At 32.3% G+C, this 72,089-nt stretch overlaps 2 pseudogenes; both read right to left on the bottom strand.

The window, feature by feature from the left end:
• Positions 1-5,597: 5,597 nt before the first annotated feature.
• LOC118614890 lies at positions 5,598-5,716 on the bottom strand (annotated as a pseudogene).
• A 13,224-nt stretch (positions 5,717-18,940) lies between these two features.
• LOC118614278 lies at positions 18,941-19,060 on the bottom strand (annotated as a pseudogene).
• Positions 19,061-72,089: the final 53,029 nt, after the last annotated feature.

Here is a 72,089-nt window from a genome sequence, read left to right on the forward strand (position 1 = left end):
TCTTTAGAAGACTGTGAACAAGTCAGAATCTTTTATGTTCAACATTTCAGGGATCCAAATATCAAATGACACACCAAGTACCAATTTGACTATGACATGTACTTGATTTTTTTCAAGCACCTATCATGTGTAGGGTATAATTTAATTGTACTGAACAGGATAATAATATCTGAAATTTCAACAAACTATTACATAGATTTAATTTGTTATTCTCAAGATCAAATTAATTGTCTCTGAATTATATAATTAAAAGATGTCATTTATTCTTATTTCTTACACAAGTTTTTAAAAAGTGAGACACACTTGATATAATATCTCAAGGTTGAAATTTTTCTTTCTTGAAAGATGAATTTTCTTTTTGAAATAGCATCTCCCTCCAAAAAAAAAAAAAAAAAAAATTGAATGCCATCCTGCCAAATAATGTGCCTGATCCCTGATCACATTGGCTGATATTACTTTTGGTAAAAACAAGATATTACTCTAAAAAATGAATCTGATTTTATTTTTCTGTCTGAGAAAGTAGGTAAGGCAATTAATTATAAAATGACTTTGAAAGATGATAGGCTCATGAAGAATTATTCAATGCCTTCCAAGCAAATAATTTAAAAAAGCCGGAGAGACTTTGGGTGTGTAAACTCATCATTTAGAGATGTCTATTACAATCTATCCTTTTTCTTCATAATCTTAGCTCATTTAATTTGTATATAATATGCTCTTTATATTATAAATATTGAAAGCATGGAAACATTACGGATTTTATATTCTGTGAAGTATTCACAGTATATTACCTTGAGATCAGAATAACCTAATTTAATTCCAATTAGCAATTAAATAATTGAATTCTAATTATGTCAAATGAGCTCTAGATACTGAAGAATTGCACAACTGATGTATAATTTATCCACACCAATTAGAATTACATGATTATGTTATGAATCTCACATTAATCCTCTTCTAAAAAGAGAGTTAGACCAAAAAATATTAAACAGTAATCCAAATGATACTTGATAGAAAGTTAAGGACATAAATTAAAAAAGAAAAGGATATAGCGTAGTGTTCAAATAAAACCCTTCAAAGTTCAAAGTTTTTAATTACTCAGAGGCAGAGATTTAATTTAATAAGTAGAAATAGCAAATTATCCTCAAATGCTGTGCTAGTGTGTTTTAAATCTTTGTGTGGTAGACTAAAAATAAAGTGTGACTGGCATTCTGCATTGATAATTGGAACCTAGTCCTTTGTTATATCTGGCCAGGAACTGGAGTGCTTTTTTTTTTTTTTTTTTAATCCAACTCCTTGTTAAACTCTTGAAACCAGTTGTCAGCCCAGGAATTTTTTTTTTTTTTTTTTTTTTGGTGGGCGGGGGGAGATGTAATTATTGCCACTGACTTATTTTGAATAAATTGCATATTAGCCTCCTTTATCTCAAGGCCCACATACTTTAATAGTTTGGCTATTCAGTGAAACTCAGAACATAGAATTACAAATATGAAGGCATACCTAAAAGTTGTAATTTTTTTCTGCAATATAGAAACCTTTACATTATTTGTATCTCTCATTTATTATTGTTTTAATTACCAATTTACACTGATTTGAGCCAGGTAAAAATCTATATAGATAAAGATACACAATTTTTGGATAAGAATATCTAGTTACTTTTATTCTATCCAGTGCTTTGTTTAGACACTACCAAGTATCCACTTGCTCTTAAACGGCATCTGATTTTTAAATCTCCCATCCACTGAAAATAATTTCACAGAGTTATTTACGCCTTGTAGGTCAGGTTGGAGCCCAAGTGTTTTAATGGAATTTTTAAGAAGTGGCCTCTGATATTGAGTTTTAAGGCTCAGTTTTTAATGAGATATTTCTAACAAGTGACTCACTTGCGCTAATTAGGAAGCACACGCGCGCACACACACGAGATCTCAAATTTTATTTAAAAAATATTGTAGCTTAAAAATAATCAAGAATTCTTTACTAGTCTTGGGGAACCTGTAACAGTGTAAAAAAATGCATTTCAATCATATCTTCCTTGTTCACATCTCCCCTCTTTATTCCGGCCGTTACTACTTTGGAAAATATGTTGTTATGGTTATCGGTATCAATTCCTCAGTAAGTCAGCCCCAAGGACAGGGCAGAGAGTGATATCTCCAGGTGCCAGCTGCCTAGGAGTAAAGAGCTCCAAGGCTCCCAAGAAGAAAAATAAAACAATATTGCCACTGGAGTACAGATAACATAGCTATCCACCAGAAACCATATTTTTTTGTGCTAGACACTAACAGCTAACTTTGGCTTTCGTAATCTGCTTGCTTGCTTGATCAAGGCCAACCAGGATGTAGTTTCGGGCTTTACAAGCTGCCTCCTCCGGAGGCTTGGGGCTGACTCTCTAGTAGGGAGGATCAGTCACCAGCTGGCTAATAAAGGCTCGTAATTAATCTCAATTGGTTCCGTGGGTCTTAGATTTGAACGCGCCACAACAAACCTTAATGGACAATAAACCAATGATCTGGAGAAGGGCATTAGCTCAGTGTCTCACATCTCTAGTGCACTCTGTTTTTCCTACAGTAAGAGCTCAGTAGTTCAGCAAGCTTGTCTCAATTTATAGCTGCCAAGTTATAATCACTTTTTTCCTTCTATAGATTCTCTTTCATTTTGCCTTACTTGCCATTTGTTTATCATTTATAGCTCTCACTTTAAATATATAGTCTCTATCACTACTCCTCTTCCTAAACTTGTTATAGTTTTATTTTTAACTTTTTAAAAATTATTTTAAACTAAGTAGTTCCATGTCAAAAGATTTTTCAGAACATTTCCTTTTTTTATTAATTAAAGAAAACTGGATACGATTTGTTCAAATCGTCTAAATTTAAAATGACAAGCAAGCTTCAGGGACAGAATTGCTACATTTTTTCAAAATGTTTTGCAGAATGTAGGGCACTCCAGGTGCTATGTTTTCATGTAAACAATTTCTCTCTTTACTCATAAAAAGAACAGGCAAGTATTTATGAAGCTAATGCTTAAAGGCAGAATAAATCCTTAAATCCTCCTCAACTTAAAATTGTTGAGAAAATAGCTCATAGAGGACTTACAGTCTCGCTTCTAAAAGACATCTCAATTCCCCCTAATGTATTGTTTTATTGATAATGTGAAGTTTTAGTGTCAAAATATCAAAAAAAGGAGAGAATATTATTTCTACAGAAATGGGCACACAAGAGGAGATACAAGTTTAAGTTAAAATGCCAAGGGCAGAATTCTGCTTTTAAAATACTGATTAACATGGCACATATTCAAAACTGCTAATCAGTATATACATGTACCAACAAAACAGTTCAAAATAACCATAGTCTATTCAGAATGGGTAGAAATGTGTGTATGTCTGTGTGTGCGTGTGTGTGTGTGTGTGTGTGTGTGTGTGTGTGTGTTCTGTATAAATCTTGATTAGACTTTTTTATTTGCCCCTATGCATTTTTATCTGTTTTTATTTTTATTTTAGAAAGGAAGAAAACTGTTGTAAAGAGCCTTCATATACTCGCTATATGACTTCAATAATTATCAATAATTTGCCATTTTTGTTTCATCTACTTCTTTTTCCTTGAGTATTTTAAAGCAAATTCTAGATTTCATGGGATTTGTTTATAAATATTTTACTCACTATATTATTGATGACTAGATCTCTGGTCAAAATGAAAATTGGAAGGCCCAGGCATGTCTGAACTTAATGTAAGAATTATGTAATCAATCATTAATAATAATCTTTTTCTTAGGTTTCTGACATAACAAAAGCCTAAGAAGTGAAGAAATATTGAGCCTGTAAAATGACTCTCAGTTTCGTTGAAATCAGGACCCAGAAGATCTGACTGGAGACTCCAGGTCTGCTCTGACCTTAGCTGGTTCGCGTGAACATTCTGCCAGTATCCCAGATCTTCAGTCAGATACTTCCCCCTCTGATGGCACCTAAAATAAACTGCATTTCCAGAAAGAATTCATTGTTAATACTAGTCAACTTTGAGCATGCAACCATTTTGAAGATAATGTAAAATATTTATTCATTTTTCCCAAATTACTTTTCTGTTCGTATAGAATTTACCTCACATGAGCAAAAGGTCTTCTGTGGCTCTTCAGTGCCCCTCTCATTCACCTCCCCCCAATTCTTTTCAGTTGTTTCTTCCCTTGTGTCCTTCCCCAGAGTCATAGTCTATCCCAGAATCATGTATATTCCATAGAAGCATTATTGAGAGTGCTAAATGTTACAAGGAGTGAACTCTAATAAAACTGTATTCACATCCTGCTTCTAATATTTAATACCCATGAGACTTTGGGAAATATACTTAACCTCTCAAAATTTCATTTTCCTCATTTGTTAAAAAGGGTGAGAAAGTAACCCACAAGTTAATTGTGAGTGTTAAATTAAATAATGAATATAATATGCTTAACTCAGCACTTGGCACATAGCAAGCACTCTTTAAATAGTAGCTTATAGGGAAGCAAAATTTGCTACCCCAAAATAACATACTTTAGCATATTGATTATTTAGAATTACTTGAGAAATAGTTGGTCCTTCAAGAAAGACCTTCTGACCCTCTTCTCTGTCCCGTTGAAAGCAGGAAATAAATCTCTCGTGCGATAGGTATCCTTCCTGCACCAGGAGGTAAAAAAGACATCTTTTTCAACAGATAAAGGAAATTCAGGGCTGAGAAGACTCTGTAAATAAACTATACTTAGTTTCTTCATTAATCAATCAATACCGAAGCGTAAGTTTCCTTGTCTTGTCAGTTCACAAATTTTTTATTCCCTTGTCTAAAAAGTATAAAAGCTACTTTGGTCATTTCTTTAGGTCCCATATCTAGACCTCTGTACATACAAAATGAAACTTGACTTTTTCCTGTTAATCTGGTTCATGTCAATTTAATTCTTAAACTAGTGAGAAGAAACTAGAAGTGTAGAAGGATGTTTTATTCCTACTTGACATAGCTGTATTCTGAGTCTACTCATTTTAATGGTAGAAAGCCACCCATAGCTGTATGTACATCAGCCACGTACACCACTGAGAATTGATTGAGAACTGGAAAGTGAATTTCTCTTTTGCAGTTTCTTAGTCACAGCCCCAAATGAGATTTTTATACTTTGAGCTGAACTGAAATAATTTTTACGGCAGGTATTATATACTATATTTTATATCTCTTCAGGATCAAGCACAATACTAGAGGCACAATTGATAGTTACTAAATAATTGCTGAATTTAAATATTATTATAGCCAAAATCTATGTACTAAGAATGCGATGGGCTTCATAAGATCTGAAACAACATTATTTTTATTGTTAATAAGTTAAAGTGCTTATCATAATTCTTATACTCTAATGCATCAATTTTTACTTTCTTCATCCTTTAGTTTTTGTACATAGACATACCTTTTTGACATAATTTCTACCACAGCATATGTAAACTCTAAACAGGACATGCATTTATTTATTTGTTTTTTTGTTTATTTAATTTGTTTTGTTGTTGTTGTTGTTGTTTTTAGTTGTGGCAACCCTTGGTTGACCTCACAGATTGCAAGGACTTTATCATCAGCTTACAATCCAGTATTTTTTAATTTTTATGCCTACAGCACCTGGTCTTCCTAGGTCATCTCCCATCCAAGTACTAAACAGGCCCAAATCTGCTTAGCTTCCGAGATCAGATGGAATCAGGCTTATTCAGAGTAGCATGGCCATAAACTTAAACAGGACATTTAAAAAGATGATAACTCATTCAAAATAAGGATTAGTATTATACTAATACAATATTACTCGATTATTACTGATATATATATTGATATATATATATATATATATATATATATATACACACATATATATTTGTTTTCTATTAGTCTTGCTCTTTACCCAAATGGCTACGAGTTGGTAAACAAGAATGAGACTATATCATATGTGTGTTGCATCTTCATTATTATTACTGATTCCATTATTCTATTTTGATCTTTTTACATTATTCCCCAACTTGCAAGAGCTATAATGAATGCACTTACTTTGCTTTTCAGCAAAAACAAGAACAAAAACAAGTTCTAAATTTGGGGGGATTTCTAAGAACACTATCAACTCTAAATCTATTAGAAAATATTCTATATAAAAACAATTTATAATATTCATGGATTTATAACATACAGTGACAGGAATTCAATTCTCAAATACTTGAGTCGTTATTTAACGATCATGGATGAAAAGGAGAAATATTTGGGGAAAAGGAACTATATATGATACAAGGAGTATATAATTTGTTATTTTCATGCTCAAACACCTCTTTACTCAGAACTGTGTCGCTTTAGAGTATATACATGGTTATATCCTGCTGTGTTTGAAATTAACCATATTAAGCAAGCTTTGGTGTGATTATTGCAACTCATCCGACTGTGGGTTGTTGAAAAAATATATTCATTCGTATCATTACTCTAATGAGACAATAATTTGGAAAATTGTTTTATTTAAGATTTTATCTTTTGTTTATCAAAATTGGACTATCAAAGGGCAGAGAAGAAAAATAATATGTATAAGCACATAATATGTGGAGATACTGCCAATTTCTCACTCTCAGTTGGAGACATTCATTGATATTTCCAGTGCACTGAATAGAAAAGCCACAATCACAGTTGTATTCTGCCAAGAGTGATGGAACTGTTAGCTCTTTTAAACGAGTGAACCTAAAAACAAATTAATTAAAATGATTACCTTATTCCCTAGTTTGTCAAGAGTTCCAAAGTGTTCATTTTCAGTGATGCTTGGTGGAATCATATTTCACCCTCCTCCGAAGGCCTAATCTATTGAAATGCTAATAAAATTAATCAGGTTTCTTCTTTTTCGAACTTCTTTCTTGTCTTTAAGTCTAAACTCTTCCAATCCGAGATGCTTATTTCATTTACTTGTTGATTGTTTGTGTAGTTTATATAGTCCTCTGTGCCTAGGGTAGAAATTAGAGATGGAGTAGCAAAAAAAAAGGAAAGGACTATGAAAGAAAGTGTCTAGTTTCTAAAAAGTGATCAATCACTTCCAGATTTTCATTCCACCTGAATGACTGCAAATTTTGGTGCATCAGGATGTAAAGGCTAAACAACTAACAGAAGGGATGTCAAAGGATTATTATTTCAAAGTTAGACCTGGCAGAAGGAACTCCTGCAAATTCTGGGAAAATGTCTAAGTTTAAGCTATATTTAAACAGTAGTTTCAGCAAGTAAGCAGAAAGAAGCTTTGAACTAGGTCAATGTTCCTATTTAAAGGAGAGAATGCCATTTGAGACAGGTGAGATATTTTTGACATGATTATATTCATTTCATTTTCTATTTTTTAAATAGGAATAAAAACTTACAAAAGACTGTGAAGAGGACTAATTTTCAGATCAGATCTCAGTAATTACTCTCTAAGAAACCCCTATTTTCACACTACTGGGCCTAGTTCCATACCAGTTCTAAATTTAGAATATTCAGAAGTAGAAGAAAACTGTCATTTGAGAGGAAGGTGAATTCTAGATCTAGGACCTTAGAATCATAGGTTCTGTGTTGCCTCAGCTTTCTGTGTTCAATTCCAGGAGAATATGGCAGTAATGAAAATGTTATATGCTCTACATGTAACATGTAACATGTAACATGTTATATGTTATAGGTTCTACATGTTACATCCTGGGAAGAATGTATGTGTGTGCGTGTATATGTATGTGTATGTATACTTCTAGATACAAAGTTATGAAACATAAAAAATAAATTAATTGTTGTCATGAATAAACTATTAGAAGGTGGCTGAAAAAATTCAACAAATATATGAAATCTAATGTTTTTCCCATTTGTTTTTGTAGGGGGAAATTTGTACTTCAATGTAAAATTTTGCATGCATGGTTGGAGCACATACCTCTTGGCTATCAATTCTAACATTATCTTGCCCTTGAGCTATTTTAGAACTCTAAATTATAGATAATTGATAACAATGTAAAAATTTTTTTATAGATATTCTAATTCTGACCTGTAGTTCAATTTACTTCCTCTCCCAATGTGGAAGAAGAGAGTTTTCCCTCCATTTGCATATTTACTTTAATATTCCTGATCTACAAATGTGTGTTTTTGTTTTAGGGGGCGGGGTTCTCCTTTGAATGACTTATTAACATCTTAACAGTTTTTTCATTAGTAGAATTAAATAAATGGTACAGTACATGTTAATATTAGATCTGAATAAGTCACTTTTTAAAAAATGTAGATAATAAAACAAAAAATACTTGAAAACATATACATATTTAATATGTATTTTATATATATTTTAATTTTTCCAGGTTTATTGAGGTATAATTGACAAATAAAAATTGTGTATATTTAAGGTGTACAATATGATGTTTCGATACATATATACATATTTTTTCTGTATTTCTGTGAACAATGTCACAATGTCATAATCAAGCCAATTTACACATTCATTCTTTCACATAATTACCATATTCTTTTGTGTGGTAAGAACACTTAAGATCTACTCTCTTAGCATATGCCAAGTATACTCCAGTACTGTAGACAGTAGTCAACATGTTGTACATTAGATCTCCAGAATATACTCCTACATAACTGAAACTTTGTTCCCTTTGACCAGTAACTTCCCATTTCCTCTACCTCCCAATCCCTGGTAAACATCATTCTACTTCCCGCTTTTATGTTTGACTTTTTTAGATTCCACATGTAAGCGAAATTATGCAATATTCATCTTTCTGTATCTGGTTTATTTCACTTAGTATCCATGTTCCAGCAAATGGGTTACTTCTTTTTAAGGCTGAACAATATTCCAGTGTGTATATTTACCATATTTTTTTTTTATTCCTTTTATCTACTGACAGATGCTCAAGTTGTTTCTATATGTTGACTATTGTGAATAATGCTTCAGTGAACATGGGAGCAGACATCTCTTCAAAATACCAATTTCATTTTCTTTAAATATATTCTCAGAAATGGGATGACTACATCATATAGCAGTTCTATTTTTATTATTTTGAGGAAGCTCCATGTCATTTTCTATAATGGCTATATCAATTTACATTACCACCAATAGTACACAAGGCTTCCTTTTTTCCACATCCTCACCAACACTTATCTTTGGTCTTTTTTATAATAGGCACTATAATGGGTGTGAGGTGACATCTCATTATGGTTTTGATTTGCATTTCTGTGATGATTAATGATGTTGAGCACCTTTTCATGTACCTATTGGCCATTCATATGTCATCTTTGGATAAATGTTTATTCAGATCCTTTTGGGTAAGCTAATTTTTTTTTTTGAGCTGTTTTGTTTTGATTTTGCTATTGAGGTCCTTGAACTCATCATATATTTTTGGATATTAACTCCTTATTGGACATATGGTTTGCAAATATTTTCTTATTTTTGATTATTTTCTTGTTTTTGTAATTATATTGCAAAGCAACTATTTTAATTACCATTGTTTTGTAATATAATTTGATGTCAGAATATGTGATGTCTCGAGGTTTGTTTTTCTTCCTCAGAATTACTTTGGATATTTGAAGCCTTTGTCATTCCATATAAATTTTAAGATTTCTATTTCTGTGAAAAATGCCATCGAAATTTTGATAGAGACTGTATTAAATTGCTAAAATCTAGTATGGACATTTTAATAATATTAATTCTTCCAATTAATAAAAACAGGGTATATTTCTATTTATTTGTGTCTTCACATTTTTTCATCAGTGTCTTAGAATTTTCAATTGACAGCACTTTCACCTGTGTGAAAATTAATGAAGGAAACTGCAACTGAAATTAGAATCAGCAGGACCTGTATGGGGAACTCTCATGCCCTACCACTCATCATCAATTACCCCAACAGAAACAGATGTATCTCCAAGAGGAAGATGTTTTCTACTTTACTACCCCAGCAGGAAGAAGGAAAATTTTCTGCTTGGCCGACAAGAGCTCAGCCAACAACAGACTGTTAAGACTCAGCTAACAAAAAGCCATTGCACTTCAAACTCCCGGTTTCCCCTAAATAACTCTTTGTTTACAATAACTCTTCCCAATTTTCTCCTTTTCCCTATAAAAGGACATATCTCTCCTTTGTTTTCTGAACTTGTCTATGGTTTTGCCATAGCTTGTTGTCCCAAATTGCAATTATATGCTGTTACTGAATAAAACCATTTTTACAGGTGAAATAAATGACTCTTATTTTTTTAGATCAATATCTCCTTGGGTAAATTTATTACTAGATATTTTTTTTCTTTTTGATGCTGTTTTTGGATAGTTCATTAATAGTGTTTAGAAATGCAATTGACTTCTATGTATTGATTTCGTATCCTGAAATTTACTAAATTTATATATTAGTTTGAACTTTTTTAGGTTGAGTCTTTAAGGTATGTATGTGTATATGTGTATATATACATATATACATATGTACACATATATATACATACACATATGTATATATATGTATATATGTACACACAGACACATATGTATATAAAATCATGTTGTTTGCACATAAGGACAATTTTACTTCTTTATAATTCGAATGTCTTTTTTTTCTTGCCTAATTGCTCTGATTAAGAGTTTCTGTATTATGTTTTTTTAATAGGAGTGGTTAGAATGGGCATCCTTGTCTTGTTCTTGATCTTAGAGAAATAGCTTTTAGCTTTTCACCATTGAATACTACATTAGCTGTGGGCTCATCATATACGACCTATATTATATTGCGATACTTTCCTTCTATTCCTAATCTGTTGGATGCTCTTATCAAGAAAAAAAAATGAATTTGTCAGAATCTTTTCTGCATCTATAGTGATGATCAGATGATTTTTGTACTTTATTCTGTTAATTTTTGTTAAATTTATTTGATTTATAGTGTTATTCAAGTCCACTGTTTCATTATTGTTTTTCCGTTTGAATCATCTATTCTCTATTAAAAGTAGGGTATTACAGTCCTCAATTATTATTGCATTATTATTTATTTTCTCTTCAATTCTGTTAGTATTTGCTTAATATATTTAGGTACTACAATGTTGGATATATATATATATATATATTCTCTTGTTATATTTTCTTAATGAATTTATCCCTTTAGCACTATGTAATGACCTTCTTTGTCTCTCATGACAACTTTTGACTTAAAGTCTATTTTGTGTGATACAAGTATAACCACTTCTGCTCTCTTGCGGTTGCCATTGCGTGGAATATCTTTTATCATCTCTTCACTTTCAGCCTATGTGTATTCTTAAAACTACATATACTTAATACTATGCAGATATTTAATATATATAATTTAAAGAATCATAGAGGAAGGTAGAATATTACATACTAAATTGTTGTGGTGAGGTAGGAGGAAGAAAAGTTTTTAAGTTTTTGTTTTTATTTTCCATTATATTCATTTGTGTATTTGACTTATCTAGTGTGTGATATCTTTATAATTAAAAAATATATATATAAAAAATGATAGCTGTCTGCCCTACCAGGTAATACCTACTTGGGGAAGAAGAATTTTTTTTTAATTGTATTCTTGCTTTCAAAATCTAATGAACAAAATGCTTTGAGCACTGCATTATTAAGTTAATAATAATGAAAGCGTGAGAAGGAAATGCACCAAAGTTCAATATCATTCATAGATGTAACAAAATAGTTTCAGCTAATATCGAACTTGCTTTTCCAACTTTCCTGTTGGTCTTATCATTATAGTGTAGTCTCAAGAACTCAAAAAAAAATCCATTCCTATCAATATTTTAAAAATATTTTTATCTCTGCCATATTTGTGGCTTATAGATACCCTACACTGTTCAACAGCAAAGCCATTTGTTATTTATTCATTTCTTATACTCTAGTTTTATTTATAATACCAAATTGTCCTTTGATTGATACTTATAGGAGGAATTTTAGAATAAAAGCTGACAACTTATTCTATTATTTGTCAATTAAACAAAAAAAATTAAAATAGTGGTATCTCTATTTGTATGTTGAATGTCATCATATACTAAAATCTGTACTCACCAACTTGCTCATTAGTTCAGTTAATCATGAATGTATTTATTTCTCCCCAACAACATGATGTTTGTTTTTAAAATTTTTTTAATGTATTCATTTTAAAACAAATACTTATTGACTGTGTACCAAGTCCTGACCTTTGGCTTTGAGTTTCAGAGACAAACGTAATGATAACTTGTTTTCTATTCCCATCGTAAAGCATAATATCCATGTTTCTTTTCTCACCTATGACTTCTCTAATCTCAGCCCTACATCAGAGCCTTGAACTTTCTGTTTCTTCTACTTCAAATACTGTCATCCATATAGTTAATAAAGGATTTCTTTTTTTTTCCTGTTTATTTTCTGTCTTAAATGCTATTTCCTTTGAGAATCATTCCTACAAATTATTTTTGATATACCATGTCCTGGCATTTTCTATCATTTATCATATTTTATCTTCTTGAATGCTTTTTTCATACTTGAATAGTTTTGTTGATATATTTCCTTTTGTGTTTATTGTCTATATTTTCTATTTGCATATACTCTCTAAGGGTAGAAATACTATATCTTGTTTATTATGGTTTCCTCAGTGCTTAGAGAATAAAGATTCAGTAAATATTTTTTGACTTGTAGAGATTACATTTCAAGTTTTGGGGGAATACAGGTTAGCTATATCTATATCTACGTATATCTACTGTAACATCCACATCTATGACTATAGCTTTATCCACATTTATATCTATGTAAATCTATCTATATAAGCCGTAACTCTAAAGTAACTAGGAGAGTGGACTAGAGCAGTGATTCGCAAAGTGTAGTCCTGGACCAGCAGCAACTGGAAACCCGTGAAAATGCAAACTCTAAATCAGAAGTCTGAGGGTGCATCTCAGCAATCTGTATTCTAAAGAGCCCTCCAGGTGTTTCTGATGCATGTTAAAGTTTAAGAACCACTGCAATGAAAAATTAGAAATCTTTGCATAAGTGCATGTTGCAACAGTGAGCTGCACTTCATCTCTTGTGATGTGTTAGTCAGTCTGGTTCTTTACATTGACATTGGATTATTTAAGGCTTTGTTTTGTGCTCCCTGTGTTTGTTCTTTCACCAAAGCCTTTTCAGCCCACATTAAGCTATTCCCCACAAGTCAGCAGTTTCTACAAAAAGCAAGAAAAGCAGCCTGAGAAGTCAAAAGACTTGCAGATAATCTCACTAGAACCCTGTGAAGAACTTCCATAGCGCTGTTCAGGTAAGTTGTGTGATTATTTTTACTTAGACTTTGAAGCTATTGTGTCAAAGACAAAAATAATGTTACAGATTTGACATTTCCATGTTTGACTAATTTTTGAATACTTTTATGCTTTATATTTTAAATGATACTTTAAAAAGCTTAGTGAGTAGTTAAAAATGACTTCGTTAAAACTAATATTCAAACATTTTTTTCCAGCGCACAAGCTACAAATTTATAACAAAAAGCAAAGAAAACACTTTCTGAATGGCTAGAGCAATGGGGCTCTCCAATTTTAGTTAACTCAGGATCAGTAGATGGGGTCACGACTTTTGGCTGCCAGTTTGTTACATAAGGCATAGTCAGTAGGGGAGTCACAGACATAGGCTAATGCCTCAGTTTCCCTTGGAGACCACAAAATAAAAAAGCTTGTTATAAAACAAGCTTTGAGGGCAAATAAACAGTACAGGGGATACAGCAGACTGTCATGTAATGAGTCCAAGTTAAAACTATAAAACTGCTTAGTAACTCAAGCAGAACCAGAGATCAAATTGCAGAAATGTCTGGATATATGGTTATAATGTTATATTAGAATCCTCAGTTATTTTTAAAATAATTTATACATTTGTAGTTCATGCTTTTAAAACTTTTTAAAGGTGATTTTCAGTGTACAGGAATTTTATTAGGTAGTCAAATCTTTCATTTTTATGCTTGTATGGTTCTCAAATTTGGGATCATTTTTAGTCGTTTCCTCAGTTATAAGGAATGTATGTAGATGTGTGTATACTTTATGTTATGTGTGTTTTATATCTTTACGCATTTTATCTTATATCTTATCTATATTTCATCCCACTATTAGATTGTAGGGCAGAGTTAAAATAATTTCTGTTTTTTTCTTCTTTTACCCAAAAGGTATGAAGAAGAGGAGCAAAATATGCTACCTCAAACTATACCTTTTTGGCATAAGAATTACTTTGAGCTGGTTATTCTTTAGAAACAGCAAACAGAAGAAAATCTCTAAATACCAAGTAGCAGTTATCTTTTTGTAAGATATATTTACATTTATAAGCAAAATCTCCATTTTTAAGGGTGTCTCCTCTATATCAAAGGGAGAAAAATTGTTAAATCAATGGAGAAGGCAATGACTTAAATCTGCATAAAAATCTTACCCTTGCTTACTATATTTTCCTGGCACATTCCATTAACTGGCCTCCCCTAACTCCCTAATATATATTTATTTGTCTTTATTTGAAGTTGATATTTAAGGTGGGGCTTGGGCCCTTTAGGGGAGTTACTTAGTTTTCCTGGGTATTTCCCATGTATACAGAAAGGATACATGTTATTAAACTTCTGTTTGATTTTCTCTTGTTAATCTGTCTTTTATTCACCCTTTTCCCGTTTAGAAAAAAAAAAAGTGCAGCTCGCTGCCAGCGTTCTTTTAATATCATATATACGGATGCTACATTTTCTAGGATTTGACATTTTCAATGATGGACAGAATAAAAACAGAATGCTATAAATAGAATGATGTCCTTTGCTTCCCAAGACTATATATATATTAGAGTGATATGAAAATAATAATAAAAGCTAGATATTTCATGGCAAACTTTGGGAATAACATTAGGACTGTAATCCACGAATTATCTCAGGGTAAACGCCGCAGCTTCAAGCACCACTGGTGAGTATCCTCAGGGCAAAGGGTTAGAGGGGAGGTCTCAGCTAGAAACTTACAAAGGTAGAGGGAAAATTATTTTTCCCCTCCTGCAGTTGGCCATAGTTTTTAGAAACTATTGTATCATATATTCATACATGCAGCATTATTGAATATCTTCCATGTTTCGGGTTCTGCTCTAAACATTGTAAAACAGGAGTGGAATAGATGGATAAGATATCTACTCTAATTATGATTTGATTCCAAAGAGAAATAACAAAATATATATTAAACAATTAAATTACAAAGGTAATGAAGTGGTAGCCATTTTAATAAGTATTAATCTGGGACTTGAAGAAGGATCAAGTGGAAAGCAGGATTCTAAGATGTCCCCATGGTTCCTACTGTCTGGTACACACACTCTGTATAAGTCCTTTGCTATTGAGAATGGGTGGCACCTGTGGGTATGATGGGCGAGGTGCTCCTCTGTACGGAGGAGGAAGAAATTTTCTCTTACACTTCATGATTTGTTGTTCAGCTAGTCTAATAATTAAAACTACATGAGACAGATTAACGAGAGAAAAATAACCAGATTTAATTACATATATACATATGGGAACCCCACATACATGAGAAGTTCAAGGACACTAAGTTAAAATGAAGTATACATAGCATTGTGAGCTAACAGTGAAATAAAGTACCCTGGGGCTTCAAAGAGGAGGAAGGTCATCGCAAGAGGATAAGGTGAGCAGTTGTTCAGTAATTAGCAGCTTGTCATATAGATAGGTCAAAAAGGTTATCTCTGATAATTTCTTATTATGGGCAAGGCCCTAATTTAAATTCTTCTAAGTAATTAAGAGAGGGATGGAAGTCTCTTTTGAGCCAACAGGATCTCGGTTGCCTTTAACTCAAAACAATCCACAAATCACAAAGGCACATCTTGGGGTGACTAATTGTGAGCCTCTACACCTAACTACATTAAATATGACAAAAGGCTGGCATAGTCACTCCCTTGATTACATCACACTATATAAACCTCCATCTTCATTACCTGGAAAGAGAGTATCCTACTGCCATTGAGGAAAAAAAAAAAAAACCCTACATCGTGAGAGAGCAGCATGGCCTACATCGTGAGAGAGCAGCAGGGCAGGCTTTAGTGGCTAAGAGAATTCTCAAGGGAACAGCCTGCAAGAAAATATAAATCTTAGTTCTAAAACTGCAAGAAACAAGCTTGTACTAACCACATGCATAACCTTGACAGAGGACTTTGAGCTCCAGTTAACACAGTCCAGCCAGCACCTGGGTTATAGTCTTGTGAGACTGAGAGAACCCATAGCCCAGAAAACTGATACAAATGGGAATAGTTTAAAAACACCAGTCCTGCTACAATCAAAGAACAGAGCATTCCAAATAGTTTTAACATGGGAGCAATGTGATCTGGCCTATACTTTAAAAAAAATTATAGAAAATGCTCCAGAGAAAATAGATTTTAGGAAAGCAAGAAGGCAGTAGGAAGACCATTGCTGTTGAAATACTGCAGGCAAGAGAAAAAAAAAATGACTTGGATTATAGTTGTTGAAGAAAATTGAACAGATATGGAATGAGTTCAAAGTTTTCTGATAGGCTGGATATAAAACTTGAAGAAAACTGAGGAAATAGAATGATCCCTGCATTTTTGGCTTAAGCAAAAATATCATTAATATTGTCTTTTTTACTTTCTAAAATTAATTTAAGCTAATAAATTTTGCTTTGATAATTGCTTTGGTTATATTACATGAGATTTTATATGTAATATTTTCATTATCACTTATTCCATTAAATTAAATTTTCTAATTGTCTTATTGAAATCTTACAGATGCTTATAGATTTTTTTCCTGTCAGATCTCTAAATTACTAAGATAGATGTTTAAAATCTACCACAACAATGAATTTGTTCATTTCTGTGTTAATTTTGTCAATATTTGCTTTATGCACATTGAATCTGCTTCTGGGAGCAAGTTTGGAAATATACAAGTTTGGAAATATATTTTATGTGCAACCAAACTTTTTATTTCTAGTAAGGCCTTTTACAGTTAGCCTATCAAATCCGCTTTAGCAATACGGGCTTTCTGTTGGTAAACATCTGCCTGGCATTTATTTTTTACAATTTTATTCCAAATTTGTGCGTCTGTGTGTGTGTGTGGTGTGTATCCTTAGGTTGTAGTATGACTCATGAATTGTACATCATTTTTTTTATAATTCTGATGATCATTGCTTTTAAAATTGGAGAGCTTACTCCACTTACATTGTGATTCCTGATCTATTTTTTAATATAAAAAATTCAAAATGTATAATGGTGGATTAGTAAAATAAACACATTTGTTGGGACCCAATTCTCTATAAATCTTCTGTATTTTTGCCTATCATCAGTAGGCAAAAATACAGAAGACTGCTTATATTCTAGACTATCTTTTAAAGCTTGTTTCTGCAGTGGACAACCTTGTAAGCTAGAGATAGTGTCTATTTCTGAAGGACAGATTTATTTACTGTCTGGTATAATAAAGGTAATGTCTCTCACTAGGACAAAGGTAATATAAGCTTATAGCCTATTATAAAATATTCTGTTCCTTAAGCTCAAGATTCTTGCCTATAAAATGATTCACTTCCTGCACAGGAGTTACTTGGTCCTTTTCATGTTGCCCCATGAGAAGTGAGTCCCTGAAAACCAGCTCCGATACTCTGGCTATTGCTATTACTGTGAGTGATAAGGTCCTATGTCTCTGACCATGACATTTTGTATTTTTTGCAAGCATTCATGAAACTGGCAAGCTAAATTCTCAGTTTGTAAGTAAGGTAAATCTCAGAATCTTCACAGTTCTTGATATTCTTTACCCTTAGTATCAGCAAATCACTGGCTGAGAGGTGTTTTATGAGGGGGCATAATCTCTCAGGCAAGGGTGTTCCATTTGATGATGGCCATTTCTTTAGAGAAGGAAACAACTGTGAGCTACCAGCAGCCAAAGTTACGGCACTGTGTGCACCAGCCCTATAAATGGGATTTGGTATGCCACAAACAGCATCCACTATAGTATTTTTTTTTCCTACAATTTTATGTAGTTTTAAGTGTAAATGTTTTATAGTCACCCCACAGAGTGTGGGAAAGACTTTTCCCAATGAATAGTTCAGACATCAAAACTGAGAACACCTCATGTACTAAGAGCACATGCAAAGGTTTATTACTCACACCATAATACTTTCTGGGAATAGCAGGACAGGTGTAAGTGGGTTCAGGTGTCAGGAGTGAAGTAAGATTTGAAGTAAGAATGTGATTAAGAGGTAGGGCCAGAGTGAAAGTTTCCACTTGAGTGCTTGGATTTGCATAATTTGAACTTTCCACTGGCAACAAGGGAATAAGCAATCAGAGTTTTTGTTTGTTTGCTTGTTTTTTATTTTGTTGTTGTTATTGTTTATTTGTAATCACCTTGCCCAAATGAACAGAAGGAGAGAGGAGAGTTATGGCGTATGACAGCTGTCATTAGTCAAACATCAAAACCAAAGTTGTGTTCTTTATCACAAAGATTTTTGGGTGATGCAGGCGACTTGAAGTTGGTCTGCAGTCTTACTTGAAGTTTGTCTTATGATTACAAGTTCTCAATGTAGAACTTTTGTTCTTCATTCAGTACAGATTTGAAGCAGGTGAGTTTTTTTGCTGTACCAGTCTCAATGATGTTTTCTCATTCTGCCTTACACAGATAGTATTACTCTTTGGGACACCAACTTTATGCATAAATCTCTTATGCCGCTTTTTACATTATACATAGACCATAAATGTAACCTCCATCCCTATACATATTCTAGGTGGCCACAAAATACAAACTATAGTTCTATTGATACCTTTACTTATATAGCAGGGTTCTCATTTTCTCTTCATTTTTGCCTCTAAAGATTTGTCAGCTCAGTTACAAATGCACTTTGTGTATGTATGCATGTGAGAGAGAACATTTCTTTTTTTTTTTTTATTTTTTAGGCGAGGCAACCCTTTGCTGATCTAATGGATTGCAAGGACCCTGTCAGCTTATAATCTCTTATTTATTTGTTTGTTTGTTTGTTTCTTATGCATACAACACCTGGTCTTCCTAGGTGGTCTCCCATCCAAATACTAAACAGGTCCAGACCCTGCTTAGCTTCCGAGATCAGACAGGATCAGGCTTGTTCAGGGTAGCATGACTATAGATGAAAGAGAGAATTTTAATGCTTATAGTTGTTTTTAGCAAGAGGGTTATTTGGCATGTCTAGGTTGTCATTCTCTCAGAAACAAAATATCCATAATCTTTTTGTTCATTCTGAAATAATTTATATGAAATGAAAATATATATCAATGAAAAAACTAGAAGTCATTGATTAAACTAAATAGGTGATGGGTGTTTTGATGGTAGATCTTAATTTATTAATTTCTCCGTTTCAATTTGATAGTTAACATTTTCCAATAAATTGTTATTTTTAATTGATTATTTTTAATTGTTATTTTTAAATGATTTACTCTTTATATAGTATTAAAATGTAAATATTCTCTGTATCTCTATTTAATTCATTTTAGTTCCTGAAATTCTGTTCCTCTATGTTTATATCCTGATTATATTCACAAAACCTTTTTTGTCTTATTATGTTTATTTTATTACACTCTCTTTAAATATAATCACATTTTTCTCATATTTTCACTTTGGAATACAAAGCCCTATGAAGTAAACTTCTTAGGTTTCTAATGTCTGAGATTATATTTCTGTTGCCTTCATTCCCAAAGTATTTTTGACAGACACAGAATATTTATAACATAATCTTTATTTTCATCCTCAAAATATAAAATTGTATTTTTAATCATATTTTTTAGCATTTTGTGCAGTTGAAGAAGAATAATACATTTTGGAAACATTGTATTCTAAAAATAAAAGATTAATTGACCTAATCTAGTTGGTTAATTTTTTGTTTTTACTGAATATAAAATTAGGTGAACTGTGTTATCATAACAATAGGTATATAAATGAAAAATGAAATGAAAGGTCAGAAAACTTCCTAACAAAAATTCGGTAGACTGCAAAAGTAATTTTAAAATGTTTATTGTCATCAACAACTATGGGAGTGATTACTAGTTTTTAAGCACTATGGTCTATTCTATTAAGATAAATAATAGGATGATGTTTCCCTTAATCAATTTATATTCTAGTTAAAATGCCAGTTTATATAGACTTTAAAACATAAGTAAATAGCATGTAAATAAACTGGTAGATTGTGTGCTGAATTGTGAGATTATGTCCATTCATGGCTGTAAATATTTAAGGATAAATCATTATTTCTCCTTGAAATTAATAAAATGTTATTCTGGCCTAGTAAAATTAATTCTAATCTCAGTCTGGATTATGTCCATTCTTTTTTCTTTTTTCTATAGTTGAGGTCTGCATCTCTTGTTATGTCTGAGAAATTGTATTTTAGAAATATTTCCAGATCCATTTGGAAAGCAAAAGAAGTTTTTTTTTTCATTTTGTTTTATAAATGTGTGATTGAATTCACATGTTGCTAATAGAAAACCAGTTTGAGTTTAAATATTACTCAAGTTTTACAGATTCTTCTCATTTGATACATTTATCAGAAGAGATATCATCTTTATGGATTAAATTAAGTGATGGGAGATAGTAGCCTATCCTGTTTCATTTTTAAATTATAATACCATTCAACTTCATCATAAAATTATCATACTGTAAACTTAGAGAATCATCATCCAATCACTACATTTATTTCTGTATAAATGTTATATAGAAAAAAATCATTTTTCTTTTTTGATTCATTTTTCTCCTGATAATTGCACAAAAAGCAAACCTTGAAAAGAGAACGGTAAGAGAAATGAATTGAAAAGCCTTTTACTAAATTGCATGTAAAAACTCTTTTTTTGTAGTTCTTGCCAACAGAATTTTTATATCCTGCTATTGAAGCTCGGGATCAAGGTGCAGACTTTTGTTTTCAGAGATATTGTATCAAAACAGAATTACGGTGGCATTGAAAGACTATTACACATTGCACACCACCTTCCTTGTCAGAAAAAAAAAGTCTATTGGAATCAAATGACATAGAGGACAAAAATGATTAATTCCTACAACCTCCCACTTTCCACTGGTAGAAGAATTGCAAAACCCAAGTTTTACCCTCTTTACCTTATCTAATTAAATGTTCTGAATTTTATGAGTCCTATAATAAATCCAGCTATTATAGATGCATATTATAATCAAATAGTTTTCCGATCTTCTTTTTCTTTCTAGTCATAGTACATACACATTATTGTCTATCTATTATAAAGAAAAAGAATTTGGTCTGAAAAATACTTTGTTGTTAAGTACCTGATGGTTCATGAAGATGTTTGAGTGATATTCTTGTAAATTTTTTAAGGCATTATTTGAATAAAAGTAAAATAGCTCATTTTATTTTGCAAGTACAACTCAATGTAAAGCAAATAAAAAGAAAAGGAATAAAAGCTCTCTGGGAAAAGAATTCTGCAGTGGATATTACTCTGTGTTTATTAGATTTCTCCAGTGAACACCATAGATTTAACAGATTGATCTAGGAAATTTTTCAGCTTGTCAAATGATCTCTTTCCAAGAGAGCAATAAGGTAAAAAAAAGATCTCCTTAACTGATTCCCTGTGTAGAAGTTCACATAATTGGAGCTATTTTTAAAAAGGAACCAGAGCAGCCATTCTAGAGGAATAGCCTTACGCAGCATGCTCCTTGAAACTTTGGACTATTTGAAGTGGGCCAGACCTATGGACAGAGCCAAACCAACATTGTCATCTCAGCAATTGTTTGTAAAGCCAGCAGAACCCATATATCCTAACCACAAGGACTGATGATTAGGACTCACTTATCTGAAGAAAGAATCAGTAACTGGCCGCATATAGCTAATGAGTAACGCAGCTTGTTAGCACCAATAGAAATTTATTTTCCCTATTCATGTAATTTTTCTTGTCTTTTTTTCCTCATGAAAAATACCTTGCTCTCACCCTGTAATGGAGACACTGAGTTTCTTCCTGATTCTGTGCTCCTGGAATTGTAAATCTTTTTTTCCCAAATAAACATATGTTGCCTCTCATTTTAGATTTTTAATTTTAAGTTAACACTTGGTTTAGTTTTACTATGTGCACTGAGGCAGTTCTGAAATGTACTTATTCACTTTTTGAAAGTGTCTCAAAAAAACTCACCTCCTTTTTCTGATTTTCTCACTCTCTCCTTTTTATCTCTTACTTCCTGCTACCCTTCAACTTGATTTTCCAGAGTCCCCATTGCATCTCTTCTTCAAGGTCAGTTGCCTCTCCCTACTGTAATAATTTATTTAGTCTCCATTATCTCTTTCTAATGAATTGCAAATTTACTCTATAAAATGTGAAGAATGTTGTGAATTGGGATTAACTTGCTAGAAGATATGGCTTACAACATCTTTTGAGCTTGGGAAACAAACCCAATGTTAATGCTCAGTTTTCATTAAAGCAGCAATGTATTGGAAAAAGTTTCAAGAGAAAAAAGTCACCCATGCTGGTGGGAGCAAGAATCAAAATTGTCTTTCCTTGCATAACATTGTCTGCTGCTCTTCGCACAAGGGGCATGAGCTCTAGCTTCTCTGCTGCCCCTGACATGGGTGATCTCTGTGCCTGTCCACGGACAGTTCGGAACGAATGGGTATTACCTTCTGCTATGTATATATTCTCCCCTAAAATCAAACAGAAATTTTACTTTCTGCAGACTAATTTATGGAAAACTACTCCCTTTTGATCTAAATGAGAATTTTATATTTCTCTTAAAAATCATAGTTATATTTTTTTTGTACATACTAGTCTTTTGTTTTTATATGCTAAGAGAACATATCCTCCTGCATAACTAGATTTATGTTACAAGCCATTTTACTTGTTGCTGAAATCAAGAGTAGTAAAAATGTCTTAGGGTTTGTTTTGTTTTATTTTGTGCACAAGAGAACATGGAACCTGCAGAAATATCTGACATTTGTCCTCCCTGAACTTCAGATTAGATGTGTGACTCTATATTTCAAACAACAGTTATTCTATTAAAAAAGTAAATAAATAAATAAACAAACAAATAAATAAAATAATTAGTGCTTTCCACATTAAGTAATCTCAATTAAGTAATCTTAATTTGATGCACTTGGTAATTTGACCATTCGATTTAGTCAAATTGATCAATTTGATGCAGTGGTCATTTGATACAATAATGAAAAAGAATGTTGTATGTTAGGGAATAAAGGGGAAAAAAGGCAGAGAGAATAATGTGTAAATTGAAAAAATACATAAGAAGAAAGTAAAAAAAGTGATGAAAAGAAGATGAAAGGATATTTCCTTATCAAACAGAAGATAACCAAAGAAAGAAATCGAAAAAGAAAAGGAAGAAAAAAAAACCAAATAATAGAAATTTCATTCAAAACCTACTTAATCTCCAGTTTTTGGGCCTCATTTTTCTACTCTACATATAGCCAAAACTTACCTGATTATCATACTGCTTACCACTCTGAACAACATTTCTTAAGACTATATCTCATTAAAACCCAGTGGAATATGTGAGAAGGTAAATATAAGAAGGTGTCACATGACATATCAACAGGGAGACAAGGTAGAATAATGATCCTGGTTGAAAAGAAATTAACAACACATAAAACAAGTAATATGCTTTATACTTACAAATACATTGTAAACAGTTTTTCATGTAAATAAATATAGGAGGATAATAATTAATGTATCAGCCTCCTGATTAAGGAAAATGTCAATAAGTATTTGTTGAATAGATTAATTTTAATAGCTACTTAGAATTCCTTAAACAATTTTTTTAAGCCAATAATTCACCACTGCTGGATATTTAGGTATAGTTTTTATTACTCATTTACTTTTTCTTCTATTGTTTCATTTTCTAAGTCAAAAGATAGGCATTTTCTAGAACTATGGAAGGTTTTGTAGAGGTTAAATTGCATACGTTCAGGGACATCAATTTGTACTACTAATGCTATTTTCTCCAGTGTGTGAGCATAGGGATGAAGTCACTAATATTTCCTGAGATTTTGTAATTATCCCTTTTAGTGATTTTTTCACACAGCTCAAGTTTACTGGAGGTGATCCCTATATGCAGGTTTTAAATTTATAAGGCCAGTTTTTATATCTCATATATAATATGCAATATCATCTAGAGTAAAATATTCCAAACTGAATAAAATCAACATCTATATTGTTTAGTAAATATAAATACTAGCCTATTTCTCTTTTAATAATAATACTGTAATAATAATACTATAATATTTTAATAATAATACTTATAATATTGTACTCTGAATTGTTGTCCATGAATCAGTATATTTGAGAAACTCTCTAGGCAAGTATTGGCTTTCTTACTGGATTTCCATCTTTACCAGAGCTCCTGTGGAGGAAGCTGTGGGTGTTGGAGGAGGCAATTTGGTGGAGGGGAGACACATGGTTTTCGAGACATTTTGAACTTCCCAAAGCGAGATTTAGTGTCAGCCTTTTTTTTTTTTTTTTTTTTTTTGTCATTTTCAAGTTGAAAGCTGCAAATCATATTCTTCAGATCTTTTTGAAAAGTGGCTTTGGGAATGTACATAAAGACAGGAAGTCATAAAAGACAACAAGGAGGGAAGTTCACTACTGGATGCATTAGGAATTCTTTATGTGTGAAGCAATATTTTTAAAAATATCCATTGGAATTCTTCTTTTTATTCTTTACTGGACTCAGTTTTCCTTCCCACCAGTAGCAATGATTCTTTGCCTTATGGAAAGAAATTTAGAAGGATACAAATACTTGTCTTTTGTATTTCATAAGCTTAAGGCCCAGAGTTACATAATTGATTGGGAAATATGTACTCATCAGATATAGAGTGTTCTCTGTCCTAATCCTAGCCTAGCTAAAAATTACATAGTCTAGGGAGAAAGAAAGAGTAATACTTAATACTATAATACAGCTAATTAAATGCTAGTTAACTATCCTGAGAATAAATTCTGTGATCTCTTTCCCATTAACATCTTGCTGAGAAGTGGTGGAAAATAAAAAATCCAGATATATTTAGGACATCTGAGATTCAGAGAGACAAGTTCTTCATCTTTTCTGTAGAGTTACTAGCCAGTATTGAATGGAAAAGATTACAAAGTTGGCAGGTGGGCTTGGCATAGCCTCAAAATTCCAATGTAGTTATATGTCTCCTATGGTCCAAAAATGTCAAGGAAGTAGCTAAAAAAAATGAGTGAAACATGGTGATAATTTGTTGTCAAAACACATAATGTGCTGTAACTACCTGCATGGAACAATAATGATAAGACAGATGAAAGTGAAGCTGTTTCAATGTGGACATCTTAGATTAATAATGACCATGAACAAAGCCAGAAACTCTTCTCTCAACAACCTACCATACCAATGCCTCAACCCTCTGTAAGCTCCTATGAGTGTTGCCACATCCTTGAGTCAAAGGAAGAAAGGTCTTTAAATAAATGATGTTTCCTTGATTGGTCTGAAGTAAGTTTTTCCCAATGGGAAGAATGAAAGAGTTAAATTAAAAATGTGTTCAGTTCCAGAGATACCAGGGAAAGTCATATTTGTCTAAACTGCAAAAACTATAGTTAGTTATGATACATTTTCTTGGATGGAAAACAGGTGTTCTTATATGCTAGAGGAATTTGAAAGGGGTATGAAGAAGAGGATTATAGATTAGAATAAAGATTTTATGTTTTGAATTGCCCAACACTTTCTGTAGAGCTTGCCACTCCACATTTTAAAACTTGGAAGAGTTTTAGTGGGATGAGACATCCAGGTAATTCTGAGCTCCTAGAATATATTTCTTTAAGACACCATGTTGCTATTTTCTAGGACTGAAGTAGTATTTAAAAATAAATCTCAAAATATAAACAAGTGTGGGATATCATGTATGTTATATTTTGTCAGATGCATATCAGAAATTTTATTTCACTCATTTACATACCTTAATCAAGAGCTTACCAAATGCAATACAGTAAACCAATATAGAATCTTACCTATCAGAAGTGAGCACAAGGTGAGGTTAGACTCCACAAATGCTTCCTTTGTCTTAGGCTTGGGTGAGGGGTTAAGGATGGAAGGGATCTGTTAATATGTAATATAGTCTAGGAAAAGTAATCAGTTGTGTCATTATCAGCTGAAATTAAATTGATGAGTAATTTTCTTCTTAATATGACTTACACTGCATATCTGTTTATCTTAGAAAAAAGAAACATTTTACAGAACTCAATATATTCAGGTAGGCAATCAAGGACAAATGTTACGGCAAAAGATTCCATCAAATTGGTAAAGAATTCTGTGGCTTCTGAGATTTGGGGATGGGGAAAGGATGAGAGCACGTAGTATAGTCTAGACAGATAGAGGGGATAAAATGGGCAAAGGCAGTAAACTAAAGGCAAGCTAAAGAGATTTAGTCTAGCTAAAAATTTATATGGGCGCTTTATATGTCCATGAAAATGATAGTTGCATGAGTGTGAGAATATTTTTTCTAAGTATGCTTTCAATCTGATGTGCTTCCTATCTATCAATCTAGCTAGCTAGTTAGCTACCTACAGTTTGGTTTGTTGGCAGTTATTCTATTTCTTTAAACTTGCATCTTGAATGCCTTTCTCATATTCTACCTTTATCTTAATTAATGAATACTTATTTTTAATTTATATGTTTTGAATTTCTCCTTTCTATATTGGAGTGCTTTTATGTAGTTTTGCATTTTTAGTTGGACTAATTTCTTGTGTATACATCTTTGTGGATATGTGAGAGTCCTGATGTAGGCTAAATTCCTAGCAGAAGAAAAGTTTTCAAGAACAGGGGCACTTTAGATTTTTATAAACGTACTGGACTGTTTTCATAAACAATTTATTTTCCTACTGAAACTGTATGCCTATATAGAGGAACACATTGGTGTAAGATTTCAGGACCCAAGCAACAGTGATGCCATACAATTTATGGCCTAGAACAAGGTGTTGGAGCTTATGCAGGAAGATGAAGTCATCTACACAGGGAAAAGGATGGCAATAGAGAGAGATTAATCAAACATGTGAACATATTAAATAATACTAAAGACATGTTTCTCACTGCCAAAGATGGTAGTTATAAACATGGAAAGGGAGACAATTAGAATAAATCCTGTAGTGGTGAATCTGAATTGGAGATATCAGTGCAAACTCATGAGTGAGTGGGTGTATGGGTGAATAGATGGATGGCTGGATGGATAGTGAGATAATAAAGCAACTAGTCTATACGTAAGGTACTACATATATTCCTAAGTTTTGTTTACTGTGATCTTGAGAGACAATTGCTAACCCAGTAAGAATGAATCCATCTAGTACTCAGATGTTTGTTTCTGTTTATTATTTAAAAAAAAAAAAAAAAAGAGGACATATTGTAGAAAGATCTGGGGAAGGGAAAATATAAAGTAAGCCTAGAATATCTTGTTTTGGAGTTAAGCAAGAAAGTGTTCAAAGAATACTAAGTATCATAAAAGAATACAAAAGCTAATTTAATGAGCTCCCATTGACCAAATCTAGATAATTTGAGAATCAAATAAATAATGACAGTACAGATTATAATCTAAGAAACAAAATAGGAAATATGACATAAAGGGAGTAAAAAATTAATAAATGACTTGAAATTTTTATGACAAATGGGAAAGTACCTTCTCACAATGTACTTATAATTTACAAAGGAGAAAGTTACCTTATGGTAATCAAGACTGGAAGACACCACCTTAAATAAATTATTAAACACTAGCAATAATGAGACAAATGAAAGTAGTGAGCCATTGGATAGGAGGCAATGAATAAAGTATCACTTCCGTGATATTCCTGCCAAAGAAGCAGTCCTGAATCTAGTTATATGACAACATCAGACAAACCAAACTTGAGAAAATTGACCATAATTACAAATATACCAATCTCATGAAATTTAAGAAATAATCCCAGACCAAAAGAGACAAGAGAGACATTATAATAAAATATAACATGTTGTTCTAAATGGGAACCTTTTGCTGTAAAAGATATTGGGACAATTAGCAAGACCTGAATAGACTCTGATGATTAAATAATATGAATATAGAAACATGTCAAGGTTAACTTTCTAATTTTGTTGGTTTTATTGTGGTTACTTGGAAAATGCTCTTGCTTATGGAAAATACTAAAGTATCTGGGAAAAATGAATCAGAAAGTATAAAAATATATATTATTTAAACTTTTCCATAAGTTTATGATTCTTTAAGAAAGAAAAAACTGTTTACATTAATACTTATTTAAAAACCAACACCAACGAAAATACACCAAGCTATAGAATTAATAAACCAACAATTCATGATTTTTAATAGTATTATATTATATCTATGGATTCTTGCTATATTTAATAAACACTGCAAACTCACATCTCTCTTAATCCGTACAGAATTCTATCATATCATGGTCATTTTTCTCATAGCTTTCTATTATCATGCTCTCAAACATCTTATTTCTCAGGACTTAGTTTTGTTGTTTGTTGTTGTTGTTGTTGTTGTTGTTGTTTTAGAGGGGAGTACTGGTTGAATCTAAACAGAATTTGAGCAAGAAGATATTTAATATGAAAGGAAAAAATCTTAAAAGTGATCTCTTCTGAAAGTTTTATATTCTTTGCTATCTTTTAGCTTTCCCCAAATGCCTATAAGCCAAAGATTTCATGTGTTATTTTTGTAATTCAGTAGTTTTCATTCAAATTGTGCATTAAAAATAAATATCCATCTTAAAACAATTGGCATGATTAATTATCTACTAAATTTTTCATTTTACAAAAGACATGTTTTATGCCATATATTTACATGGTTAAGAGACTTTTAAGTCAGAAAGACAAATTAATATTAAGTCAAGAATCAAACTAGAAAGTCCTTTAATCTCATGTTTCTATTTTAGATTCACTATTTTTTCCTAGATTTTAACATCTACATTTCAATCAAAACTATATTTTCAAGAAATTAAATATAGAAAATTAATCAATATTATTCATAATAAAAATGTATAGATAAAAATTAATGACAAAAAATTAAAACCAACTTATTAATTCTAAATGTAGATATTAAAATGAAAATTACCATTTTCATAAAATTTTAAAATACACTTTAATTCTTATTAATTAAATCTTTAAGATGATTATATATTTGTAGCTTCTCTATTCTACAAGCCAATTAAAAGAAATATTTTTTAGAAAAACAAAGTATTAAATAAATATAATAATGATAAAACAGATGTTTCTATTAGCAAATATGGGAATGTTAGCATAATAGGAATAACATATTTATTAGTTATTATGTATCAATATTTGTGATAGGTGGTATTTATTATTAATCTTACAAACATAGCAATTATATGGGTAATTACTGAGGTGAGGCTCAGTTTTTTCATATGTAAAAGGGAAAGGGTAATACTAGCCTTTCGAGAAGAGATTTTGGAAAGAAGAGATTAATTATCTGTGTACACACAGTGAGTAACTGGTGGATGATTTGAAGACTGTCAGTACAAAGACTGAGCTCTTAATCACTAAATATCCCCATTAAAACATCTAGGTAACATAATGGCACTGATCAAAATATTTAATCAATCCAAATATATATTGAATTGAAAAATGTCTACTGGCAATTAGCATCCATTGTCACCTTCTTTTATGCTCTTTCCTTATCTTACAGCCCTGTATCTTAAAATCTACATTTTCCAAACTACTTGGTCACAAGGGTGGCAAATCAGTTGTAGATTCTGCCAGTGAGATGCACTGGCCTGAGCTTTGGAAAATAGAAGAGGCACAGAGGACCTCTTTGTGGCAGTAGTGATAATCACTTCGAAGAATCAAAGAGACAGAAGCTTTTATGGAGGCTGAACATGGATGTACCACCATCTAGCCACATTCAGCAGTTATTTCTTATATCTTCCCAACCACTGGGGCAGCAGCCGCTTTCTGGCCTCTACGCTGAGTGTACCATCATGCCATTACCTGCATATCTTTACTTTCTCAGCTCTTCCAACAATCTTAGTAAGCTTATTTTCTCGTTATTATATTTCCTATTTCTCAAAATACTTGGAATAACTTCTGTTTTGTGTATTGAACACTTAATGATATATGCATATTTTGAAAAATAAATGTGCAAATGGTTTCTGAAACTGATTATATATTTTAGTATTATACTCATCCATAAATCTGACTCTCTTTTCCCTCATACATTTGTGATAAAATACTTAAATTTTATTCAATATATAAATTTTATTGTTATGATGTTTTGTCCCCACAAGTATAAAAACAATTTAGTAAAATTATATAACTATGTGAGGCTCAAATTGACTATACAATTTATGTTCACAGCACAATCTGCTAATGCCCATCAGCAGTCACCAGTTACATGGGTCATTCTCAGCAACCCACAAATAATCCAAAAAGGCAAATCCCTCTTCTCAGTTCTCAGGGTAAATGACACATAACCTTTTAGATATGAGTAAATGTCAATTTCTAGTAATATACCAAGTGAGTTTTAAGGTTATTAAGATATGATGTTCATAAGACAATTTTTAGAAATAATTTTGTACCTTATGAAAAAGGCTGTTTGCCACTCAGTATGTAGCAACCTTGTAAACATCCAAGATTGACCAAATGATCACTTTGTTAATACAGACTCTCTATAGTCAGCAATCTCAGTCAGTACCAAGTCTGACTAATAATAATTTCAAAATTTCAGGTACTCCTTAAAGGGGTATCAAGGAAGTATTTTGGGCCTCCAAGCTAAATCTCAGCTCTTGTGTTTCTCTTATGATTTGTTCTGCCTGGGTCAACAGATAAGGTTTCTAAATGAAGGGTGTAGTTCCCTCACTTATGCAGAAAAAGTGACTTATGTCATAAAATATATTTATTTTGTTCTCTGATAAATGCATGGCATATGTGAGTCTTTTCCAGGAAGCAATGCATCATAAATATATAGATTCCAAGCCGGTTTAACACAAGCAAACTAGACAATCCAGGTGTGTAAGGCCGAAAGCATTCCATATATAAAAATTTACTCTGTTAGCCATATGTGTGTGTGTTTGTATGTATATATACACATTAAATTCCATGAGATCGGTCACTGGCAAGTTGCAAGCAAATTAAAATAATTAAAATGAGCCCTCTGTCTTCTTTTTCCCAGGGGTATTCTCTACTGGAATTGGTATAATCTTTCAATGTTTAGAGATACGTATGTTTAAAAATTTTCCTGCTATTACTCAATGACTATATTTTATGATATATATGTATATATGTGGGTATACATATATATGTATGTGTGTGTGTGTGTATATATATAACATATACCACTCTTAATATAATAAAAATGGTTCACATCACTCTTGCTAATGCAAATGTAAAATTGATTTCTCAAAATTTACTTATAACAATCTTTTCTTATGGGGCCTATAAGTAAGACTATTTAAATAGCTTTATATATTCTATCAAAAGAAGTAAAATTAAAACATTCTGAGAAATGTATTTATGAAGCAATTTTGTCATGATTTTGTCATGAACTTACACAAACCTTGATGGTATAGCCTACTGCACACCTAAACAATATAGTATAGCATATAACCCTTAGCATATAGGCTACAAACCTGTAAAGCATATAACTGTACTGAACATTATAGGCAATCATAACATGATGGTAAGTATTTGTGTAATAGCATCTAAACATATCTAAACACAGAAGAGCTACAGTAAAAATATGATATAAAAGATAAAAAGTGGTATACCTATGTAAGGCACTGACCATGAAAGGCGCTTACAGGACTGGAAGTTGTTCTGGGTTGCAGTGAGTGGACATTACACTACTGTAGACTTTGTAAACACTTTATAAACACCCATTCAGTTCAGCTCCATGAACAGGGATATGGGCTGAATTGATCAAAAATATTGAATTGATCAAAAATATTGAAGAGAACTGGTTGGATAAGGCAGATTACCACAATAGTGACTGTCAGGAGAGAGTAAAACGTGGCCTAGGAATCAATCAGAATAAAAAAATTAAGATGGAGAAATACAGAAACGTAATTTTCATAGCATTGTGGTTTCGGCTATTACACATTGGAGCAGTGGTCAGATTAAAGACCTTTATGGTATTCATTCAAAAAGAGGGTTTTTAACATGGAGAGGGTATAGAACTGAGGACTCAATACTTCGACTTTCTGGCACAAAGGGTTCTTTCTCCTGGTATTGAGTTGGTGAAGGAAATAAGACTTATCTATGCTTTACATCATTATAATCTGAAAACATTTCCAAAGAATAGAAGTAGACTGGCTATACATGACCACAAAAAGCTTTTACTAAAGTTGCGGTGGCACTTAACACTTGTTTAGGTAGCTCCTGTGAACCTGTGTACTTGTACAGGGTCTTAGATCCTCAACAAAACATTTACAGCAATATGTTCTGAAGACCATCAGGCTAGATCTGGGAGGGCTGTAGCACCTTCTGAATATGTAGTGATGTGGGAGAAGTCTTCTCTTTGCTGAAACAGGTCAGTGGCTGATTAGGATATAATCTGTGCATTCAAAACTGAGGTGCTGTGTGTGAGAGAATTAATCACCAAGGCCCACAGATCTTATTCCCATCAGAGGAAAAAAAATTCTCCTAAACTATGTATCATTCCATTTCTTACAGGAAATTCAACTCGCTTACAATCTTAAGGGACCATCATTGTATATGCAGTCTGTGGTTGGCCGAAACATCATTATGGAGCAGATGGCTATAGTCTTCTATAGTCTTCCTTTCATGAAATAAATAATATACGTTTTATATTTGCTTCTTTTCAGTTCTTGACTGTTATTTACTTATTTATTTTATTATTATTATTATTTCCACTTTTAAGAGGGAGAAAGTGGGTGGGTAAGCTTTAGTAAAAAAATTCAGTAGTTGTTGGACTGAAGCCTCTTTAACATTTTAACTTATGTTGGCCAAAGCTCATTTTTAATAGTGACATCTTTTGATATATTACAGGAAATGATAAATTTGAGATAACAAAGCATTGTAGTTCATCTTTCTTGAGTGAGAGAATGATTTTTCTATAAAAATGTGCTTTATTATGTTGCTTCAGGAAGAAAACCATGGTGAAGTTCTACTTTAAAAAAAAAAATCAAGGCTTATTAATGAATGCTATGTTCTCAAGCAATAATTGACTGCTAACACAAATATCCTGAAACTTTTATTGTTTTAATTGGCTTCATTTATTTATTTATTATAAACTGTGTATATTTTAATGATAGCAGTGTGAGCAAGTGTCAAGTGAATGTTAACTTTCATCTTCTTTGTCTAAATTCTTGTCTGCTAGGTCTGATGGGTTATTAGTGAATAAAATATACAACTGATTTGGACAGCCATACACTTTTCATCTTCTACTTTTTAAATTAGAAGAACAAAACAAACAACAAGCACAACTAAATAATGGGTAGGTCTGTAATGTATTTTTCCTTTCCGTTTTCATCTGAAAGTTAATTTTTCTTCCGTCTTTTTTTTTCTTCTTGTTATTGTATTTTCAAAATTGAGTTAGAGCTCCATCTGTTTGGCAATCTTTGTTTTTAAATATCACAAAAGAAAAATCAGTCGCAGTGAAAGGTTATTCAGGCTTTAGCACTCACTCCTGTATCATGTAGCAGTTGTCTCTATGCGCTTTCTTTGGACTTTTTTTTTTTTTTTTTTTTTTTTTAACAACATAGATTTCTGCTCCTGCACTTCTGAGGTCAGACTTCTGAAATCAGTCCCACAGGAGGACAGCCAGGTGTCCGCAGTGCTGGCTGCTCCTGAGAGCATCTGCTTCCATGCCCTCGTGGGGCGGGAGGCCTCCACAAGCCTTCTCTTGTGGCCGCTTCTCCTGTTTCGAGGCCACAGCGTCTTCTCGCCTCCAAGCCCAGTTCCATTCTCACCCCTTTTCTCTGACTGACCTGCCGCCTCTAGAAAGGACGTACGCGATGGACTGGGCCCCGGCGTCATCCACGATCCTCTCCCATCTTACATTCTTGACTCAATGACATCTGCAAAGTCCCTTTGGCCATGTAAAGCGGCACATTTATAGATTCTGGGGATTAAGACGTGGGCATCTTTAGGGGTCATCACTCAGCTCATGTGGATACAGTGGGTCCTGGCCAGGGGCTGTGGCGCTGTCCACGTGGCACTCACTGGAATGCCCTTCCTCGCCTACTCTAACGACCGCGTCGCTAACATCTGCCAAGCGGCAGATAAGCAGCTCTTCACCTTAGTGGAGTAGGCCTAGTGGATCCCTCACTTCTCTGAGCTGCAGCTGGACCACCAGGTTATCCTGCTGAGGGCCAGTGAGTGGCCGGGGGGCGGCGCGGGGGGGGCATCGGAGCGAGAGTCCGGACTTGCCATGTGGCATGGCAACCCCTTTCTTTCTATGAGCCTCAGGTTCCCCCTCCGTAAAATGGGGCTGGTTTTTGCTTTGTAGGGTTGCATCGGGGATTAAATGGGGTAATTCGTGGGCGCTGTTAGCCATGAAACTCGGAGACTGCTGGGCACTCCGAAGTGGCCCCCTTTGAGAATCATTGTTACTGTTCTTGTTGAAGGTGGGGTCACATCTTCCATGTGACAGGAGTTTTTAAAACGTTTGAGCACAGACATTAAGTTTTTTTTTTTTCTGTGTCCTTTCTTTCTTTCTTTCTTTCTTTCTTTCTTTCTTTCTTTCTTTCTTTCTTTCTTTCTTTCTTTCTTTCTTTTTCTTTCTTTCTTTCATTAATTTTTTATGGTGACATTGGTTAACAAAATCCAGTAAGTTTCACCTGAACATTTTAACAGTAAGGCATATATATATTTACATTGTGTGCTCACCTCTCATAGATTTCTGTCACCATTTCTTTAGACTTTAAAGCATGTACCTAACTTGCCTCTAACCAAGACTTTAATTAGGTGTCTTAGAAACCTGTTTGTAAGTTGTTTCATTCAATTTATGTGAGCCTCTAAACGTTCATAAGTGTCCATACTTTTCTTGATTGTGTTAAAGATTTTTAAAACACATTTAAATAAGCATTGACAAACTGCTTGTAATCCTGGCTCTGGCAATACCAGGTTTATAACCTTACATTGTTCACATCTCTAAAGATATTCCATTATTTTCCTCCTTTGGCCCTTTCTTTCATTTGCAAAATTATATTAATTTGTACCTTAATATCAAATATGTATTCACTCAAAATATTTTCTCATGTTTATTTCATTATTGTAATATATTGCTTAACTGACTTAGCATTTTTGAAAATATCTTTGTTGATATGTGAGAAACAACCACACTTTTTTCCGTAACATTTAAGTCATTTTTCAGCGTGATGATTATACTAGTTTTATAAAGATAATTGGAAAGATTTTACTTGGCTTTTCATTTTGTTTTTCGTCATACAATTTATGCATCAGCAAGTAGGCCTCCCAGGTGTTAATGCCTTAACTAATGATGCCTGATTATTTACTATTTATTCATAGAATTTATTTTTCATAACTAAAGGCTTGGGTAGAATAAATTCTAGGTTATACTGTGTCTTCAATTATATAAAAGTTGTAAAGTATGGCATTTCTGTATACTAGAAGTCAGAATACAGTGCACATATATAATAACCTCTAAATGACATTTTTCAAAGGAAAGAGTAATGTTGAAGAATTTTACTGATATGATTACCATTTTAACTTTATTGCCTAAAAATGTGTTTCTATATAGGTGAAAATGTCAGATAAATGTCATTTTAGTCAGCTGCCTAAGCAATAATGGTATCTTCTTTTGAGCTCTAAATTAAAAAGTTTCTCTTCTCAATTATCAAAAGTTAAATAAACTTTATCAGAAAGTTGACACACCACATTTATTATTTTTAGTAAGAATGTTGAATATGTTCTTTCTAGCAATGATTCCAAGCAATTATATCATGACTCTGATTGTGTTCCTCAATCAACACCTAACATATATACTTGTAAAGAGATATTTTTGGTTCAAAGCGACTATTCATATCAGCCGAGCTACCAATACTCTTTCTGCTTTACAATATAAGTCCTCAAGCTTAACTAGAAATTACTATGGATCTGATTTGAATCTTAATTTTTTCACAACATTGATTATAAATGGCTATGTGTAAAGATAAAAATTAACGTTTTTTTTTTTACTTAACCTTTATATATACAATCAGATCACAATATTATAGATGAAATTAGATTCTTTTAAAAGTCAATAGATTTTGTATTAATAATTTTTGAGAAGCCATAGTCTAGAGGTAATAGTCTTATTTAAAGTGCTTTAGGTATTTTTCACTCGAGGGCTATGTTTGGGGAAATATAATTAGTTGAAATAGTACAATTAGAAGTGTAAATACTATTACAGGTATATATCATTTGAAACAAACTATTGATAGTCCAGAATTTCTTAATAAAAATATTTGTAAAGCTAATTTAAAGAAACCAAGTCATAGGAACTTGGGAGTAATTAGTGAAAAACACACATAAAAGTGTGTTGAAAAAGAGTATAATGATATTTTAGGTACTGACATTAAAAATCCTAAAAGATAGACATAAGAAGTTTTATAATAAAGAGAAAAATATATAAAATAATGAAGGCATATTTTGGCCAAAATATGCAAAAACAAATTATCTTGATAAATATGTGGAAAATATAATACACAAAAGAATATATTTATTTTTTAAAAGTTTATCATATGCCTGGCATTAGTGCAAAGCACTTTGTTGTATGTTATTTTGTTTTATCCTCATTACAAAATGAGAAGTAAAGCAATATGGATCTTATTTTTATATACAGAAATAGAGATTCATAGAAGTAAATAATTTACCCAGGGACACATCACAGTAAACTGTGAGCTTGGCTCTGAACCAAGGGTTACCTGACCCAATAGTACTTTGCTTCTGGAAGAGTTCTCATTAGCTAAACTTTTCCTGAATAAGGAAAACCATGTGTCCCTTATCTCATATTGTTTTCCTGCCATCCCTAACCCCTTGATTTTACTTGATGCTATATTTATTATATTTCATCTACTTTCACCAAATGAGAAGTTTCTTCCAATGAGAAAGACAACCAAAGAGTTATGGCCTTACAATAAGAACCCCCAGGTGTTTAGAGATTAGAGTTATAGGCCTTAGTAAATCTGCTCCCACTTTAAATCACCTTGGCTTGTGGACAATTAGAAGGGTTGAGAATATTAAAAACATTTAATCACTTGTATGTTAGATTTTTCAGTGGTTTAAACAGTGATAAGTTTTATCTTCTGTAATTGCTTTATTCATCAGCTTAAATAACTGAATTTTAATAATTTATGTGAATGGATATGTAACCATCCCTGGAAATGTTGAATAACAAATGCTCTTCTTGGCCTTGCCCTTAATGATGGCTCCACCCTTCCTTGCATTTAAATCCTTTCACTTCATTCATTCAACCATATTATGAGCCCTGTAGAAACCTGCCTTTATTCCCATATCAATGTCAAACTACTGGCTTTAAGACCTTCCCCTAGTTCATATTTGAATTGCATGTCATTCCCACAATCTTTTTTGATCCAATTAAGTTCTTTCAAGTCCCATATTTTCTTTAATCAGCTTTATTCTGGGATGGCTCTGACCTCAAGAACCTTCCACTTTCCTGAATTACCCAACCTGATATCAGAGAGGCACACTGTGGGAAAGAAGACACTTCTATACTCCCATACTAATTATTTCCAATCCTAAAACATTAAATTCATATCATTGCCTCTAGGAAACTCTCCATGAAAACATATCCATTTTCTTAAATTCTAATTCAATGACTAGTGTTTCTTTCATATCCTTTAATAGGCAAAAATTTAGTTGGTCAAGAATCAATGTTCTGAGGTCTAAACTATCCCTTTTATGCTTTGTGTTTAATTGGATATCATGTTATTTTATATTTAAATTATATTTAAATTATAAATAATTATAAATAAAATAATTAATGAGTTATAATCAAGTCTAACAAGTTGGCTTATATTAATAATTAACATAAAATTGTTACTGTGCCTTTTTTTTATGTATGTTAAGTTGTCGAGCTCTGTGCATTTGTAGAATAGTCACATACATAGATTGAGGGGGACTCATTCTCTATGGTATAAATTCTCTCTTCAGTTGCATATGCCTACGAAAGCACTGTTGCAGAGTTAGAAAAGACAATTTTACCTTAGTAATCTAATGGGCGCCTTTGATCCTGGCATAAATGGAATACTCAATAATATTTATTGGATGAATCTGAATAAATATTCCTTCATTTATCTGAAATAGAATAGCAGTGAAGTAAATATCATTAGAAAAGTACAAAATGAAATAATGACTGCAAAAGTCAATAAGCTGTTCTAAAAGTGGAAAGTATCAGGCATTTTAATTCTTGCAATTAAAATAATATTATCTTATAGTTTACTGAGAAAAATGAAGAAACTTTTAAATTGCTTTTCTGAAGCTAATTTGCAAAAAATGGTCATTTAAGGACTGATAATTATTAGTTTGCTATATTATGGTGAAATATAACAGCCTAAAAGAACTGATAAGATAGCAAGTTTTTTTTTCTTTAAATCTAATCTTTAAAGTAAATTGCATAAACTGAGGAATAGTTCATTGAGGAAATGCCTGTTGTTTTATTACCCAGCTAAATTCATAACTGAATAGCAATGTAACTGCATCATAAATAGTTATTACATTACGGAATTAGGGCAAAATATGTCAATTAATATATTGTTAACCTGTATAGTGATTGCCTGTTTTCTTGTCAGAGGATTTAGCATTGCATTTTGTCAAAACTATATCTGTTGGACCCAGATTTTTAGAAAATGAAAGACTACTTCAAAAGATCACATTACCTATCAAGGTTGTTTTTGTTATCTTTCTTCCTCTGAAGTAATTTCATGATGAAATTATGTATAAAACAGATTTTCAGCTACTTCTTTGAATAAAAGTTGGGGAAAGGTTCTGTTTAGCAGAACTCCATTTCTAACACATTGTTGCCCCACAGGCAGAAAAATCGAATTTCACTGCTTGATCCCAATGGAATACTGAATCCTCAGTCTTTCAATGTATTTTTTGGTCTCTTTTCTCATTGATATTTGTATTCCTTCCCCCATCTATGTGGGATAATAAGACGATGTGAAGGTAGTAATTTGAGAATCATTCAGTATTTTTAAAATGTCCTTTGCATTCCCACACTTGCACCTCTCTTACTGTTAAATACCTTCTAATGATATTTTAATTTTTTCTTATTAAACTTCTAAATTAATCTTCTGCTGAATTGTTTCTAAATTTGTTTCAGAAGGAGAAAATATAATCAAATATTTCAGTTTTTTTCTTTGTTAAAATGGAATGATATAGTGCCAGCATAGTATCGAAATGTAGCCTAAAAAATTACTTCTCTATTAATATTAATACATTGCTTTCTAAACATATATGAAACATCCAGTTTTTCATGCACTCATTCATTCCTTTGTTCATTCATTCATATACTACTTATTAATGGCTATGTGCCAACCATTGTTTTACAACGATTGTTGATAAAATGTTATTAAATGCTAGGAGGATCAAATGAAACCCATTCTACAAAATAATGTCAAAGTTATTAAAAACAAGAGAAATCTGAAAAAAACTGTCACAACCAAGAGGAGACTAAGAAAATGTGACAGCTAATTGTAATGCAGTGACCTGAATGAGATCTCGAAATAGATAAAGACATTAAGTATAAAGTAGGGAAATCTGAATAAAGTATAGGCTTTAGTTGATAATAATGTCTCGGTATTGTTTTGTTATTTTAGACAAATGTCTCATACAATGCGAGATGTTAATGGCAGAAGAAACTAGGTGTGAGGTTAACGGGCATTCTCTGTACCATTTTGGCAATTTTTCTGTAGATTGAAAATTTTCTAAAAAATATTAAAAAAAAAAAAAAGGGAGCAATCTTAGTTACAATATATTTAGCCCTAAACTCCTTGTCATTTTGCAGAGGAAGAAACTGAAGGCCATAGAAGTTATATAACTTGCCTAAGGTGGAATACATGTTATCAGTAGAAAACCTGGAACCAGAAAGTGATATATTCTTTGGGATAACTGACAATGAATTTATTATACCATTGAAATACATATCTCAGTCCTTATAGAAAAAACACCTTTAATGTGTATTTTATGTTTCTTGATTTTAATGATATGTTAACTTGGTCCAATAGGATCTCTAACCAGAAGTATCTTTTAATATTTAAATTGATAGCATTTTTACGTGGCCTCTAAGTGTTTCAGGCTGCCCTTTCTTATCTTCTTGGTCCCTAGCAGTGATCCATTTATGTACTTTCTTTGTCTCTGTACAACTGATAGCTCTAATTAACACTTGATCCGTTTTTGGGGTTTTTTTTTTTTTTACATTTTCTTTTTAAATTTTTAATTTCTTGCTTTTTGGTGCATTTGGGATACAGATTTTATTATGAAGGCGCACACACACAAAAGTTCTTCTATGTCACATTTGTGCCACAAAGTCACAAAAATGTTCTTTTGTATTTTATTGAGTTATGTCTAAGTATTTTTGAAATGAACAGTCAAGGGAATGATTAATAAAGCTAGATGTAAAATTATATATATATATATAATCAAATATATGTACAAAATATTTGAACTAATATATTTAGTTACCAAGAAGGTATTAAAAACAAAAGAGGATTCTTTCTTCATATCTTCTGGTGTCCTTATATTCTATGCTGCTCTAAATAAATGGCACCTGTCACCTGTCTGAGATGTGGAAGAATCCTACTATGCATATTGAGATTATTGTTTATAAGGGATTACAGTACTTGAGGAAGGCTTTTTGTCTTCTTACTTTACATTAATTATTTTTAAAAATAAGAAAAAATGCTTGCAATGGTTGAATAAATGCAAATAAAACTAGAGTTATATCTGAATAAAAAAAAAGATAACTACAGGTTAATGAAGTAATTTAAGAAGCATTAAATAGATGGGAGCATGAGTTATATTTTGCAGAGTCAATCACAAAGCTTCTCAAGTCTGTCAGTTCAAGATGTACCATGAAACTGTAGAAATTAGACTTTACCCATGTGCAATCAAATCTTATTTTAATGAACAAAACAAGATTCCAATATAGTTAAAAACAAACGCATATGTAAAATAAAAATTTTAAAACAGGTGGAGAAGAGGATGATAGAAAGTAGTCACAATCCCTTATTAAATAAAGTTACTTGTGTATCTATGGAGACATAGCACATTAAATCTATATCTAACTCAGGTGGATTTTTACATTAGAAAAATGTGGGTAGATTGTATTGCTTAAAATGGCCGTTTTAAGATGAGATCTTTTGAGATTTTGCAGAGAGTATAATTAGAAAAATATTGCCATATGTTATTAGGACCACAATCAGATAATGAAAGCTGTGAAAAAGTCTGCCAATGTCTTAGTAATATGATAAAATTAACAAATGGAGACTGTATTATGAAATGAACAGAAAAGAAAAGCCACATCTCCTCTCAACAGCTGTTTTTACCAGGTCTAAGGAAGTGGCTGAAGGTCGGTGGTTAGGGTTGACAAGTCACTGTCTTGAGCAAGAGAAGGAAGCAAGGATTAGCAAAGACACAAAAGTTAGTGAAGGATTTCTTTCTAATACTTACCTTTTTCACCCACCCTAAATTGTAATCCTTCTCCCTTGGAAAGCAAAAAACAAAATTGATGTGTGTGAAGATTTTCTCTAAGTAAAAATCCTTGGACAGAATTTGTCAGTGATATCTGGTCTCACGTAGTAGAATGACAGAAATGTTCAACATTCATAAGCACCTTGAAAAATGAGATATGTGACAATTTACACCCTGTCTCTCCTATTTGTGTGTTGCTGATTAGGTGTAGATAACTTCAACAGATTTAAGGCTAAAATGCTGTTAGGTTACAAGCTTGACTGTAAAATATCCTCGATAATGAGAGGGGAAAATAAAAAAGAAAAAGGGAAACTTACGTTAATTAAATATTTTAGTGTATCACCCCTTTGCACCAACCAGATTTTGTGTCTTTAATAAAGCATTTAGTGATTACTCCTTATCATTTAAATCACTGTGGTAATTTGACCCTTTGAAAATGTACAGACAAAGTTCTATAGTAGTAACAGATTCAGCACCTATGAAACAGTAGAAGTTAGGATTTTCCATGTTGAATCTTGGCTCCACTTTTAAACCCAATGAACTATTTTCTCTCCTTCATGCTGATAATGGATTTTTCCAGTCACTTATGTATTTAAAATGTATTTAAAACCACCTTTTCTGGATTTGCCTCCAAACTCATCTTGCATAAGGCAGATATAAATAAAATTCTGAAACATCTTCTCAAAAAATGTACAGGTGTTAACACTGTTTGGGGAAAATGAAAATGAGAAGTTCAATAGATTCTGGCTTAATGCCTTATTCCAAGCAATAGGAAGAAATATGTGTGAGGGGAAAAAAAATAAGTTATAACCTATAACACTTCCTTGATGCCCTAATTCTGAGTAAGCCACGTGAACTAAAACCCTCACAATCACACATCCTAACTTATCCCATAACAACCCATATTTCAGGGTGGACCTAGCTGAGCACTTGTCCTGAAAGAACCATACCCTTTTCCTAATACTCACTCTTTCAGATAAGGTCCCTCAGAGAAAATATATGAATATAGTTATTAATCTACTGCTACTTAATTAACACTTGTTATCCAAGAGAACAAAAACGAGGAAAAGGAGTAAGATAGAAAAGAAAGAAGAATATATACCAGCATGCAATATTCAAGGGCCACCATTTGGTACTGAGCATGACTGATTGCTGACATTGGTAGAGTCATTTTGTGAGGAACTGTGTAAGAGACTGCCCATGAACACCATCTACTGGCCTTACTGGGTCTTTATCTGAGGTAGCCAGCACTACGTGCTTTAAAAATGGAAGTCAGACAGCTTAAAAATCTCGTTGTCCATACTGCAGACATAGTCCCAGCAATTTTGCAACTGTGTGTCTCCAGGAAACTAAGTCTTACCAGATTACATTTTGCTATTTTTTTTTAAATTGATTTTTTATTTTTCCCCCCTCAAGCTCTTATTCTGATTTCCTCTATGAATAACCACTGGTTCATAAGTTGACTTAGCCTCCTATTTTGATTCATAGAAATTAAATTTATAATCTATTTTTCATGTTCTGCCATCCCAGGGTTGTGCAAGTCTTCTTATAAATAGAATTCACCGATTCTGAAATTATTATTATTTTTTTATTTCTAGCTTCATTTAGATATAATTGATATGTAACTGTATAATTTTGAGGTGTAAAATGTCACAATTTGATACACATATCTTATAAAATGATGATCACAGTAGGCTCATTTAACACCTCGATCACCTTACATAAGTACTATATCTTTTATTTATTTTTTTTGCAATGAAAACATTTAAAAATTACTCTATTAGCAAATTTTAAGAATATAATACAGTATTGTACATTATGGTCACCATGCTGTACTTTAGATCTCTGAAATTTATTATTTTGTTCTGGAAGTTTGTACCCTTTGACTGACATCTACAAATTTGTTCCACTCCTCAGCCCCTAGTAACCACCATTGTACTCTCTGTCTCTGTGAGTCTTACTTTTTTATACTTCATGTATAGATGATGTCATATAGTGTTTGTCTTTCTCTGCCTAACTTATTTCACTTAGCATAATTCCTCAGGGTCAATCCATTTTGTTGCAGATAGTAGGATTTCATTCTTTGTCATTGAGAAATGATATTGTATCTTCATACACAATAGCCAGTGTGTGGTGTTCACAATATACACTATCGGCAATAGCCGAAATATGTGTCCATTGATGAATGATGGACCATTGAAAATGATGCTGCAATGAACATGAGAGTACAGATATGTCTTAGGTAACTGATTTTGTTTTATTTTATTTTTGGATATAAACCAGAGTGAGTTGGATGGTTCATATGGAAGTTCTATTTTTTAAAAAATTTTTGAGGTAATCCCATAGTGTTTTCCATAATGGCTACATAAATTTACATTTCCACTGACCATGTACAGACTTCCCTTTTAATCAGAGCCTTTCCAATAGTTGTTATCTATTGTCTTCTTGATAATTACCATTCTAACAGTGCAAGGTGATATCTCATTGTGGTTTTGATTCGTATTTACATTTCTCTAATGATTAGTGATGTTACCGTGTTTGTATATATCTGTTGGCCATTTGTCTTTGGAAATAGATTTATTCAGTTTCTCTGCTCTTTTCAAAATCTAATTGCATGTATTTTTGCTGCTGAGTTACAAGTGTTACATATGTATGTTGGATATTAACCCCTTTTCAGATATACAGTTTGCAAATAATTTCTCCTATTCCATAGATCTCCTTTTCACTTCATTGATTGTTCCTTTTGCTAGGCAGAAGCTTTTTTGATGCAGCGTCAATTGTTGATTTTTACTTTTGTTACTGAGCATGACTGATTGCTGACACTGGTAGAGTTACTTATCTTTTTGGTGTCACCTTCAAAAAATAGTTGCCAAGACCAATGTCAAGAATATTTTTTTCTATGTTTTCTTTTAATAGTTTCATAGTTTCAGGTCTTAAATTTAAATTTTAATCCGTTTCAAGTTAATTTTTGTGAGTGGTTGTAAGATAGGGGTCCAATTTTATTCTTCAGCGTGTGGTTATCTAATTTTCCCAACACCATTTATTGAAGAGACCATTCATTTCCTCTTTGAATATTTTTAATTCCTTGTAAAATATTAGTTGTGCACATATGCTAGGGTTTGTTTCTAGGTTCTCAATTCTTGGGGTGTAAAGTTTGATTGTTTATTTTAGTTCTTTCTTTTTTCTTAATATGTATGTTTCTTAGTATACACTTCCCTTTTACATCTGCTTTTGCTGCATCCTACAAGTTTTGGAATTTTGTGTTTTATTATCATTTGTCTCAAAATATTTTTCAATTTTTCATTTAATTTTTTCTTTCAACACCTTAGTTATTTGCAGCATATTTTTTTAATTTCCAGATTATTGAGATATTTTCAGTGTTTCTTGTGTTATTGACTTATAATTTAATATCATTTTGTTTTGAAAAGATACTTGGCATGATTTCAATCCCCTTAAACATGCTAAGATTTATTTTGTGACCTATCTAATATCTATTATGGAATGCCACAAAGGCTCTTTTGTCAATGGGTGATTGTTTAAAATTGTATTTTCCAGGGAACTTTCAGGCTTCAGATGAAAAGAGGCAGAGCTGGTACATGAACCATTGCAGGGTCCACAACCCAAACTAAACTATGCATGGCTATTTTTCAACATATGGGTGTGCATAACTCCTCCCATGTCTCTTGATATATAGTCCCTGTCCTATAGCTCTCAGAAAATCATTTTTGTCCATGGGTGGATGGCAGCTTATTGTTATTAAGGGAAGGATACAGGCAAAAGATGTCTTTTTCACTTATGTTGCTGATGTCACTTCTCTGATATTTGTTACTTTTGTTTGATGAATGAATATAAGCAAATGATACTGTACCAAATTCTTGTTATATTCTAAGATAAAGTCTTAAGGATCTCTCTAGTTGTGTGGCTTACTCCTATAATACTTTTTATATCCTTGAATTGCACATATATGTCACTTAACATCTTATAAATTACTTTCATATATATATATATATGTATATATTAGCCTTTATAATAAATACATAAGGTAGCTATAGTCATTGTATATCCATATGTGGATGTTCAAGCTCAGAGAGACTAAGTGGCTTACCCAAAGTCACATGGCTGGTGAGTAAGAAATTACAAGGACTTGGAGCAGGGCAGGTTTCACAACCTTACCCACTATCTATGGGAGATTAAAAAAAAAAGGTGGTAGTTGGGGGAAAAAAGTTTCATCTGAGGCCATCAAGTTTCAGATTAAAACATAGTGCTGGAGAAGAAGAAACAATTCATGATTAGGTAAAGTGGGTATTGGAATGATTTCTTTTTCTGTTATAGCACCTTATTCAGCACAAATAAATGTGACTGTCTGTGTCGATGCAACAGAGCATATGATCATTAAGTCCAGTATTGCTGAATGAAATGTGTTCTGTTCCCACTATTTAATGTGTAAATATGAGAAATCTGTTCTCTGTTGGAAGAGAACTCACAGAATAAACAAATAATATTGTATTAACACTAGAAAATGAGAACAGAATTTAGATGACTTTGAAAATCATACTTTTTAACATATGATATGAATGATGCAGATTCCTTGGGGTGAAAAAAAATAGCAATTTGTTCATACTGGTTACCAGAAAATTCTTAGTTTTTTAAATATGGATACTTCTATTGTGACTATGAAGGCTGACAGAGCTGTATGTCTCAAATTTTAACCAGAGTAACCAGTGATAGTAGGGTAAGATAGTGAATATTTTAGACTCAAATATGTACTAATTTTTATCAATGTAAATATCTCACTGGGGTGTAATAAATATTTGTTTACAAACTTTTCTTCTGATGTTACTATGAACCTAATACAAGAATATTTGTTACTCAAACTTTTGAAAAAAATTACATGAAATAAATGCTTAAAAGCTTAGCAACAGCAGATAAATCACCACCATTTAATCATTTACATTTAGAGATGGTAATTTTCCTAAAAAACAAATTCGAAATATTCCCAACTCATTAGAAATCAAGTAAGGCAATGTACTTAACTTTAAGTTACTCCCATTAACTCTCCTCATTTGAGATGTCTCATTAGAAATATAAACAGTCAGATGACAAACTGTTATTTATTATGTTACGTAAAATTCTGGATGAGACTTGTGTTTTGAGGCTAAATAAATTCCCTTATATTGGGGCGAATGCATGGATTGAAATGAGATTTTGATCTAGAAACAATAGGAACAATAATCACATCAGTAGAAGACCTGGAATCCTTGGCAGTGGGAACTGGTAAGACCACATTTCTAATCTGAGAAAGTTAAGGAAAGAAAAAACATGGAGACAGAGAAGCTGATGCTATTCTCTGCTAAAAGTTGCCTGGGACCTTCCTAACAGCAAGAACATGATCAAACCTGAGAAAAAGAGAGTTCATAAATCTGAATAGCAGAAAAGTAATCAACTTAAAGATCAATATTTAGATTTAAATACAATTTTTTGAGATGAGTAACATTTGTCTGTATGTATGTGTTTTGCAATGAGGTAGTGATAAAGCCATGTGCCTACCTTGAAAAGTCTATTAATAAGTAGGGAAGAGAGAGATGTTCATAAAATGTATAAAAATAGTAGAGAAAGTATAATGTGCAAAGGTGAGAAGGATCAGAAAGATGTCTGTGAAAAAGAACAGACACCTTTCATGCTAATACAGAGATTATCTCTTTGATTTTTCTTTTATTTTGTTTAAATTCTGAGTATGCAATTGTTTTCATTTTCATATAGAGATTTTTATTATATTCTCTTTTGTACATAATGGTATTATTTTTATTTTTTTATTTAATTTTTAAAATTGGTTAGGCATTTACTTAATTTATGAAGTGATTGCCTCAATTACTTTAGCACTCATCTGGCATTACACACAACCATTGCAGTAATATTGACTATATGCCCTATGCTACCCTTTAAATCCCCATTTCTTAAGAAAAGCAATGTCTCCAATTTCAGTTACAGCGTCATTATTTTAGTATTTTCTGTTTTTGACTGAACTCTTAGTAAGATTACAATAATAAAATTTTCCTCCAGACAGATAGAGAAATATTTTTGAGCTTTACTAATGGATCTAGAATCACCACTTGTTGATGGTGGCAAATGTGATTTCTACTTAGACTACATTGTAGATAGAGGGTTTTCAACTTACTTTGAAAAATGAGATGTAGTGCAGACAGGTAAGTCTGAGTCCCCTGAGCAAGACTGTGTTATAGACAGGAGCCATGTCTAGAATGGCTGCTTAGAGGGAAGATGGAAAAGTGGTGCCATAGTGTAGTATATAGGTACCAGGAAGAAAATATCTATGTTGCGATGCCCATTGGTCACTCAGAAAAGGACTTCTTAAATGCTATTTTAAGGTTTTGTTTGTTTGTTTGTTTTTAACTTCCAGTCCTATAAAGGTTTTCCTAATCATCTTGATATGGATTTATGGTACATGCATAAATAAAATCTTGTTAATACATAGTATATAGAATTGGATATGGTTTCTAGAAATTTAGGACACTACTCAGAAATGTATTAGACATGCTGCATTATTGAGAATATCATTTTTTATTATTAACTCTTTCTTAGCCATGTTACTGGAGTCATTAGACTATCCAAAATAGTATGTAAGTTGAAATTGATTTATCGATTCTTACATGTTCCTCTCTTTCTCTTTCTTTCTTTCTTTCTTTCTTTCTTTCTTTCTTTCTTTCTTTCTTTCTTTCTTTCTTTTTCTTTCTTTCTCTCTTTTTCTTTGTTCTTTCTTTCTTTCCTCTCTCTTTCTTTCCTCTCTCTTTCTTTCTTTCTTTCTTTCTTCCTTTTTCTTTCTTTCTCTCTTTTTCTTTTTTCTTTCTTTCTTTCTTTCTTTCTTTCTTTCTTTCTTTCTTTCTTTCTTTCTTTCTTTCTTTCTTTCTTTCTTTCTTTCTTTCTTTCTTTCTTCTTTTTTTTCCCTTTGTAGAAAACTTCCTTTTACAAAGAGTGACAAAACATCAACATCTGACTACCATTCCCAGTTCCAGAACATGTATTAAAATGCCAAAAGCCAGAGGTCATGGATATTATCCCTTTTTGCTCTAATTCTTAAACAGTGCTCATAGCTTTGTGTGTCTAGGAAAGGAAAATGTAGACCTGACAAGGCCCTTGGTCAGACAAACTCACCTCGGTGATCACTACTATACATAATAGCTCTTACATCTTATTTGACCCATATCATTTTGGAGAACTTCTAAACAAATGTTCTCTTTTTTGTAATCAAAATATAATCTGCATATGTTCAAAGGCAAATATTAATAAATACAGTTTACCAAAGAGAAATAAAACAAGAAAAAGAACACTTGATATCACCAACATTTTTTTTTTTTACATATCCTCTTACTTACTTACTTACTTACTTACTGACTTACTTACTTACTTACTTATTTTTATTGTGACGAGAACACACAACTTGAAATCTACCCTCTTAACAAATTTTAAGTTCACAATAAAGTATTGTTAAGTATAGGCATGATATTATGAAGTAGATCTCTAGGACTTACTCATCTTACATAACTGAAACTTTATACCAGTTGAATAGCAAGCCTTTTTGCCCACAGTACAAAATTTTTCAGGAACTTTTTTATGTGAATATTCATTTATATATTATATATAACAACATTTATCATAAAACTTTCTTAAAAATAGAAAACTAAAACAAAATAAGATACAAAAAGAAAGAGAAGTCCATGTTAGTGTAATAAGAATAATATATTTATTGCATAATTACTAGGTACCTATACTTTAAAGGATTATTGTGTGCGAAGTACACTTACTCTCTTTGTGTCCTATCTGTCTGAATCATGATGTACATGCTTATATCTGATTTTCTGGTCTCCCAGATGGGGACACTAATTGCTTCCCATCTCCTCTGTATTAATTTGTTTCATTTGGATTTTGTTCTGTTGATTTCTGAAGTCAGCCATGTAGACTTTCAGAGTCCTTGTGTCTTTCATATTTTTTCTACTTTCCTTGTAGCTTAGCAGACATTTCTAGAGATCTGCAATGTCTGCTTCAAACTCTAATGTCAGACTCTAGCTCCAGGGGTTAATTTATCCTAATCTGCTTCAACCCATAGTTGCCAACAAAACCCACAGTTACCAACAATGCACATGAGTAAATGTGCTAAATATTTACAACTTGTTATAGATATCTAATAAATAAATCTCAATTTAGGCTATTACATTATGTAGTATAGATAGTTCAGGCTATTACATTATGTAGTACAGATAGTTTTGGAACTAAAATGTCATTATCCTTTGCTTTTAAGTAAAGCCAATTTTTAATAGTATCTTGGGAAAGATATGGAAGCAACTTAAGTGTCCATCAATAGGTGACTGGGTAAAGAAGATGTGGTACACATATACAATGGAATATTACTCAGCCATAAAAAATGAAATCTTTCTATTTGCAACAGCATGGATGTACCTAGAAGCCATTATGCTAAGTGAAATAAATCAGAGAAACATAATACTATACAATTTTACTTATAAGTGGAATTTAAAAACAAAATAAATGAACATACAAAACAGAAACAAACTCATTGATACAGACAACAAACTGATGGTTGCCAAATGGGAGGGGAATTGAAATACGGCACATAGAATCTAGTCAATAATAACTGTAACAACTATGCATGGTGCCAGTAGGTAGTAGACTCTGTTAATTACATAAATGTTTAACAGCTATGATGTACACCTGAAACTAATATAATAGTAAATGTTAACTGCAATTGAAAAAAATTAAAATAAAGAAAAATAAAGAAAACTATCTTGGAAAATAAGTAAATGTGGCACGTACTTGTATTCAATCCTAGCATTTTACATTTTAAAATATAAAGTTACAATGTCTGCTGTTTGAAACTTTCTTTCACATTTAAACAAGCTATACTCAGAATTTTTCCTCTGTAATGGTGGAACCCTAAGTTGACCGTTCTGTTGCTATTGTGCTGTCTTAATATTATCTCATTATGTACTAGAATCTGGAGATTTAATACTATTGTTCTGTTCTCATGTCTGACAGCTAGTTACTCCATTGTTTATCCTATTTTTTCTTTTTTAATTTTTAATTTTAAATAATTTTAAGCTTGGAAAGTTGAAAGATAATACTAAGAATTTCCTTGTAAATTTTACCCAGCTTTCCCAAATGTTAACATTTTAAATCACCACAGCTAATTATGAACCCTAGGAATTATCGATATAACATTACCAGCTAATCTATAGACTTTAATTAAATTATATAAATTGTCCCAGTAACACTCTTGTTTTCTGGACCAGAATCACACAGTTATTACATCACTTTAGTTTCTTTCAGTTTGGAACAGTTTCTCAGATCTTTTTTTTTTTTTTTTAACCTTTCATAAGTAATGGCCAGTCGTTTTGTAGGATGTCCCTCAAATTAGGTTTGATATATTCTCTCATGATTAAATTCAGTTTGGAAATTTGGGGCAGGAATACCAGAGAAATGATGTACATCACATCAGTAGTTATGTGATTAGATATTTTTACTGCTGGCAATGTGAGTTATGATTATTTCTTTAAGGTAGTAAGGTTTCTCTGCTAGAAAGTTGTTATTTTTCCCTTTATATTTATCTTTGAAGAATTTTCTCATTTTCCATATTTATTCGATTTTATGTTCATTAATTTATGTGTGTATTTATCTGTTAGTTTGTTTAAACTTACTAATATTTGTTTGGTTATAGGTTATATTCAATAGTCAATCAATCAAAGTACAGCTTATAATCTATCTTAGTCAGGGTTATCTAGATAAACAGAACTAGTAGGATAGATGATGGATGGATGGATGGATGGATGGATGGATGGATGGATGGATAGATAGATAGACAGACAGACAGACAGAAAGAAAAAATGTATGGAAATTTATTATGTGTCATTGACTTCTGTGATGACAGAGGCAGAGAAGTTCCACAATCTGGCATCTACAAGCCTAAATTCCCAAAAAAACTGGTGATATAGTTTTAGTCTGAGTCTGAAAGCCTGACAACGAGAGGAGACAATGGTATAAATCCCAGTTTGAGGGTTGGAGAAGATGAAATAAGGTGTCCTTGTTCAAGCAGGCATGCAGGAAATAAAAGGGATAAATTTCTCCTTCTTCCACCTTTTGTTCTATTCAGGGCCTCAATGAATTGTATGATGTCTACTCACATTGGAGAGAGTAATCTACTTTATTGAGTTTACTGATTCTAATCATTCAGAAACACTCTCACAGATATTTAGAATAATGTTTAATCTGGGTACCCTATAAGCAGTCAAATTGACATATACAATCAACTCTCACATAATGCATTAATATGATTATCTAATATTATGATGCTCAAATCATCTTGAAACTGACCTTTGGAAGCTTTCTTATATTAACTTCTATTTCATTTGTTATTTTCATCATTTTTTGAGACTTCCTTACTTTCTGAGACAACAAAATGTTCCAGTCTTGTATTATGTTCTTTCCTTGCACTAGTCATAGATTTAGATTTTTTTTTCCAAGTAGCATTATTTCCTTTTGTTGAAGAATGATATTTAGAAACCATGATTTAGGCACTAGATGTGATCATTGCTACTGGTGTGAGTATGTGAAATATTATTTTGAGTACGTGAAATATTTACTTGGTCTAAAAAGTCATACTACAAAGGAATACTCAAAGAATTTGCACTCTCACATCATCCATTCAGTCACTGTTGGGACCAATCAAAGTTCAGTGTCACCCCAACGGCAGGGGGATAACAATGGAGCAGATGTGTACTTAGCATTTTCCCTGGGTTCTTCCTCAAATGATACAGTGAAGAATCGAGATTTAATAGTTTTATAAAAAACATATTTTATAAAGGCAAAAAATATCCCGAGGAGATACATGGTCCCAGTGCTATAACCAACACAAAGGGGCCAAAATGGCTACAAAAGGGCAAAAAGAGAGGGCTCAGAAGTGGGAACATCTGCTTTATATTTGGGCTATGATGGCTGGTTCCAAGGCATTCCTAGGTGATTGGCAAGTGAAGTCATTTTGATCGACACCTGGCTGCTAAATAACCCCCTGTTTAGTGCACAAGCACATACCAGAATTCAGTCCTTTATAATTAGATTCATGAACTTCAGGCATAAACATAGTATTATAATTCCCTTCTGTGCAGGCGGCTCGTGGCCAGATTAGGCCAGCTAAAACTATGACCCTCCTGTCCTTTGTCTTTGGGGATGTAAGAGGAATTTTCTAACTACCAATAGAGTGCTCTTTGGGCGGTTTCTGGGCTGGGCTCCTATTCATTTGCTCCCTTTGTTGTTCATGTCTGACTAGCTACATAACAGTTCTACTGTGTCTTCATTCTTCATTTTTTCCAAGCTGTTCTTACTTATCACCTGTAGGTAAACAAACTCATTCATTCTTGTCAAACTTTTCTTATTCTTTTAATTTTTTCACCTTAAGAGCAGATGAATGTATATATTTTTATTTCTCTTTCTGTCTCACATGACAGTTAATATTCTATAAAGTCTTTTTTTTTTTTGCATTTTTATTTTTTTACTTAGCAGTATACCATGGAAATTACTTTTTATTAGTTCATAAAGATCTTCCTCATCTTTCTTACAGTTGCATTTCCATTGTGTTTATTGTTTAATAAACCACTTTCCAGTGTTTGGGCATTTAGATTATTTCCAATATTTTGCAATTATAAACAATGTGACGATGAATCACATTCATATGTATTTTGCATTCTTGGAGGAGTATTTTCATAATTTCCCTTTTCAGTGTGTCACGTACCAAATCTTCTGTATCTTTCCAGAACATACACTTTTTCTGTAGAAATTATGACAAGTTTCTATACTTGACACCAGGTAACTTTTAGTGGTTCCCAAAAAAAATGAATGTGCCACTTGTTCAAAATGTATTCTAAATGTAAAATTCCAAAATATTTATCAATGAGAGCAAAAATAAAATGCGTGTGAAGTTTTCCAAAAGTAAACCAACATTTAGCAAGTATTAACATTCTCACTTGTACATAGTTTTAAGTAATTGCTGCTAATTTTCTTTGCGATATACAAATTGTTTTAAAGTGTTTTCATTAATTAAAATGGTTTATTCCTCTCATACATGAAGTTATATATATTTAGAAATGAGAGCAGAGTAAAAGACATACTACTCACTTTTATCATCTATCACTTTGGTTTACATATACAAAATTACACAAAACATGTTTTTTTTTTTTTCTTTTCTATATTTTGCTTGTCAAATTTACAGTCCTGTCTGTGTTTCGGTAAATGGAGCCATGTTGTCTCATCTTTATTCCCAAATCATATTTCCTGAAAAACAGCAATATTTTACATCAAAACAGACCAGAAACATATTCCTTCAAATGTAAAACAGAAATAATTATATTCTGTACAGTAAGTAAGAAAAGATTAACGAGTATTCATTTAAATAACTATGGAAGGAGAAAAAAACTTAAACATACATTTTCATAATCTCTTAAAACATAAATTCAGGAGCTTTCAGATGAAGATGACAAATATTTTTTTTCTTACTATTTATATATATATGGAATAATATGATGATATCCTTCTTCCACATTTAGTGCTTCTTTTTATCTCCCTAGTTTTTCCATATCTTATGTACTAAACATTATTTAGTGCCTTTTTTCAATCCTTGTTGTTTTTGTCCTCTTTTATCTTTCACATGACTTCTCTTTCTGCTCCAACAAACAAGCAAAACATTTCTTTATTCCCTTTAGTAAACAATTTGTTTACTTCTAATTTACATTTGATGTTTTATGAAACGAAAGACCTTGCTTTGTATTTCATGCCTTGAAATGTCTCATCTCTGATTATAATACATAATAAATAATTTAAATAATTTTGAAGACAAATGAATTTTCAATATTCATTTATTTTAAGTAACCCAACCAAATAAAGGCACTGAAAACATACATATTTTTATAACTCTTTACTATTGGATGCATATAATCAACACATCATTGTAAAAATATCTTTGGTTATAATCGATAATCAAAGAGCTCTCACATAATATTGTGTCAGGATGCACAGTATTTTATTCTGTAATTATCCCCTTCATTCTGTAGATGATTCATCAGAAAATCTTAAAATACATCAAAAATACTTTTGCAGTTGTTTTATTATCAGACATAGGTTGCTTCATTTGTATTTACACATATTTATATGTAATTTATTACATATTATACTTTTGGCTTAATTAATTCTAAAACACCAAATCCTATTTTTGTAGCCAATTCATTAAAAATGTCCTTACCTGTTGCCCAGGGCACTATTATTTCTTCAGACAGCCACAGTGGGGGAAGAGATTTCTTTACTTTCCTAATTTAAATAAAACAAAGGAGCTATAATAGAAATCACGAAGTCACCATAGGATATTTCCTTGGGCTATCGGCTTCTCCAGATGGTCATTAATACCCAGATTATAACATGTAACAGTTCTCATTACTCCTTGCTATGGACTGCATCTTGAAAACAGGCTTATTAAATATTTGGAAACTGGCTAATATCATTGGAAAAAATAGCCATTTATAGTGTTGATTCTTAACTGGTTTAAAGATCAATTAGTTAGAATTGACAGAGCCTTATGACCAAAATAAGTAAATAAATAAATAAAATCAGTCAAAGAAGGATCATTACCTGGGTCAACAGGGAAGAAAATTAGTAGACTCAGTCAAATGAGTATTAATTGACTGCCTCAGGTATACTGTTTAATTGTTTTGTGCTTTTGGAGATACAAGGAAAGTAGGACCATAATCCTTGTCCTTAAAAACTTGAAAATGGTTTGACGAAGAGTACCTGCATATAATCAAAAGGTAAGTGAGGTTCAACTGTGTAGCTAGAATTGTCTCCAGAGGTTTAATTCTTTAATATCTTAAAAGAAGTAAAGAACCAAATTGAAGAATAGCAGTATATAAACATTTTGGATATATAAAACAATATGTAAAAAAAGAAAGTGAAAGTTTTGCAAAATCACCTATATGAATAATATAATTGATATTTCACAAATTGGTTAATACAATGTTTGCAAACATCATTTTATTTGGAAATTGATCAAAAATTTACATGTAAAAATTACTACAACAGAAATAGAAAAGGAAGGTTGCTTTAAACTGTCGATTTTTTTATTTACATTTACTGAGAGAGATATATGTTTGTCTGTCTGAAGAATTCTATAATATTCATCATCCCTAAATTGCTTGACAACTACCTATTAGTACTTGGAAATCATCCCCCAATTGTATGGTTCTTAAATACCTTCAGTATTTCACACGCTGAATTCAGACATGCGATTAACAAGCTAAATTCATACTAACATTTGATAATTTCCCCTAAAATATATTACATATTATGCAACTTTACTCTGAAAATGTTATTTGTTTGTTCCCATAAAATTTCCATTCTTTTCATCCTGTTTTATTTTCCTTCTTTATATAAAAGTGATGATATTGAATGCTAATAAATTGATTTTTGGTCAAATCCCAAGCAGTTATCTTTAAGTAATTATTTCAGTCTTTTGCGTCTCTGACATTCTGCAAACATTTTATTTGAGTTTCTGATTTATCTTTCCTTAATAAATTAACTACTGACTTTTAATAAGTATTTGTCATAGAGAATATGGGAACAGGGCAAATGTCTTTTCTGAATGAGCCATTAACAAGAAATTCACCAAGAATCCAGATCTCTTGGACTTTGAATTTTTTTTTTTTTTTTTTTTTTTTTTTTTTTTTTTTTTTTTGGTTCTCCCAGATATGTTCTAATTGTAGCCCTTTGTTGTGACAACTTTAGGTTTTTAGATCGCACTGGCTACTGTCCACACTCTTTCCGTAGCTGTTGCTTAAAACCAGACCAGCAGGGTTTATCATGCTAACCTGTACTAATCTTTTTCCTTGTGATTCTGAAGATTGATCTCTCAAAAGACCATAGATGATCCTCATTGAAAGCAGCAGAAATAATGTTCTTTTATTGGTATTTCAGTAGCTTCACAATCCATGAATGATAGACACCTTTGGGAATACATACTATTTTAGATATTTTCTTCAAAGCAGAGGGGATGAAATAGATATCCAAGGATAGTGAGGCTCATTAGCCTCCGGAGAGCTGGTCTTTTTCCCGTCTCTCAGGGACATAAAAATAAAATTTTCTATTATTATTGAACAGGCTTTATTTAAAGGTGCTATATTTCTCATTTTAAAAGTTTCTATTATTTCTACATCAGCACTGCAGAATACCTTCAGCTTTTAAACTTCTTCATTCACCATTAATTTACTCAACAAATTGTTCTAAACACTTTTTATGTGCCAGGTACTAGATTGGGCATTAGGATATAGACAATAAGAGGATGTGGTTCTTACTTTTAATAAGATCGTAACATAGGGAGAGACAAAAAAATAGCTAAACCAGACATTAAAGCATACAAATTCAGACTAGAGTGGGGAGCAAGAACAGTGATAAAGGAGAAACCTTCCAGATGAAATAAACTGGTGAGTTGAATTTCAAATGATAAGAAGATAGAAAATAGAGAAATAACATTTTATCTAGAAGTTAGAGCATCTGGTACCAACATTTGAGGTGTTTTAAATCAGAGGTGTTTACAGCAAAATGATTGGCAGCAAAGACTCCAGATTAAGAGTGCCTGGATTCAATTTTGTTTTACTGCATCTTGTGCAAACTTAAACAGATTTCTTCTTTTTGGATACTTTTGTTTTCTCATAGGTGAAATAAAAAAAAAAAAGTAATTATACTTTCCTCAAAAGTTTGTTCTGAGAATTAAATGAAATAATAAAAGAAATAGGATTATAGGGTTTGGCAACATAAAATAAATTCCATCTTGACTCTGACTATCTAGATTTTTATGGAAGTCTTTGGATTAACATTAACTCCAGATAAAAGTTTTCAAAAAGAAAGAATAAAATGAACAAAGACAAATTTATAACTTATAAATTCCAAATTTATCATCTAAAGTTGAAATAAAAGATGCAAATGGACAAAGCTCAACATTTTTCTTTCACTCCTGACACTGAAAGCTAATGAGAAAATACAGAACAAGTGCAGAGTAATATGAAGCTCTTATAGAACAGAATCCTTCCTGGAAACCTTGAAGTTTAGAGAATTCAAAACTGTGTGTGCTCTTGATAGTCAAATGTACAATGAAAGGATTAAGAGGTATAGTGAGAGCCCATTAGTAGGTTCCAGTTTCTAAAAGGTATGTCATTTATCAATTCTCATATGTTCTGAGTAAAGCATCATATTTAAGGGGGAAAGAAAAAAGATGGAGAGGGTGAGAAAGGATGAATGAGCAAAGCGTGAGTGCCAGAGGGCTGGTTTAGGTATTAATGTGGTGACACAAGCATAATTCATCCAACAGCTAGAGCATAGGCAATTGTTTCCAGAGATTGAGGGAGTAAATGATCGTCTTTTATATGGACCATGCTCACAGGAAAGCTAAAGGAGCCATGTCAGACCTAGACGACTCAAGTCACCTTTGATGGAGTTGCTCATGTACAGCTGAGAATCAGAGAAGATATCCATAATTAAAAAGCCAATGTAAATCTGAAGCAGATTGAGACCAAAAAAAAGAGAAGCCCCTTTCCCTAAGACATGGTAGTAGCATTTGTGTAAATCACCTTTATCATCTTCACTTAAATTTCCAAAAATTAGACTCTAGAAGAAGGAATACAAAGAAATAAAAATATGAGTGTTATAATTCTTTATGTGACTAAAATATAAAGCCTAATTGGACTGAGTTTACATGAAAGTATCAAAATTTGTCCTGATTTAGGCAGATGTAGTTTGGAATCTGAAAATCACCAAGTTGTAAGAAAATAAAGGTAAAATTTGCACAGTGGCCTCTATGATTGCAAATGTACATAATAAGGGGTTTGAACTTCTTCTTGAGGGCAATTAGATGCCATTGAAAAATACTAAGCTGAGAGGTGACATGTTCATATTTTTATTTTAGTAAAAAATCACCTAAAGAGAAAATTAATTAGATTGAAGTGGGAGAAAAAACAGAGAAACAGAGATCAGTTAAAAGAACATTGGTGAAATTTAGGCAAGAAGAATTGTTTCCTAATAAATTAGTGAACTGAGTGGACCTTAGAGTTATTAAATAGAAAGAATTCATAGAATGTAATGGCTGATCATACATGAGGTGGTATGGGATAAAATGGAGGATATATATTTTTTTTTATTAATATTTATTGAGCATGTGCTGTGTATCAGATACTGTTAGATGCAGGGAATGTAATAGTGAGCAAAAAATGACCAGTCATAACTTTCAGAGAGCTTACAGTTTGAAAAGAGAGATATAGCTATTAATCAGTCGCATAAATAAATGTAAAAATACAGCTTTGATAAGTGGTAGAAATCAGGATTTTGTGATGTGATAAAAGATTTAAACTGGATAGGGAGATAGAGGAATGTCTGAAAGATGTAGAACTGAAGCTAAAATTAAAGAATGGGGAGTGGTTAATTTAGTTTGGTGAAAGGAAACACCTGTCTGACATTTCAAATATTCTGATTATGCCCGTCAGTAAGAAATGTATTTTACCTAATTACCTAATATCCATATGCGCGCACACACACACACATGCACAGACAGAACTAAAGCTTTAGAAATCAAATTTACTCTAACTACTTGTATGTACTTTATCATGCTATGTTAGTCTATTTTATTGTTTAATGTGGCAGTCAGTCCATTAAATCGATTTCACGATCCACTCAGAATTTGTGATCTACAGTTTGCAAAATACTGACTCATTTAAAGAAAGTGTTTACTGAAGGTATACCATACTAAATGTTCCTATTACAACAACTCTATGAGGTAAATACTATCAATACAGTCTCATTTTACATATGAGTCAACTGAGGATACTAGAATAAAGCCACACACAGTTAAGAAATGGCAGAGCTTGTGTTATGAGTAAAGCAGAGCCTGCATGCTTAATAACTACATTATATTGACTCGTTGCTTACTTGGCCATCTGGATGGATGAGAATACCTCTTAGTAAAGATAACAAACCAGAAAGTAAAAGGAAGAAATGTGATCTCCTATTACATATGGATATCTTTCCATATGCATAAATGTGAGCCACAACATAGTCAAACTCACCAATATGGTATGACAATGACCATATCAATGATTGTGAAATATTTTCAAAAGAATTTAAGAAAAAACATGGAACCAAAGTTGTTTGCTTTTCCAAATTAAAATTTACATTAGAAGTTCTTAAGATTTATACTATTCTCCATATTCTTATAAAAAATGATGGAAGAATAGCCACCTAGACATTGTGAACAATGATGTGATGTACACCATGACTCAGTACAAATACACACAAACACACACACATGCACACACACACACACGCACACACACACCCTTAAATCTTCACAAAACAACATTAATTCCAATTACATGTGATACATCACATTTTCTATTTTCTTTTAATTTTTAAAAATGTTGGCCAGGACCCACTAGTGTGAGGTTTACTTGCTTGCATACATCTTCCTAAGCATTTACCACCTTTTGTTATCATTTTCTTGGAGAGTAGCTGTGTCTTCAGAAATTCTCTATTAAAAATTAGATTATTTTGTGCGAATTATGACACTTAATCCATTATCAGTTTTTTGACAATTTAATGGGAATTAGATTATCAGATTCAATTCAGTGTACCAAATACTTATTGAAAATCACCTGGAAGGCTCCATGCAAGGTTCAAATAACTATCTTCAGAAGCCAATCACAAAAGCAGTGAAGGAATAGGACAAAGGCGGATAATTTTGATGGGAGGAAGGGGAAAGAGGTGAGTAAACCTAGCTGTCCTATGGCAAGCCAGTAAAGAAGAGATGTGCTCGATGAGCCACTATAGGGCAGGGTCCTGGGCAGTCTGTGTCCTTAGGGATCTTCAAGAATTACAAGGAAGATCAAGTGATAAAACAGCTGATGTCAGAAGAAATTACACTCCAGGAACATGAGCACATTCAATATGCAAATCTCAGTTTCTAATACTATACACCAATAAAAGCATGCAATGCTTCCTAACAGAAATGGCTGATTCTAGGGCTGGGCAAAATGAGCTTTGAGTATCTTGTGTTGTCAAAGAATAAGAAAACATTTAAAACAAAACAAAACACCCACCATGACGTGGGTATGTAAAGGGGCACAAGAGCTAGCAAAAATGGCTCCACCAGCCAAAGCTGAAGCAATTGGAACAACAAAATACATAGCATAGTATTGAATTATAACTCAAAGTATGAAATAAATATCTCTGAGTCCATAAATTATTGGATTAATCAGGTATTGGGGACAATAGGTAAATTTCAAGTGCAGATTAACTCCAAATAATTTAGGTACTCTATCCTCAAGGAAGTGGATCAGATATTCTATCTCTTAAATTATTATTTTTTTTAAAGAGCATAGTATGGAAAGAAAAATGAAAAGAGTGACTTTCCAATGGAGAAAACTCACAGACATCATCTCAGCCAGGCAATCACGGTTGTCATCAACCATCTTGTTGGTAGTATGTACTCTTAATATGATGTGACGATGAAAATAGTACTTTCCCTTTGTGGTCTTCTTCACAAAAATCCCAAAATCTCAGTGTAATCATGAAGAACAATATTATTCTTAAAAAAAATAGGGCCACTACAAAATACCTGACCAGTACTCCTCAAAACTAGGTCATTAAAAATAAGAAAAATCTGAAAAACTGTTAGAGCCAAAGGTGCCTAAGGAAACATGATGATTAAATGTGATCAGGTAGTATCCTGAATGATAGACTGAAATAGAAAAAGACATTAGGGAAAAACTAAATTTATTTGAATTAAGTATGAAATTTACTTAATAATAAAGTATCGACTTTGCTTTATTGGTGGCCAAATACATGCCATACTTATTACAAGATGTTAACTACAGGGAAAACTGAATGTTAGACACATGGGAACTCTCAGAATTAGTTTCACGACTTTTCTGTAAACTTAAAACGATTTTAAATTATAAGTGTACATATTTTTAAATTTTAAATGTATATATTTTTTAAAAAAGCTAGTATTATAAATGGTAACAATCTGGCATTGCAACCCCAACAAAACAAATTCTCTTTCTTATGCTTTGGCCTCCAGCTGGCTTTACCTATGTTCAAAAGTAGATTTTTCTGCTTTTCTCTATGTAGGGGCTAAGTTGCCAAATTAATTCGAGTTTAAAAATCTGGCAGCAAAACCGTTGGAGGTGGAGGTGAGTGACTGAAATGATACATTTTCAACATCATCAGAACCCTCTGGCAAATGACACCTTATATAAAACAAATAAAGTGTTATGAGACAGTACAATGAATATGATGTAATGCCAAATGATCAATTCAGTGTGCCTTGTCAACAGAAAAATAGCAACTCCCTGCAGAAAATCTACCAAGTAATTGTCGTGCATGACACAGGCAGTGAGTGTTCTCCTTGGAGCAGCTGCTGATACCTCAGGAGAAGAGGAGATGGCAGGTGGCGATAATATCGCTGCCTCTTTTTAAGTCATTGCTTTATTGTCCCTGAAGTTTTTCTCCTCCTCTTTTGGTTGCTGTCACTAGTTGGTTGTCTATGAAGAGAATTCAACAGATTTGTGAAGCTACTCAGCACAGCCGAAGTTGAATAGCTTCCAGATTGTTACCACTTCACATCAATGTTCCTATTGTGATAGGTTACTTTCACTCAGTCCCTCTGCCCAACTGCTTTTTCCATCGTAGAATATGAGCTTGTTATTCCTCGGAGCTTTCTGTGTTGTTCAGAACCATGCTAAGGCATTATCTATATTAACTTATAAAACCTTCAAAATACCCCCATGTCTGGGGGATTTAGTTACAAATGAGAAAACTGAGGTTTAAAAGGCTTTCGTAATTGGCCCATGATCAGAGACTAGCAAGTGGAAGAGCCAGAATTATGAACCCAGATACTCTGATTCCAGAGCCTGCACATTTTTCCAGGGTACCACCCAGCCTGCACCACATAGCCTGTGCATAGAATGTAGCCACCTCCACTCGACTGTTTCCTCCACTAGACTCAAAACTCTGTAAGAAAAGAGACTAATCTGTTTTTAGCTCTCTTACAATTAGTCTCTACAAACAGCAAAATACCACGTAATTATTTTTTAAATAAGATACACAAAACATTTTTAAAAATCATTTTTGTTCCTATTTTAAAATGTTTATTATACATATAACACTACATTGACCTAAAAAAGACAGCGATTTATCTCTTATGCCTTTACGTCTTTTTCTTGTTTTTATTGTTCCTGACTTGAAAGGGTGAAGTAACCAAAAAAACTTTGCAAGCTGAGATGTTTAGAGAAGGAAATAGCCACTGACAAGTGTTCTTTTTCAGTTCCACAAAATCAGGTTTTGAAATAACAATTCCTTGAGAAATGTTTTTCAGGAAGGATGCTCTGTACTGGATTATTTGCATAGCCAGGAGGGTAGTGTGATTACCTAGAGTAGAAAATTGCTTTGTGCAGGGCCCAGTGCCTCTAGAAGAGGCAAAACGTGATTAGTTGTGGCACTGAAGACAGAGGAAAAATGCCCTGTCTACTTGGGACTGGTAAACATCCACATGTTCACATGTTTTGAGACTTGCTAATCATTTCCTGTGCACTGAATAACTCTCTGATGGAAGGAGATTGCATGTCTTTAAAAACATAAAGATGCCAGAGGACCAATAAAACATATGCTTCCACATCTTTAAATGGGAACAGTAACATTGCTCTGAGACTTTTTCATCAGCTTATGCATTTTGTAATATGGACTGAGAGGAGAGTTTCTGAAACTTCCAGGCATGCCTTAACATTCATATTAAATAACTCTGCCAGCAGTTCCTGCAAAGAAACTGCTAAGATGTCAGATGTGGGAACTCAATCTAGTAGGAAGAAATGATAGCAGAGTAATTTTTTTTTTATTCATGTCACTGGGATATACACTAGAAAGTGAGTAAAAGATGAAGAAAAATAAGAGGTAGAAGTAGATGAAGATGAAGAAGAGGGAGAAAGAAAGAAAGAGTAAAAGAGAAGACAGTGGGTGAGAAAAAAGAGAAAGAAGTAGAAAGGTATATTTATTTCCTATGGCTATCTTAACAATTTACCAAAACTGGATGTCTTAAAATAACAGAAATTCATTCATTGTCTTACAGTTTTAAGATTATAAGTCTGAAATCAAGATATTAGCAAGGTCATTTTCTCTCTGAAACTTGTAGAGGAGAATGAGTCTTTGTTTCTTCTAGTTTCTAGTGTTTTCTGCCAATCTTTGGCATTCCTTGGCTTGTAGATACATCAGTCCAACCAATGCTTTTCTTGTCACATAGCTGTCTTTTCCTCATGTCTCTTCCAATTGTTTTCTCTTTGTGCATATGTGTCCAAATTTCCTTTTTCTTGTAAGGACACAGGTCATATCAAATTAGGGGTCCACTCTACTATAGTATGATCTCATTTTAACTAAACATATCTGCAACAACACTGTTTCCAAACAAGATCACGTTCCGAGATATTGGGAGTTAGACTTTTGACATATCTTTCCAGGAGGCATAATTAAATATCATAACAGAAGGTTTTGACAATTAAAATTAATGGCAAAATGTGGTCTAAAAAGAATACAATTTGTTATCAAAAAACATAGACTCTTTGGAAAAATTATCTCTTTTGGACATATATTCGCCTTCACTGTCTTCAGAGAAAAGCTCTAGGAAGAAAGCTCTGCGCTTGGTGGGTGACACATAGCTCTCTGGAGAAAGCCGAGGGGATGTGACATTTAATTCTGCATATGCAAAATGATAGCTTTGCACTTCAGACTTCATAGATGAAAGATGTGGGTGAAAACATGAATAAAGATCACTCATTTGGGGACAATCTGGGAACCATAAAGTTCAAGTGACTCATTGGAGTAGAAGAAGCTCCATAACACTGAGTCTTATCTTTTGTTGTTGTTGTTGCCGTTTTTCAATACTGTATCCCCAGTTCCTGGACCAGTGCCTGGCACATAAACATCTCTTAATAAATTTCTGTTGCATAAATAAATGGAGGAATTAATGGGAGCTAGTGTCGAGTGGTAAAAATAACAGAGGTGTTAAGTCAGAGATGCTAGTTTCAAATTCTAACTCCATCACATACAATTGTAGGACAACAGCTATGTCATTTGTCATTTTGACACATCATATTCTCATGTGTAATAACATAATTATTAAGGCTTTCATGAATATTAAATTAAATTCCAAGGAATACAAAGAACCCAGTATTGTGCCTGAAACATGATGATAGTCAAAAAAAGTCATTTATCTGGCCAGTGACTTAAAAAAAAAAAAAGAAAGAAACACTGCCATGAGGTCAGAACAGCACACAATTAGGCACTGTGCAGAAATAAATCTTTCAAAAAAGATACAGAATTCTTTACTTCAAAGGACTGCCACAACAGCTAGCCAGTCATACAAAAGATCAGTACCCTCAATGATTAGAATAAAAATTACATCACATAGTAAATAACTAGTCTAAGATTTCAAAGAAATAAGTCATATGTTGGAAAAGCCATCTGCTCACTTCTACATTTCAGATAAATATTTTTCTTTCACAACAAACTTCTAAATATTAACTAGACTGTTTAATGTCACTTAGAGTTATTATTATTTTAAATTATTTTTTTCCCAAACATTTCTGTTCTGGTCTGTCAGCATTAACTTTTTATCAGCTGCTGGTCTCAATGCTATATAATATAGTTTGTTTTGAGGTCTCTTAATGGCAAGGGATTAATATTCATTCAAGAAACCTCGAATACTGTATGATGATGGTAGAGGCATTGGGAAGATCCACATACCCTAGTATCCATAAAAGTCTCCAATATGGCTTCAGAAAGAGCACACAGAAAGGGAGCACAGTGGAGTCTGCCTATATAAAAAGACTGCCCCATGGAGAATCACCTGGGAAGTCATTTAGAATCAGACAATATGAGAGGAACCAGAGGAGCAAATAATGTCAGATCCTCTTATTGTTCTGTGTTGAACCTGCACTGATATGTGTACATCTACTTCTTTTTTCTCTGTCTTTTCCCACTGATATTTAACTTCTATATGCATTTTTCACCTTCTAATTGATGTTTCTCTATTGCGTATCTTATTCTGAATAGTCATAATTTCTGTTTCCTCTTGACTCTAGGTTGTGATGATAGCTCCTAGGCTTTCTAGCAGAACCTTCTGCTATTTTATTTTCTTGGTTGATTTCCAGTCTCAAGTTCCTGAGAAGGGTTTCTAGAAGGATCTGAGCTGTGGTATTGGCTTTTCTGGTCAAGCCCCTTGGCACTCCCCAGAGGAGCTTGAGAGATGTCTTTTCCCACATTACTGAGAGACCACTGAGAGCCCTAGTAGGAAGAACATTAGACTAAGCAAAAGGAGACTGACATTCCAAATATAACAGTCCAAGGACTATCACTACTCATTTGGCCAAGTCACTCATTTTTCATGGACCCCCGTTTCTCATTTTGTAAAACAGAAATAAGCATTTCTGAAGAATAAATAAGATAATACAGATGGAAAGCTTTTGAAAGGTTTAAATCCCTGTGTACACATAAGATATTTCTACTATTATTATTGTAATATATAGGAATAAAAAGCCATTGAACACTAAAAAATCAAATCGAGGAGATAGGGAGGACTTTCTCTTTTTTAGAATAATAAATACAATTCTAAATTTGAAAAAGATCTATAATATTTTCTGGTACTCTTTATTGTGTATAAAATTTCTATATTACATGTAAGTTAAACACAATATGCTATAATTTAACATTGACTGATCTGTGTTCTGATTGGGAGTAGAGAAACCATAAATTAATAATGAAATAGTATTCCTTAATACCCTCCTGAAATCACTTTCCTTGGGCTGGTAAGCAAAGGCCTATATGAAAAGCTGCCAAACTTCAGTCCCCCATGCTGCAATTTGAGCCTATTTTCTTTTGTTTTATCCATCACAGAAAGGAACAACAGCTGGACACATCAATTTGCATAATAACCTCTCTTGCATGGAGATTGTTAGAAGGTCGAGTCTCCGCTCTTGGTAACAAATCTCAGGCAGAACCTATTCTTTTTTCTTTCATTTTTTTCAGAGTGAAAAAAATTATCTTTTGGTCAAGGTTGTATTTCCTCTAAACATGTGAGTGCCTGACTATATATGATCCCTTTTCCAATTCTCTTATATTTCCTTAGCTGTGGAACTTTTTTTTTTTTTTTTTAAAGCAATCAAATGAAAAACGCCTTCTTTTATGACAAAATTACCTTGCTTGTATTCTGGAATTGTTTGGGTTTCATTTTTACTCAATCACTGCTGAAACTTACGTAACATACCAAAGTCAACCAAAATCAAATCCTTTGATAGAAGAGAAATTGAGGAATTAATTTGTCCTGATCATATTGTGAGAAATTTTGGAATCTCACTGACGAATAATGTCCACAAACTTCCAACTTTGTGCAATACTTTTATATGGATAGCCCAATAAAATCAAGGAAATAATTTTATTTTCATGTAATAAAAACAATAACCAACACATGGTAGAATATTTTCTAATTTCTCTGTGAGACCTTTCAAGGTTCTTGGCTTGTAATTGACTACACAGAGCTAAACTAGACAAAATGTACAGATATTACTTTAAAGAATTTATTACAGAGTATTAAACTTTAGAATTGATGAAATAAGAATATGATTCATTTTAAATTATATATGTATGTGTGTGTATATATATATACATATATATGTATATATACATATATACATATATATATATATTTCAACTTCAAATTATTTTTGTTAGAGAGTGATTTAAGGAGATACAAATACAGGTAAAATGAATTTGCACAGATTTTAAAGAAAATTTGAACTGCTAGAAGATATCGATCCAAGAATTTAAAGCAAACAAATCTAATTAAATAGGCTTTTATTTTTGGCCTTGATAAAGTAACTGGCACTGGACTAGACTTCTTACTTAAAGAAAATTAAAAAAAAAAAACTATGAAACTGGAAGAAATATGTGAAGTAAGTTTTCAGGCATCTGGCAACAGGCGGAGCAAAACTGTGATCTGGTAAAAGGGAAGCTCATGAGATGAAACTCATGTCCTCTCTGCCTTTCTGCATAGGAACAATTTTTTGATTGCAGTGTAGACAACTAGAGCACAAGAAGATCATTTTGGGTCCACTAAATTGAGGACAATAGAGTTTAGGGCTATTGAAATAGCTGGTATCTAATGGCGGAGGCAGTGAAGAGCAATAGACTGCATAGGGAAGCGTGTGTAGAACTACGCGAGAAGGACATCCATAAATTTTAAATTTTAAAATTCAAAATTTTAAAAACTTCACACAGGCAAAAATTGAGATTATTTAAGGCTGCTATAGGGCATAAAACCAAATGTAGGTACTAGAGGTTGAGGTGTGCTGGAAGATGGTAGAAATCTCATTAAGCCAGAACGGAAAAAAAATCAATTTAACAGCCTGATCATCCATCTAAAACAACAGGGGTGGGGGATGAATATATATATTAGGAGTAATTCTCTGGCTGTAGAGAAAGGTCTATTTTAGACTTGTCCCTAGCAAAATCTCAACAAAATTCACAGGAGGAAGAGGTCAGAATCTGAGTCTTGCCAAGGTAGGAGACATCAGGAAGCACATTGAGCTTTTCATGAATCTTGAAAAAAATCAAAGCTGGAAATAATACATTTTGTGTTCTCTGACCACAATGGGTTAAATTGGAATTGAATAATAAAACAAATCCTCAAATATTTGAGCATTAAATTATATTTTTTAAATAGTTCATGTATCAAGAAAAAAATTACAGGCAAAAAAAGTTTTGAAATAAAGGATATTGAAAATATAACATATTTTTTTATGGTATACATCTAGAGGAGTCTTTGGACAGAAAAAAAGATCAATGATGTAAATTTTCACTTTAACAAGCTAAAAATATAAGATTCAATTTAAACTAGAATACAGAGAAATATATTCATACCAGTAATTCACTTCTGGAAATCACTGATAATTAATATCTCTCATCAACATAAGTGGAAAAATCTTCAATAATATTTTAGCACAGCAATATATAAAAAAGAATATTATATTGTTATTAATAAAAAGAGGGAGTCCAAAGAAAGGGAATATAATTTCAATATTCAAAAATCAATCAGTGTGATTCCCCACATTAACAGAATAAAAGTGACAAATTATATGAGCAGTTCAATGAATACAAAGAAAGAACTTGACAAAACACAATTCTGTACATGACAAATGCATAAAACTGGATACAGTATTAAATTTTTTTCATTTGATAAAAGGCATATATTAAAAACTTACTGCTGACATTATACTTAATGGTTAATAGTGAATGCTTTCTTCCTAAGATTTGGAAGAAGTCAAGGATACTCATTCCCTGCCTCTTTTATTCAAATATGTGCTGTTGGTCATAAGTAGAAAAATAATATAATGATAACAGGGAAGAAACAAATCAATATTTGTAGATGTCATGATTATTTATATAGGAAATCCTAAGAAATCTACAAATGAAGTGACAATAATTATTAGGTTAATTTAACAGTTTTCATTTACAAGAACAAACACAAAAAAATAGGAATGAATTTCAGGAAAATTTTTCAAGACACTCTCACTGAAAAATACAAAACAATGCTAAGAAAAATTAAAAAAGAGTTAGCTAAATGGTAAGTTAGATCATGTTCACTTACTGGAAGATTTAATAATATTGTTAAAATGTCCACTTTTTTACACAATGCAGTGTATATATATGCCTTGCTGTTGAATTATATGCCTGAACTTACTGGAATTTGTTAACCAATGTCACATAATTTAACAATAAAATAAAATAAAATAAAATGTCTACTTTCTTTACATTGACCTAAGTTTGAACAAAATGCCAGTTAATATCTTAGAAAGTTTTTTTTTTTTTGGTAGAAACTGAAATTATATTTAAAATATACCAGAGAGTAAGGAGGGAGAGGGTAAAGCAGATGGGGTAAAAGGGGCCAAACATGTGGTGACAGAAAGATATCTAACTACAGGCAGTGAACACACTATATATATAAAAATATCTGGAAATGCAAAAAATAAGAATAGCCAAATCAATTTTGGAAAAAAAATAATTTGAAGGATATATACTACCTGATTTCAAATTTTAAAAACTTCATTTGTTAAAACTGTATATTTAGGTGAACATAAACATAAAGGTCAATAGAACCAAATAGAGTCCGTCAGTAAACCCATACATATATGTTTGGTTTGTTTTTTACAAAGACATCAATGCAATTCAATGACTAAAGCTTATTTTTCTCTACAAATAATTTTGAAAAGAATGGATTTCTGAAAGAAAAATAAAGAATATTTACTTCTACATTTGACCAAATAGAAAATTAATTTGCAATTCACAATAAACCTAAATGTAAAAGCAAAAGGTATAAAACTTTAAAAAAAAAAAAAGGTAGGAAAAAATTATGACCTTGACATTAAAAACTTGTACATGAATATCCATAGTCTTTTTATTCATAAAAGCCAAAAAACTTGGTTACAACCCATATCCACTAGAGGTGAATGAATATACAAATAAATAAATTGTTGTATATTTCACAATGTAATGCTACACATAAATAATAATGAAACAAAGTGGATGAATCTTAAAAACATGATAAACAAAATGAGTAATACAGAAATGTTTATATACAGTATAATTCCATTTAAGTGAATTTCAAGAAGTAGGTAAAATTAATTGTAGGATAATAGAAATTAGATGTGTGATTTCCTTGGAAGAAGTTGAGAGATGGATAGATTGCAAAGGGACATGAGAATATCTTTGGGATGACATAAAACAGTGTTAAAATTCATCAAACTGTTCACTTGAAATGTGTTAATTTTATTACATGTAAATTATACCTTCATATAATTAACTTTTATCTATCTATCTATCATCTATCTATCTATCTATCTATCTATCTATCTATCTATCTATCTATCTGTCTATCTATTTATTTATAATTATGGTTAGCATACAATATTATATTAGTTTCAGGTACATAACACAGTGATTAGGCATCTATATAACTTATATAAAGTGATCACTCCAATAGATCTGGTACCCTTCAGACGCCATACATAATAATTATAATATTGACTATATTCCTTATGCTATAATTATTAATAATAATTCTTTACACTACATTCGTAATTATTTTGTAGTTACCAATTTGTATTTCTTAATCCCTTTCCCTTTTCACCCACTCCCCAACCCCCTTCCCATCTGGCAGCTAGTAAAATGTTCTCTATGAGTTTGTTTCAGTTTTGTTTGTTTCATTCCTCAGATTCCACATGTAAGTGAAATCGTATGGCTTTTGTCTTTCTATGGTTGACACTCCACTCAGCACAGCACTATCTAGGTCCATCCATGTTGTTGCAGAAGGCAAGATTTCATTCTTTTTATTATGGCCAAGTAATATTTTATTGCATATATATACCACCTCTTCTTTATCCATTCATCCATTGATGGACACCTTGATTGCCTCTGTATCTTAACTATTGCAAATAATGCTGCAACAAAGATATTGATCCACATGTTCCTTCAAAGTACTGTTTTGGGTTTTTTCAGATAAAAACCCAGAAGTGGACTAACTGGGTCCTTCTTTGTCCCTTCTGCTAGCCTTTGTTTTAAAGTTTATTTTGTCAGTATAATTATTGTTACCCCAGCTTTTTTCTTTCATTTTTATTTCTATAAAATATCTTTTTCCATCCCTTTATTTTTAGTCTTTGTATGTCTTTCGATCTAAAGTGAGTCTCTTGTAGGCAGCATATGTAAGGGTCTTGTTTTTTATCTATTCAGCCATCCTATCTTTTGATTGGACCATCTAATTCATTTAGGTTTAAAGTAATTGTTGATAGATGTGTAGTTTCTGTAATCATATTATTTATCTATTTTTACCTTTTTTTCTTCTTCTTCTTCTTAAAGGAGTTCCTCTAAGTTTTCTTGTAATACAGGTTTAGTGTGGCCGAACTCCTTTAGCTTTTTCTTGTCTGGGAAGCTCTTTATCCTTTAATTCTAAATGACAACTTTGCTGAATATGGTCATCTTGGTCGTAAGCCCTTGTTTTTCATCACCTTGAGTATTTTATGCCAATCCCTTCTGTCCTGAAGAGTTTCTGTTGAGAAATCAGCTGACAGTCTTATGGGAACTACCTTATAGGTAACTAAGTGCTTGTTTCTTGCTGCTCAAGAGTCTCTCCTTGTCTTTAACTTTTGGCATTTTAATTATGATGTGTCAGCCTCTTTGGGTTTAACTTTTTGGGGGCTCTGTGTGCTTCTTGTCTTGTCTATTTTCTTTAGCAGGTTAGGAAAGTTTTTAAGTCATTATTTCTTCAAATAGAGTTTCAATCCCTTGCTCTCTCTCTTGTCCTTCTTGCATCCCTACGATATAA

This window comes from Rousettus aegyptiacus, unplaced genomic scaffold (assembly GCF_014176215.1).
Source record: "Rousettus aegyptiacus isolate mRouAeg1 unplaced genomic scaffold, mRouAeg1.p scaffold_m13_p_2, whole genome shotgun sequence".
NCBI lineage: Eukaryota > Metazoa > Chordata > Mammalia > Chiroptera > Pteropodidae > Rousettus > Rousettus aegyptiacus.